Raw genomic sequence first — 70955 nt, forward strand, 5'->3', positions numbered from 1 at the left:
CTCTGAAAAATTGTCCCTAGTGTGTGATTGCGTGAGTGAATGTGTGTGTGTGCCCTGCGATGGGTTGGCACTCCGTCCAGGGTGTATCCTGCCTTGATGCCCAATGACGCCTGAGATAGGCACAGGCTCCCCGTGACCCGAGGTAGTTCGGATAAGCGGTAGAAGATGAATGAATTGTATATAATAAACAACATGAAAACATGTATATCTCTATATTTAAAGCAACAATTGTAGAAATCATGGAAACCCCATTATACTTTTTATACAATATTTTAGCAAAAAATGTTGTTATATAAAGTATTTTACATTTCTATCCAAAAAAACATGACACAGTAATTACGGACAATTCCGTTTTAAGGCATCGTATCATATCACATCAAATCAATATAAATCATTATAAATCATTTTCCTGGTAACCGCAAGTCAATGTGGAGTTTTAGGGAAAGAGAAATTATCTTTATTTCTTCAGCCTCCTAAGGAGATATTTTTAACATCTATTTAGGCAAATAATTTATTTGATTGAGGCTCCTTTCTTGTCCTTTGAATTTAATAATGCGATTTGCATCTTCATTCAAACTACGCAGATTATCCATGTGTTGGTTAACGTTCTCCTCCATCCACTCCTCCACAGAGTTTGAGAAGTAAATATCCATCATCTCTTTCTTGAATGTCTCCATGAAGGGATCCCACATTTTCATCAAACTAACAAGAACAAACAGGAGAGAATTGACCCGGGTCAGGATTCTACATAATAACAAAGGATAAACTAGTTTTGTTGCCTGATGACTGGCAAATGAGCTGATGGTGGTTGTTAAGATGTTTTATGGTTAAATCTGTACACCATATTATTTTAAATGTGGAGGTTAATAAAGTTAACTAAACTGGTGACAAGGTTAAGGAAGTAAGAAGTACATGAGCTGTACAAAAAAAAAAAGTTAATTCTTTATACTTTTCCATTGTGAGCTAAACTTATGCTGTTCTGTAACTCATCTAAGACTCAAAGCTGCATCAATTCTTAAGTTTATCTAACTTATAGTGACATGAATAATAGTGTTATAACCTTTATTGCCGGTGGTGCTGTTGATATGAGAGAAGAGTCATATCAGTATATGACACTGCTAAATTTTCATACAAAGGTAGGGAACTAGAATAATCAGGCACTTTTAATCAAAAAACTGAGGTTAAACAGACTTACTTGGTCAGTGTACCCAAGAAATGTCCAATATTCCGTGGACTGGCAAAGTTATATTTTCTCTGGTAAGGGCCAAACGATCCTCTCACGAAACTGTTCATGGAATCAAACATACACAGCAACAACATGGAAAAACAGTGGTTGGTGGTGTATATAACCATACTGAATGATTTACTACAGGCTTTAAACTTGTTTCACTCTAAAAAGGCACTCACTAGTCTTGGTTTAATTTTCCAATGGACTGCTGAAGTTCATTGTGGATTTTTTTAACCATTTTATAAACTTCACTACCTGGAAATGACAGATTTCCATTACTGGAGGACATGAAAAGAGAAAATCACAGACAAGCATAATCAGCATTATGTCCTGTTTATAATATCATTCCTACTAAGAACTCATATATAGGAAAAAAGAAAACAGTGTTTTATACCAGCTATTAGCATTGAGGTCAACTTTGCAGCCCAAAAGTTTTTCTACCTCATTTTCAGCTGTACGATTAAATGAACCTGTGTGAAATCATAGACAATATGGGGTAAGGGTTTGGCTACTATTCCATTCTTTCACATTATGTCTTATTTTGCTTTTCAGTACTCACCATATTTTAGAGTATTTAGACAGATGGCCAGAGAGGGGATGGCCACAGGAAGCAGTTCACATAGCACTGTGTGATGCTCGTATCTAAAACATTAACATTCCATAAAACAGACTCAGTGATTTACAAATATTAATGTTAAAGGTTGCCTATACATTAAGTAAGAATATATGCTATTTAAAAGAAATACTCTTGCTGTTTCCACTCCAAAAAAATACCCAAAATGTTTTATTCATTGTATACAGCAGCAATTTGCTGACTAATTCAGTTCATAATTTCTTAATGTATTTCACTGTATATAGGAAAGCTTGTTTGTTGTGAAACATTCAGAAAACAAATTAGTTCTTGATATAATTTACATCACAGTTCCAATAATTATTATATAATAACATTAATTATAGACGCTATACAGAACTGAAGGCAGAGTTTTAATTTGAGTGTAAAATGAAACAAAAGTGGGGGGCACGGTGGCTTAGTGGTTAGCACGTTTGCCTCACATCTCCAGGGTTGGGGGTTCGATTCCCGCCTCCGCCTTGTGTGTGTGGAGTTTGCATGTTCTCCCCGTGTCTTGGGGGTTTCCTCCGGGTACTCCGGTTTCCTCCCTTGGTCAAAAGATAGACCGTAGGTAGGTTGATTGGCATCTCTGGAAAATTGTCCGTAGTGTGTGATTGCGTGAGTGAATGAGAGTGTGTGTGTGCCCTGCGATGGGTTGGCACTCCGTCCAGGGTGAATCCTGCCTTGATGCCCGATGACGGCTGAGATAGGCACAGGCTCCCTGTGACCCGAGAAGTTCGGATAAGCGGTAGAAGATGAATGAATGAATGAATGAAACAAAAGCTGACTAAACAAACTGGTGGCAAAACAAACACAAGGATATGACTGAGAAAACACAAAAACTGGAACAGAGCCTATAATAATAAGCAAACACAACAACCACACACTAGTTTTGAAAAAGGGGTTAAATAAGGTGACAAAACAAAATGAGAATAAGCCTGATACATTAAAGCAACAACCAATATAGAGGTAGATACAGGACACGTGGCAACGTAAACAAAAGCACAACAGAAACAGAGATTATCTGTACAAACAAACTGTATGTGCAGGGCTATCCCTCTGGTGGTCTGGCAGGGAAGTGTCCCAAACATATGTCAGATTTTAATATGAAGTATACACTAATCTGTTCTAAAGTCTTTCCTGTGGCTGAAACCTTGACCATTACATATCACAAACTCCTTCCATTCCAAAGTAAACATCTCTTAACATAAGTCTTCAGTGCGTCAATGGTTGTACATTATTTCTTTGTAAAATAACATGCATTTTAACCGTCTAAACCATATGTTAGCCATTATTGTGGAACTTATTCAAGTCCCTGTGAATCAGTTTATACTATAGAAGCAATGACATTAGAATATACATATTAAAATAAGACTGTGAGTTACTGTTGTCAGAGCTGCTATTATAGAAAATTTATCAACCTCTTCTGAGTAATGTGAGAATTCAACAGCACTGTGCTAGGAAGGCATTCGTCCTTTATACGTATACATAAACAGACTGTATACAGTAAAGAAGTCAATCTCAAACTGTAAAAATTAGTCAGAATTTAACAGAAAACGTATAGTTTAGACTATCAATCAAATAATTATACAAACCTTTGCCAGCCTGTTAAAGCAATGCCATCTAATTTTAAGGAGGGGTATTTAGACATGGAGGCCATGACTTTAATCCAGGCCAGATGATTCTGTAAGTGCAGATTGAGTGGTGTCCATCTCTGGTCAACGCCTGAAGCTCCTTTAAACGCACTTGCAAACCACACATTCTGAAATCCAGCTTTTTGGTAGTTAGATAACAGTTGTCCTATAAATAAATAATGGCATTAAAAAAAACAACAACAACAACAACAAAAAACATCATATCTACATTTAGTTATAATTAGTTCTTACCTATCTGGGATAAATTAATTTCTGCACCATAATTCCATATCACAGGGGATGCTATACTCGGCAAACCAGATTCTACAACAATAAAACGTTATTTTTTAAGCAAATAAAAAAATTGACAGACCTAATTAATTGAGAATGTAACATTATTTTCAGTAAACAATAAATTATTAATGTCTGACTATAGTATTAATTTATCTTTCTGTTGAAATTGCAGTTTAGCCTGAAATACAGTTTTCACACATTATTAGCATTTTTCAGAATCAACTAAGTGGAGAAATTATATTGGCCGTGCTATTACATTTGTAGGTTCTCATGATATACCTATGATTAAGTTGGGGCCAAGTTTCCTGAGCATGTCTTCCCAAAATATAGGTTTGATTCCAGGACTCAATTCAGTCAAGAACTGGCAGACCTTTGTCACATGGCTAAGGAAGAGGTTTCCTTCGCTTCTGTTGTTTTGCTTCATCCATTTTTTCGAGTCCTTGCTCTCACCAAGGCCATAAACCTAAACATTCAGTGCAAATAATTCCTCATTTTTATTCATCAAATATCTAATAATCAACTGACTGTCCAGAAGTTGCAAAGTGAAACCAAACCTCATCAGCTCCAATATGAAACCATTTTGTTTGGGGGTGCTTCATCAAAACCTGAGTTAGCATTTCTTCAATCAGCTGTAAGCTTTCAGGATGCGAAGGGTTCAGGCTGTTTGGAAAGTCATAAACTTCTCTCAAGTCAAAAAACTGTCCATGCTTCAGCACAAACTACACAGGAGGAGAAGCAGAATTTTTTTTGTTAACTTACTTCCGTATACTCCATTGGGATTAGAACATTTGGTTGCTTTGTTTGTTAAAAAACCCTCATTCCCAATGAGATTCTGAACAATCTCATTTGAGTGAATAATCTGCCTGTTCCTACGAAATTTTTGTTGGGTCCCGCAGGATCCCGGTCCCAGTGCACATCTCTACAATTTGTCTGAACTGTTCAAGTAAAAATATTTGCAATGTTAACTTACCTCTAGATGTCACTTACCTCTAGATGTCCAAACACCTGAACCAGTGGTATGAGCTCAAGGTTGTAGAGATTAGCCAGGCTCTTAATTTCTTCTATGTCATCCTCACTGTTTCAGATAATCAGAATCAGGGTATTTATTTAATTCACCATTTATTTTGTCTTACTGATCAAACACAAATTAGAGTAATCTATCTACTATAGTTTGAATGTGATCATGTGAAAAGGGCAAATTAAATAGAGTTGAATCAGTGGCATAGATAGAGAGGGGAGAATTTTGGGTGTGAAATATTTTCCAGTTAAATTTTCCAGTTCCAAATGTTTTGTTTCTGATTATGAATCAATGTCATATAATAACTTTCATTATTGTGGTGTTCAAAATTATGGTGAGAAACAGGATACTTGCACAGATGATTACACAGATCACACTGTGGTTTTTTATTTACTGTATCCATTCACCCCCAGAGAATACTTCCTGGTTAGAGCACTGGTCTGAATCATACTTTATTAATCAATGTACAGTATAAAAATATTAAAATCATCATTTGTAACTTTTAATGTGCAGAAAAGCAAGCTCACCTGTATGAATAAGATGACCTGAGTATGCCCAGCTTCCCTTCATAAGGAAACATATCCTCATACTCCATCAAGATCCCATTAGCACCAAGACTAGAGATTAGTGGAAAGAGCTGCAAAAACGGAAGACCAAGCTACTTAACTGAATTCACAGTTGCACAAGTGAAACATTTCTGAGTTGTACAAATTCTCCCTCACCTTCTGAAAATAAGTGACTTTGGGCGCAGCCCCTTTAAGATCTAAGTGCACTACATTGAGAGGACCTGTGTGCAATCTCGCTTTGGCTTTTAGTGAGCCTAGTACTCTTAACTTTGGGTTTTTGACATTCTTGTAGTTCTTTGGTTTCTTCATTATCGTTTGTAGGCTTGGATTTACATCCAACATGGTGGGTTCACCTATACCATCTGTTTGCCAGAATTTACCTGGGCTTGAGATATGCATTGTTTTTCTTGCAAAGACTCCACTTTCTGGGATTTGACTGTAAATAGATGATCAAAATAGCAAACCTGGTTAGAACCAACAGGGCAAAGGTTCATGTATAGATAAACGCTGGATATACATCACTGCAGAGAATTCTAAAGAGAGTTTAATGAATAAATTGGAAAAATAAAACTGACCAGTATCACAGAGCTCAGAAAGTGACAAAGCCATTATTTGGATGTTCAAAGATAAATGTGTGGCATTATATTGTATGACCTTATTCTAAATTTCAGATTTATACACTTACCTGAAATACAGCCTTGCTGCTCCAAATACAGCCAGGCAGCCGATCAGCAGCCTTATGAGAGTCTTATAGTCCATAACCCTATTACTAAAACATACCCCCAAACACATGAAATATCAATCCAATAATCAACACACAATGCCTGAAAAACAAAAACACTTATCCAGACATTACATGCAATTTACAACATATCAATTAATCAATTATTACATACAAGAAATTCCAATTGAATACCAAAAAATATGAAGTTGTTGTGAACTAATGTGACCTAGTTTTTGAGAAGGCTTGGAAAAGCATTTAACAGAGATACCTGCAAAAGAAACTCTATCAGTTATAAACCAATTTGGCTACATGCATGTCTCAATGTCAATTCAGGAAAGGGACATCACTAAATGCCTTTAAATAATAAGGTGTTCATAGCATGTCATTATGCAGCCAAGCTTCTCACTGTTCCACTGTACTGTACAGTGTACTGTCATGACTCAATGACACATAACATACAAAAGAATTTAGTACATAAACTGTTGCTAATAAATTTGCTAATAACAGCTTTGACTCTTTTAGGTTTGAATCTTTGTCGCTATAGATCTATCCAAAAGCATGACTCACTTAATTTTTTGAATCTTTTTTATAAACATTTTTAAATCAGTTTACTTTTAATATATTTTCAAGTGTAACTCTTATTTAAAATGTTGACTTTGTTTCAGCGCTGAATTCCATCTCCCACAATGCATCTATGCCTAAAAATATGGACACTCTGCACTACAACCCTGACACACCATGCTCAAATTTACCTGATTATTGAATGCACTCACCTCCACACACACTACACGCACCCTCACTATTCGCAGCCTTTCATACCTTTGGTATTTCGTCCTAGGTTTTTGATACTCGCCTTGCTCTTGGATACTCAGCGCAGTTGCCTGGCTTGTATTCTTTCCTTTTGCATTGTGGTTTGGATTTTTTTTGCTATTAACAGCTCTTTTGAATAAAAGCATTCACTGCAATGCTCATGATTTTTTTTTTGTGCAAATGCCAAAAAAATCACTTCTCCCAGTGGAAAGTAAAAATATAACCCATGTCATTTAACAGCACAATACATCAGTGCATATTTGTTTTGCATTTTGTTTTTTTCATTTATAACTATAAATAGAACTAGTTCAGTAGAAGTCTGTACAGTATGTAAAGTTTGTGCATAGCTTTTAGCTAAGAAAGTACAAGTAGTAAATTACACTACAAAACACTGCACTTATAGACACAGGGCTAAGAAATTTGTCAGCATTATTATTATTATTATTATTATTATTATTATTATTATTATTATTATTATTATTATTATTATTATAGAGAATGTTGCTACCTCAAAAATACATATTTGATTAATCTTCAATGTGTTTGAACCTTTTTTAACTTCTGTATTGTATTCTGGTCATTGTAAACAATTTTTTTTTATTAGAATTGATAAAAAAAAACTATAATTGTTATTTAATAGCATAATGCAATGCCAATATCTGTATTTGTTAGTTATGCAAGCCTCATCATACTATCCTGGAAATGCTGGAAAACTGTTTGGGCCAAATTCATTTTTCATTTACAAATGATTATAAAAAATGTTATTAGTAATTATTTATGTTTTTCACTGGAATTTACATTTACAGCATTTGGCAGACGCCCTTATCCAGAGCGACGTACATAAGTGCTTAAATCTCTAACATTGAATACATTAATGCTGGCCCACTAAGTTACATACTTAAGATACCATGAGTTTAAAACATTTGTTCAAAGTTACAATGAAAGTGTCAAAGGTCAAAGTGTCAAAGGAATGACCACTTGAGGTCTTTTAATCAAACAGTCCATCGGTTTAACAGGAGGATCACTTTAAAAAATGAGGTAGAAGGATGATTTAATGACTGGAAAGAAAATAATAAAATGAAATTTAATGACAGTTTGAAATGAATTACATGAGTATGAGCCCAACAGATATATGTAGGTCTGTGTGAGCAAACAAATGACAAAGAACTAATCGTAGATCTTAGATTCAAGATATCTTGTTTGTTATTCTGCAAGAGGGTTGCAGGTGTGATGCAGAACGATACATATAATGCATATAATTCTGTATGATCACACATGGATAGTGAACAGCACTGTTTCCGACAAAAAGAAAAAGAGGAAAAAAAGGAAGAAAAATGTGTCTGTGTTTTTCTGCAGCTATTGTAACTGAGAAGCAAACTAACAAACAACCACTACTCCAGCTAGAGTTCCTAATTCTATTTGGTTATAACCTCTTTATCCTCCCTCTTCCTCTTAGCTCAGGAAAAAATAACAAATCTGAAGTTTTTACACAGTGGCAATGAAACAATGATCATTTTCCAAATGCAGACATGAATATATATATATATGGTATATATAAGGTAACTAAACCACTTGCAGGCAAATTTGTGTGCAATGAAATGGTACTAAACACAGTCTGACACCAAAAGTTGTTTGCAATGTTTGCAACTTGTTTGTAATGTACAGAGAAACACATCAGAGGTTCCATCTTAAAGTCATAATCAATAGACAATAATCATCATTTATAAAGAATACTTACATCATTAATGTAACTGAAAGTAGTTTCCTTTAACTCAAATGATAAATAGCGAGTGTTCTACATTGATCTGCTCCTTCTTTGCTTCTTTCTGGACAAAAAAAAATACATGTGAAATGTCACCTTTCGTCACGCCCAAGTAACTTCTGCATCACGCATAGCAATTCAGGTAATTATTTTTGTTGATCCTTGATGGCAATCACCTTCAGTATTTACACACGTGTGTGTATGTGTGTGTACAGTATGTGTGTGTGTGTGTGTGTGCGCCGCATGACTGTGAGAGGGTGTGTTTGCAAAAAACACAGGCTGAGCAAGTCAAACTGGTACGCATTTATGAAAGGCCATTTGTGCAGATGAGAAAGTTATTTCCCAGATCTTTAATAAATTGAGTAAAATTCTTCTGGATGCCTAAATAATAACCACAAACACAGTGTATGAACTAGAACTGTGCTCATTACCAGTGATTAAATGTGTGCTACTGATTTCATGTCTGATTTTCAGGTCGTCATTGTAAATGAGAACTGGTTCTCAACTGACTCACCTGGTTCAATAAAGAAATGAAAGAAGGTCTCTGAATGTCTAAACAAAGCATAAGCTGGATTTTCAGCACCAGTGTCATTTCTTTGTATCTTTTTCTGTCTTGTTGCTCATTTACATCACATTTACATTTATGAAATTTGGTAGATGTCCTTATCCAAAGAGACATATGTTTCATTAGTACAACTGAGCAGAGGTGGGATTTGAACACACGAGCACTCACTGTACTGTTACTGGTACTTAGGACTAAATTATTCAGGGAGCCCTAAGACCTGGTTTTGGATAGGGAGGGCATATCTTAGCTTCAAATTACAGAAAGAACCCACATTTAATTCAAGACTAGTTAATTCTTATGTTTATGATTAATATACAGTCTAATTGAAAAGTACTGGAACACCAAGGCCATTACATTGAAGACATTTTACTTCCTGATATTTACATCTAGAGGTGTCAAATAATTTATTTTTATTTTTAATTATTAAATTATTTTTTAGTGACCAAAAGTATACAAACACATAATCTTAAAGGTAAATTGAAGTTAAAGGTAGGGTCTCCGTTGTTTGAGAAATGCTTCAGAAAACTGCGTTGGGCCGCCAAACAAAACAAAAACAAAACTAATGTGTAGTCAATGAGCATAAAGGGGCGTGTCTTGTCAATCTGGGCGGAGAGAGTGTTCAGTGCACATGTGTGACATTAGCAGAATATGATTTTAAATTTGACATGGAGGATAAAAACAAAGAAAGAAAGCGAAGAAAGGCTTACGATAAGGCACAAAGTAGGACTAACAGAATACAGCTTTCTATCAATTAAAGTTCAGAATATTAAATCAATCAATACACTTACTTGCGTTACTGCAAGTCTTTGTGCCTGAAACATGTGGTAGATTTGGTTTAACACACTCTGTGTTTGAGGCCTGGGTTAGGGGCATGTATGTTTTGGTGATTTCAAATGCCAACATTGGCTTTCAAACAACGGAGACCCCACCTTTAATAGGTCTTAATGTTTAATTGCATATTCCTTACTTGCCCTAACTGGATCAAGCTGGTTACCCAATGCAGCCACACAAGCCCAAGTCATAACACAACTTCCACCATGAATAGAGATGTGCTTGTATGTTTTGGCTCTTTGACTCTTTCTTTCTCCACATTTTGTCATTTCACTTTGGTATTTTTCTTGCAAGGTTGATTGTGATAACTTTATTGCCCTGTGGACATTGTTGATGTGACTGTCTGTTGTTTTGGGGTTTTTCTTTACAGCTTTTACAATGTTTATATCATCAGAGGTTTCCTTGGCCAAACTGTTCGATATCTGTTTCAGAATGGCTTTCTTCTCACTCACTCACTCATTTTCTACCGCTTATCCGAACTACTCGGGTCATGGGGAGCCTGTGCAACTCTCAGGCGTCATCGGGCATCAAGGCAGGATACACCCTGGACGGAGTGCCAACCCATCGCAGGGCACACACACACACACTCTCATTCACTCATGCAATCACACACTACGGACAATTTTCCAGAGATGCCAATCAACCTACCATGCATGTCTTTGGACCGGGGGAGGAAACCGGAGTACCCGGAGGAAACCCCCGAGGCACAGGGAGAACATGCAAACTCCACACACACAAGGCGGAGGCTGGAATCGAACCCCCAACCCTGGAGGTGTGAGGTGAACGTGCTAACCACTAAGCCACCGTGCCCCCCAGAATGGCTTTCTTATTACCCATAAACAGTTGGTATGACACGTTAATTTTCCAATCAACAGGTGTAACAGGGCACACCAGAGCAACAAGAAACACCTGCTAGCCAAAGGTTCTAATAACATTTGAAGAGTGTGTGTGTTCAAACAAAAGGTCATATTATCCAAGTTGTTTAACTTATCTAGATGTAAAATCAGGAAATTACAAGTGAAAATCATCTGTCCATCTTTTGCCCCTTGTTTCTTTTTTGATCTCAAACCCATCATGTTGACCCATTACATTGATTTTTTATTTTAATCTCGGGTTGTGTTGTGTTTGTGCAGGGAATATAAATGTTTAACCACAGAACAAACAATATAAGACTGTACCAGATTCACAGCTGATAGCAAGCAGGATCACTTCTGCAAAAGTTCGTCTTGCCTTGTGGTACACAGACGGCAGGATTCCTTTGCAAATTTTTGATTCCTTTTGTAAATCTGTGTTAGACCACTGTCAAAGCAAATCAGTCTAATCCATTTCTAACACATGTAGTTGTAAACCAAAGAAGAACTGATTATGAATTTAATTTTCCATTTAAGATAAAGATCTAGGCAATACTCAGAAACATGTGACACACATGGTCTCACATTTGTCAAGTCAAGTCAAGTCAAGTCAAGTCAAGAAGCTACATAGTGAAATGTGACGTTTCTCCAGGACCGTGGTGCTACACAGAACAAATACAGAGCTAGAGAGAACAACACAGAGCTAAGTATTTAATTAAGTTAGTCCTAGCCACATAAAGTGTATCTGTGCAAACAGTGCAAGGCAAAAAGCGAACAAACAGCACAAGTCACTACACTACAAGACAATACAAAAAAGCACCCTGACTGTTTGTTAAACAGGCATAAACCCAAACAAGGATAACTCAGCACTCTTAGAATAGCCTTTGGTCAAACACTAAGCAAGATAAGCTGATAAAACCATTTTAAGATTAGAATTTCCACAGACCAAATGACAGAGGGAGATTTTGCAAAGCAACACTGAGAGTCTCACTAAGAGAATAAGGCATTATTGGACCATCAGTGTTCTAGGGTTGGTGAGAGCAAAGGTTATTTTTGTTTATTAGGTTGCTACCCTGAAAAAAGCTAATCGATTTTACTTAATACAAATGTATATCACATATTCAATGTGACTGAATCAAGTTACATTAACACAACTTGTCTCCTGAAGAACCTGAACTCACCTGAACTGAGGATCAATGCCAGGTCAATGGTGCTTTGCAGCAGTCACGTTCTAGAAGCAATCATTTATTTTTACTTATTCTACTACATACAATTTTAACTGTGTTAATCTAATACTATAATTACATTTCCTGTAAGGTACAAAGTCCTTGTGAGATACAAGCACAAAAGCTCTGAATGTTTTTCAGTGCCTAGCTAGACATTGGAAGGGAGGAGATCACAAATTGTACAGGCATATCATAGTATGGTGCAATAATTCTGAACTATAAGGCAGGGCAGAGAGAAACCGTTGATGACAATGAGTTCTGGGGAATAGATATTTTTGCCTCAAAAGTTAGGTAAGTCAGGTCTTTAATAACATCTTCATTAAGGTCAAGCTTGAATAGAGAAATACAAACAGAGTATTTATTCTCTGTTGAACTTCCTACTATGCTTTTTTTTTAATATGTTTCATTAAAAAAAAAAACAAGTGTTTATTTACACTTTTGGCTCTAGTTACCCTTTAACTAACTATTAATTCTATTTAATTCAAATCAAATGAGCAATTAAGACAACAACAACAATAACAATAATAATAATAATAAAAATAATAATAAAAATAATAATAACAACAACAATAATAAAAATAACAATAATAATAAAAATAACAACAATAATAAGAATATTAAAAAGAATAATAATAATAAGAAATATTAATTATTATAGAAAATATTTAAAAAAATATATGCTTTGCCATTTTGAGCACTGTAACAAAGTACAAAAAAAACGTTATTTCAATCTAGGAAAAGTTTAAACATACACATTGTACTTTAGCTAATTTACAATTAAATTTACTGTTCTCTAATTCTTATTAAAAAGTTTTATTTTATTTTATTGCGCGTGCGAGGGGCGGGGCTATACCTGAGGGGGAGGAGCCTTCAGAGTTAGCAACGAGCTAATGTCGCTTTTGGTCTCAGTGTTATTATTGTATGGAGGTCATTCAATATGGCGTCCCACTTTAGCGGTGTATTACAACTAACTGATTTGGATGATTTTATTACACCGTCCCAGGTAAACGTATAACAGTACTTATATTTCACTAGACTTTTACCGTGCCTCTGTTTTTAGCTAACGAAGCTAGGAGTAGCTTAGCACTGTAGCTAATATTGTACTAGCAGACAAGTTGTTGGCTAATAGCTCATAACGTGACGACTCTTATTACATTTGTAGGTTTACCTGTTTTTTTTTTTTTAAACAGACAGATCACACACACGTATTTATTAGTCAACACGTTTGAAACCTAAGGCCTGTTTTCATGAGTAATAATTAAATAACATGTCTCATGGTCACATGCTATCTCTGTTGATCAGGGCGTCTGTCTCAGTGCCTGCGTATAAAAGTAGCTCCTATATAATGTCAGTTACACTGAAATAAATAATAATAGATTATTAAATATACATACCATCAGATTGACTCTAAATAATTTCCCCAGGAATGCGTAAAGCCAGTGAAAGTGGACAAGAAGCAGGGGCGATCTGTGGCCAAAATCAAGATCGACGATGGCAATTACTTTCAAGTTAATGAGGTTTGTGAAGCTTTTGTAATTTTTGATAAAGATTTTCTCATTTTTGCGTGGTAGTTCCCACCTACTGGGGATTGATAGAGGAGACACCCATCACACACCATCATGTGTCTCCCCTGTAACACACACACTGTCTATTTATTGTATGTGTTCATGCATTATTAAGGTGTTATTGGAGCAAATAATTGAGCACTGGTGACAATAGAACTATAGTTGGACATTGTGTGCTCATAACATATGCAATTTTAAATTCGAAATCACAGTGAAACGTGCTTTAGGAGTTGCAAACCTTTAGAATTTTTTTGTCTCTCTTAAACACATCATTTCATCATTCTGCAGGTTCACAGATTCTCTTAAATGAATCACAAATGAAGAACCTCATATGCTTAATTTTTATCTAAAGTTGGTGTAGAGAATGTATTGCAAAACATTCACTTACTTGTATTAAAAAGGTGACAACACATTTTGCACATCAGCAAACGAGTATGCGAATACGTGCAATGGGAGTTGGACACCTGTAGAATATTGTCTCACAAATACATTGTTTTTCTCGAATCTTTTTTCTAGTACTGGTTAAATCTAGCAGCATGCATCTAGAGCATGTTTTTTGGTGCAGTAATACACTGAACTGTTCATCATGTTGTTACCTTGATTAGAGTTGGAGATAGGGTTGCTATTTCTATGCCTGACTGGGTCCAGTATGCTGTATGTTTTGACTCAGACCTGTGTTTTTTTTTTTTCTAGGATGGTCATATGCAGAAGTTGGAGAAAGCCAAGATCACTCTGAATGACTGTCTGGCCTGCAGTGGCTGCATCACATCAGCCGAGAGCATCCTGATCACTCAGCAGAGTCATGAGGAGCTATACCGAGTGCTCCGCCTCAATAAGGTACTAATGTACAACAATAAGATACTGAGGTTTCTGAGCGTTACAAATAAACATGGTCAGATTGAGCATCTCTTGGACTGTTTGAGGTTCACATGCACTCACAGAGCCTTTTTTTAAATTTGTTAACAATCTCTCACATTTGCACTCTTTCAATACACTTCCATTTACAAGCATACAATACTATGTCATTGTTTCAATTCTCAAATTATCGGTGGTGCTTCTACTGGTCTCAGCTGTAAATAACAAGATTATTTTAAAGAGTTTTGGTCTTTGTTTCCCGAATGATGATTATAATGTGGACATACTTTAAATCAGCATAAGATTTTTGCACAGCAATAACAGCATCCAAGAAGACCACATCATGTGAAAGAATGTTTGTGTATTATATTGTTTATTAGTATAATATAATTAATAATGTCCTAAGTTGAAATACTTCAGTAGTCTGGCATCCCAGCCAGAGTGTATTTCTGCTTCATGCTCAGTGTTTAGAGGATATGAAGCAAATCCACCCCAACATTAAACAGGATAAAACACTGGGTGTGGATGTGATTCAGGAGTTAATTATGTTTTTGGAAATGCTCTTGTATGCTGTATGAATTCTGTGGTGATCACTGCGTGCATTTTCCTTTTCATAATTTCTTGTGAGTTTACTGATGCTGGGATTCGGGTTTATTATTTATATGCTTGTGATACTGTTGTCCGTGTTAAAGAAATATAAGTGACGAGTGTCTCACTGTGCAGCAGAGTAGCAGCACTGAGCAGAAGCTGGTTGTAGTGTCAGTGTCCCCACAGTCTCGAGCTTCCCTAGCCACACAATACTCTCTCAGCAGCAGTGAGGTGGCCAGGAGGCTTACAACCTTCTTTAAAAATCTGGGTGAGTAGTGGAAGCTGGGAACAGGCCAGAGATCAGAACATTCAAACCTTTTATCCTGAGCTACAACACTTTTGTCTCTTGTTTATAAAGAAATAAATTATATGGTTCAAAACATACATTTATGCTGCTCTTCTGTATGGTTAGATTTGCTTCTACTGATAAGGTTGTTGTGTGTGTTATATGTCAGGTGTTCATTATGTGTTTGACACTGGCTTCAGTCGCACCTTCAGCCTTCTGGAGAGTCAGAGAGAGTTCCTCGAGAGGTTTGCTCGGAAAGAGGAGGACAAGAAAGCCTTGCCTTTGCTGACCTCTGCCTGCCCTGGTAATAAACATTTTCTTTGCCATTAGACTCCCCATGCAATGCAAAAAGCTCAGGCTCCTAGCACCATGTTTGCAGAGGTTAGATATGGTGATCACTGTCAACATTAACATCTACCTTAGTAAGGCTATATGTGGTTGAGACATTTGGACCAGGTTGTTAGGTTAGATGAGGGACATGAATAGAGGAGATTCTGAAACTTTGTTTAGAGTCTGGTACTTGTCCTCACTAAAGAGCTGCCTATTTCGGTTGAAGCCATTTGACTCATATTGTACATGACCGGCCTGAAGCACGTTTTCTAATCCAGTAAGTATATCTTGTTGTGAACCGCTGAAGTCACGGTCTTCAAAAGTTTGTTTCCCTCAAAAAAAAAAACAAACAACAGTTTCCAGTTAGGCAGTGGGGAGATTCTGAGAATTGTGCTCAAATTATACAAAAAAAGATGATGTTCTGTAGGTAAAGAGTCTGCTGCAGAGTTATAACCTATCATATCTAATCATTTATATAGAAGGAATTTATATAGAACATGCCAAACATTGAAAGTTGGTACATTTATGGCATTTGGCAGATGCCCTTATAATTCATCCCATTTTATACAACTGAACAATTGATGGTTAAGAGCCTTGTTCAGTGGCCCAGCGGAGCATACAGCCTTCAGATTTGTACTCCAAAGCCTTAATCACTAACCTACCCCATCCCCACATTGGTAGCTCTCAGTGCTAAGAATTAAATCAGTTACGATTTATTATATCCTATGCATGAATTCTGTATGACATAATGAATCTACAGATCAGATCAGATGCCTTGCTTGAGGGATAACTTCTAACAGTAGAAGCATATTTGTTTTGAGAACAGGTTGGATCTGCTATGCTGAGAAAACCCATGGTGACTTCATCCTGCCTTACATCAGCACAACCCGTTCCCCACAACAGGTGATGGGTTCACTGGTCAAGAGGTTCTTCGCTAGTCAGCAGGTGACACAAATCATGGTGTTAAATGATGTAATGATGTGATCCCTAAATCCTAATATATAATAGACAATCTTAAAATGACTGTTTCACAGGGTGTTGAACCGCAAAAGATTTACCACGTGACTGTAATGCCTTGCTATGACAAGAAATTGGAAGCTTCCAGAACTGATTTCTACCTTACAGAGGCAGAAACCAGAGAAGTGGACTGTGTCATTACTTCAGGTAAGGAACATCATAAGAGAAGAGATGCTGAAGTTTTTTGGGGGTTTTTAAAAAAATCTCTGTATGTATGTGATGCTGTGAATTTGACCAATTTCTAGGAGAAGTTCTCAAGATGTTAGAAGAGGAGGGTGTGTCTCTGAGTGATATAGAGCCAGCACCTTTAGATACTATGTAAGTTTCCATCTGTAGAAATGACAACAATATGGAATTAAAGAATAATTTGAGTGCTATTGCAAGCCTTTGAGGTAAAGCCTCATGACGCCAACCAAATACCTTTCCTGTTAAGTAACACTGTACATGATGTGTGTTTTTATGTATCATTTCTGTGTGGGTGTGACTGTAGGTTCAGTAATGTGTGTGGTGAGGAGTTGTTGTGTCATGCTGGGAGTGGTTCAGGAGGATATCTTCATCATGTTTACACTCACGCTGCCAAACAACTCTTTGGAGTTGAAGTAGAGGAACTTACATACAAGACCCTCAAGTAAGTGTTCACAAAGCAAGGCAAATATAGAAATATAATAAACGGTGTATGTCGATAATAAAGGTGTATGCTGACCAGCCTTAACATTAAAACCACTGAGAGTAAAATTTAAAACATTAACTTCAAGTCTTAAAGTTGTGATGGAAACAGGAAAAATTGGGCAAGCATAAGGACAAATAGGTCGAATTGCAATGGCTAGATGACTGAGTGAGAGCATCTACAGTGTCTTGTGTTTGTGGTCTTCTCAGTATGCAGTGGTTAGTGCCTACCAAAATTGGCCCAATGAAGGACAACTGCCATCAGGGTTACGGACACCCAAAGCTCATCTATGCTTGTGAGGGGCGAAGGCTAGCTTGTTCAGTCCAGTCCCAAAGAAGAGCTACTGTAGTACAAACTTCTTAAATTGTTAATACTGATTATTACAGACAGGTGTCAGTACACCTGCTAGAACAGGGTCTTAATGACTCAAAGCATTTTACTTATTACAGCTTTAGCAGACCAGATATGTGACCGTTAAAACTGTGAAGTTTTTATTGTTATTTTAATTGTCATGTTTTCTGTCTCTCTCTTGGTACATTGCTTTATATCCTGTGTACTCAATCAGATTTTATATTCTATAACAGAAACAAGGACTTCCAGGAAGTCATTTTAGAGAAAGATGGAGAAGTCCTTCTGCGCTTTGCTGCCACCTATGGCTTCAGGAATATTCAAAACCTTGTGCAGAAGTTGAAGAGGGGAAAGTCACCATACCATTTTGTAGAAGTCATGGCATGTCCATCAGGTAAGAGTAATATGATCAAATTTGTTAGATCAATCACCCAGGGGAAAACTATAAATGTATATTACTTTAAAAGTGTTGAACAGCCTTTATTTAGATCTGCTTTGTATTCGTACACTTTCTAGACATTTTTATTTTCACTCTGAAATTAAAACGTTTTGAAATTTAGGTTTGCACTTAGGTGTAGTACATATGAGAAACAAGAGTGGTTCAGGAGGATAAGAAACAAGAAACATTTTAAATCAAATCATCAAATTGTCGTGTGATTTGCAAACAGAAACCACATCAGTTCAACAGTGACTGTTTAACAACAGAGAACAGTGTATGTCCTTCACAACCCATCAAACCTTCTAATACAGATAATCTGCACTTGAATCGTCCTTGCCCTTTTGTTTCAAAAGCAAAACAGACATTGTGTCTGTTCTTGTACTCGGCATGATCTGAATGTGTATACAGGGTGCCTGAATGGAGGAGGTCAGCTGAAGCCTGTAGCAGATCAGTCTAATAAGGATCTGCTGCAGCAGGTGGAAGCAGCATACCGAGCAGAGCGGCCGTCTGTACCTGAGAAGGATGAGCGCATCGCTGAGCTTTACCACACATGGCTACAGGGAATGGGAGAAGAGAAAGCACGAGAGCTACTTCACACACAATATCACGCCGTGGAGAAAAGCACCAGCGGACTCGCCATCAAGTGGTGAAGAACCGAACGCCTGGTATCTGAATGGTAACGTGATGCATGGCATACAATCAACAGCACTGCAATTCAGGACAAGTAATGAGCTCATCACCATGATCTGGAGAATCTTCTAATATCATAAAGTACCATCAGTGTTTGTGAAGTTGTATCTGCATATATATTTCACAAGCTTACAAGCTCACGTAATTCTGGCTTTGTCACGTGCAGTGTTATTTTATGACAATTATATAAGTACTGAAACAAGACAGCTCTTTGAAATGAATAAACTGGTAATGCTTCTTTTGTAAAAAACATGTAACAGGATGCACAGCGTTTGTATGCTCAGCAGTTGCTTCATGGAAGCAAGCTGAGAGTTTTCTCCACTTGCAGTTCACTGAGCCCTTCCTGTGTCTAAACATCAAACATTGAAAGCACAAAATGTATACAATTTATGTATTGGTAACTATTTTAGGTATAACCTAATCCATGCTTTATTGACCAATAAATTGTGCTTTAATTAATTGTATCTGTTGTTTGTAGGATGTGGTCCCTGTACCAGCAATCAGAAAGCTCATTATTCCTCTGGGGGAATGTATTTCCAGTTCCATTGCTCAAGTTGACTTGCACATCACACAGTGAGAGGCCTTTTTTCCCTGTAATATACAGTACATATGTAAAATAATTGTCTAGATGGAATTTTGGCTGTTCAGAAAACGTGTAAGTACCAATTGATGATATGTATAAAGTTACTTAATCTTTTAATATTTATTTAGGAAATCTATATTACTGAATGTTTCTCAATAAAAAGAATATTATATATAATTGCAGCTTTATTGACTGAATATTCAATCCATGGAGAGTAATCATCCTTTTGTTAAACCAAAAAAAATGCCCATTAAATGCATGCATGCATTACAAATAATTATACATGTTATTTACAGTATCATTCAGGTAATTAGTGCAAATGTGCATAAACAAGCAGAAATCAAGCACATTCAAATAAATGCCTCTTCATTGTGAAAAGATAATTTATGCATAAACCAAGCAATCGAAGCAGCAGGTTAAATATATAATCACGTTCCTTCGGAATGGCATTACTTCAGCAATAAACGGTGGCACTCTCAGCATGGTCAGTGTGCAGTGCATTAGTCCAATGATGTGTTTAAGTGAGTTTTGGTCTGAACAGACCCCATTCCAGAGCGAGCAGAGCATGCGGAGGTAAGCGCTCTTTGGGCTTCTTGAAGTTGTCCTTTTCTTTTCGTAGCACACGGAGAACCTCAATAGGGTCTGACTTCCCTGTAAACTTCTGCACGCCCTCCTCACTATGCATTATACAGATAAACACAGAACAATAACAATACAAGTGCACGCAAGCCCTATATGTATAAAGACATTTGCACACAAGGGTTATAGCTTAAGCTTTTGGCATATTTACAGAAAATGCATCCTGTCATCAAACCCCAAGACTTACTGAACGTTACACACTCAGTTCATGCTTAGGAATCAGAAAGACTAAAACATCTGTGACTGGTCTAGCAGTCTAATAAAGTTAATTGTGTGGTGAATAGCAAAAATATATTAAATAAAAAAAACAGTTGGATGTTTGTGTAGCTGAAATCTGAAGGAAAAGATTTTTTTAAAATAGAAATATATTTGGATTTATTTTTATAGAAAAATATATTTACCAAAACAACATGGACATGATTTATTTAGTCTAATTTCTTAACGACTAGCCATTAGGACTGTTAAAAGAGCCAGATTCACAAACTCAGCTGTACTCAACTCAAAGCATAAACTAGACATAAACACTATATAATATTTTATATATATATATATATATATATATATATATATATATATATATATATATATATATATATATATATATATATATAACATAACAGAGCAAGGACATAAAAATAATTCAACAACGTCCTAAAAAGACATTAATTGAAATATTTAGCAAACAGAAAAGACAGGAATTAAGTGATTATTTAACTGATCTCTGTCATCTTCGTCGGAGTGGAAATAATGACACGACAATGAGGATCGTGTATAAATGCCACAATTTGACACGAATGTTTTCCTGTATATAGATTAGTGCTGTAGAGATATGTGTAGAGTTATTCAATAGAACTGGACAGGAATATTTAAATACTCCATGTCCAAACCTTCAATCTGTACCCAGTTTGTAGAACGATATATCGTGGAAAATGTCACCCATTTACCACATGAAGGCTCTTCCCAGGCCACTACACAATTTTGCACTTATTTTATTGCACCTATTTTATTAAGTGCTCACTTTTCATGCCACTGGACGCTGGTGATGTTTTTTTCAGGCTGCATTTTTCGCACCAAGTATGAATAAAAACTCACTTACGAGAGACGGAGGAACGGATTGTATTCAAATTCCTCCGACAACGTTGACGGTACCGTCGGCTTGTCGTCGTCGTCTCTCTCCTAATGATTAGCCCATTTTAAATACAGTATGCTACAAGTTTCAATTTTTAAATGAAATCTACTAAAACTGTGTGTAAATTAAAGTAGGTATTTACCCGAGCCCAGCTGAGCTTCTCCTTCACCCTCTCGTTCTCTGGTTCTACAAGCATTGCAAACTTCAAGTTTTTTATTGTGTATTCATGACCACAGAAGACTTTCTAGAGAACACAATACTTTGAATGAGTGCAAAGAGATGAGCTCGAGAAGAAACATGAAGCAGGTGTAAATTCTGACTCTAACCATGCCTTTTCATTTCTTACAAAATGTGACAGAGTGACATACAGTGTCCTGGGGCAGCTTTCCCAGCACCTCCATCAGGTTGTGGTACATCTGCTCTGCCGTCCCCTCAAAGAATTTCCCACAACCACCGACAAACAGCGTGTCCCCTAACAATCAGAGCAGACAGGAAAAACACTAAGTTGACGTCTCTCTCTCTTACCCACAAACACACGCACAACACACACAAACTCCAGTACCCACTGTAGCCATGTGAGGGTCACAGGGGGTAAAGCCAGGAATATACACCCAGGATAGGACCCCATTCCATCATAGGGCAAATATCATCTGTTCTTTGTACATTAACTAGAAGTGAATCTGAACTTCCTGAACTGAAATGCTCACTCATGGGAAAACATTATGCAAGTGATCACTGCAAAACCGGAACCCAGGTAGGAGATAATGACAAGAATATTTAATTAAAGGCACTTACCAGTGAACACCGCAGGGGAATCAGGGCAGTTGTCTTCCCACAGGAAGTAGCACATGTGTCCAGAAGTATGGCATGGTGTGAAGAGGCACCTCACATTTATAGTGTTAAACTAGAACGGAAAAGACAACACAAGAATCTTTTGTGTTCTTTTTTTAATGTTCACAATTGACTGTTTTTAATGTTCACAATTGACTGTAACTTAACACACGTTAAGTTTTCAAAAATAATTGTTGACGGAGGTATTAGTATGCAACCTGAAGCTTTTGAGCAGAATGTGCAGATGTGGAGGTGAGAGAGATGAAAAACTATAAATAAACCTCTATGTACCCATGTGCTTTAGGTATTCCTATCTGTGGGTTGTTACACAGCATTGTGGGTAATGTAGGAAACCAAAAAGAATGTGTTAATAGAATCAACCTGTCGATGAAAACGTTTCAACCAAAAAGCTAACTCAAAAATCGATTATAGATATTTATCTTAAAGTCATAACAGTATTCCTGAAACATTACACCAAAAAAAAAGTTCATTCTCAAATGCTCATGTAAAACTGGATAACTTCTAAACACCTCTAATGATTCTAATTTTCACAGATACCTTGAGCTCCTGGCCATTAGTAACTTTGTGGGTCAGTCCTGTGATGCGCTCGTCTCCTCCGTACACTTGTAATTCAGGGAGGTCCTTTAGCAGAGCCTCATTGCCCCGTGCATGGTCCCTACACAGTGTACAATTACACACAACACACCTCACACAACACACCTCTAAACACAGGGTGATACATTCAACCTCAGGATGCCAGAGTTCTCTCTCTCACACTCACACTCACTCTCTCACACACACACACCCTCTCACACTCTCACTCACACACACCCTCTCACACACACCCTCTCACACTCTCTCTCTCTCTCACACACACACACACACTCTCACACCCTCTCACACACACTCACTCACACACCCACTCACACACCCTCTCACACTCTCTCTCTCTCACACTCTCTCTCACACACACACACACACACACACACTCACACACACCCTCTCACAACACAATCACTCACACACTCTCACATAAACGTCACCTACCAGTGATGGTGAGTAGTTAGTACAGATGTGAGTCTCACTCCTTCTCTTTTTATTATCTCAAGCAGCTGCCAGTGAAACACATCACATGGTGTGAGAGTGACAGCAGTGATTTATTAAACTGTTTCATATTGCTCTCTTACCCTGTGAGGTACAGCAGGATCTACAGCAATGGCTTCTTTACTTTGTTCATCTATTACCAAGTACATGTAGTTGTCCTCCAAAATGGAAATAACCTTCACTCTCATGGTCCAAGGCACCGAGACACACTGCACTAAATCTGTACTTTTAACATCAAGCTTATTTAATGTAGCTTCAACTATTCACTATCCGTTTAATAGGCAGTCAAATAACATTCACTTGGCCGAAACCTAAACGGCTGCCTTCTCCCTACCCAAGTGCACTTGTGTACTTGTGTGAAATCCTAGTGCACTTTATATCCAGTGGGAAGTAGTTTGCAACACAGACCCGCAGTGACGTCACGCCCCCGGGTTGGTAGCGGTGTAGCAAGTAAATACAACTCAAGAAACGACTGAACTGATTCGTCAAGAATGAAATAAACCACATAAATAACTTTATAAGAATACAATATATAATTGTTAATTAGTATATTTTCATGGTTCCTTGACAGTTTGTGATAAATACTTTTTAAAAGCTTTAACGTCTTTGTTTCCCCAGTAGAACACATCTTGGGTCCAGTTCATTAAAAACTGTAACCTCAAGTATACGCATAATTAATTAATTAATATTACTAGGGTCATGGTAAAATTAAAGAAGTCCAAAAATAAAGAGATTTATACTTTATACTCACTGTCCACTTTATTAGGAACACCAGTACATCTGCACATTCATGCAGTTATTAGCAAATTATGTGATGTGAATTTAAAAGGGTTAGAAATCTTAGTAAAGATGTTGATTCTCCCAGGCACTTTATTGATCACACATAATTACTGAAATTGAATCATTCTCGTGCTTTTACTTTTGAGGACTGAGTGCTAGTGCAAGCCAGGGATTAAGTATATAATAATAATAATTAAAGCATGGCAACTGTTGTCTCTATATGAAATAATTTTAAAGATATAAATGTCTCATATCTGTCCATGTATTCTGTCTGGAAGCCTATAAATGTATTTTCCTTTTATAAAGCTAAGATTATTAACGCATGCCACCTTAAAACAACCTTCTTCAAATCAACAAAAAAAAATAAAACATTGCACATTAAGACGTTTGTGTACTGATAAGGAATCCCTGCTTTCAAAATCACAACATACATAAATACTCTGAGAAGATGTTAGAATTCTTTACACAAATTCTTCACGTGCCACTAATTGTACCTTTAGCTTAGAAACCAGACACGCCGCACGCTGAAATTAAGTTCACACAAAGATTCATCCAAATGAAATTTTAGGTGCCACAGACGTGCAAAGCATCATGTTTTTCCAAGGTCTGATACAATTAATAAAATGATAAAAAAAAAAAAAAAAACAACAACGACAACAACAACTCTATATATATTATATATGATATGCAGCATATGAGCCATCAGCTAAATAGCTCAGTTTTAGGACATCCCCGGCATGTGATGTCATTTTGAACAAAAAGCTGACCAGAGAAACATACAAAATTTAAATACATTTTTACCCCTACAGGAGCTTTTAAATGGTGCATTAATGCGAATGTGCTTTTTGCTGTGTATTGCCCAGTTTGATTTAGTAAGCATATGAAGTGTACTAAGACGCATTGTAATAGACAATTTCCTGCACACAAGCTCAGTCCTTTGGCACTTTGAAGCCATCCTTCTCTTTCCGGATGCTCTTCATCGTGTCTATGGGGTCACTTGTCCCGGCGTGCATCTGTACTGATTTCTCTCTAGAACATAAGAAAATTATAGTTAAGACAAATCAAACGGACAGTTTCCTGAGGCAACATATAGACTAACATGAAAAAAATTCAGTTCATTTCTAGGTCAGAAAGGAATATAACAAGAATCCTGAAACAAAGTGCAGTGCAATTTAGTACATAACTGTTCTATCTTTAATATCATATCATGATTTCTCTAGTCTTAAAACACCTTTCTAAACTGCACCTTTAAGTGATGGGGACAGATTTTATACCTGACTCTCATGAAGGGGTTGAACGTGAACTCGTCCTCAATTGTGGAGGGAATGGTTGGCTCTCCGTTATCGTATTTCTCCTAATTATCAATGTCAGAGGTTAGTTCGACCGTATAAAATCAACACTGCTTAATAACACAAGTGTAATCGGAGTGAAATAACATGAGTACCTTAGCCCATGCCAGTTTTCTTCTGATGGCCTCGTTATTTGGTTCAACATGGTGTGCAAATTTTAAATTGTTGATTGTGTATTCATGGCCACAGTACACACGCTGGAGAAAAAACAGAGCATGAGACAATACTGCTTACAAAGAGTTTTCTAATATGAATGGATATTTGATAAAATAATTAGGTCAAGTTGTGAGCAGTATATGTAAATCAGACAGCATGACTTGACACCGAGACTTGGAAACTGTTTAAACGTGTCATGAAAGAGTTACCGTCTCAGGGGGAAGTCGCCCCAGAATGTCTACCAGAGCTTTGTACATTTCGTCAGCTGTACCCTCAAAAAACTTTCCACAGCCTGCCACAAACAGGGTGTCCCCTATACAAAACCAGAAAATATCAAGCAATTACATAACCATTCTTCAACCAGTATATTACATAACAAGGAATGAATCTTTGAATCATCTTTGAATGATTTCAGAGAAATCACCTGAAGACTCTCATATCAGAAAGCTTAACATTACAGCTTTACCTCTGACTGTTTCTAAGCACTGACACTGAAGACTCCTTCCATAAATGTTAAAGGTCTCCTCACAAAAACTTTTGCCCTACCAAGTTTTTCTTTGTTATGTTTTTACTATTACACTTAAGTCCCTTAAACCACTTGTTAATAGAGTGTTGAAGGGATGCTACAGTATATTTTTGTAGGCCGACCTGGACGTGATTCTTGTCTGATTTCCTCAACAAAAAGCTATCGGATTTTTCCGGATTGCAAATAAATAATCTCAATTCTCATGCTTTGTTCATTATGATAATCTTCACAATTGTAAAGGAGTGTAATAAAATATTAAGCTCAAATAAAATCGCCAGAAGTAAAAAAGCTGAAGTAAGGCTATAAATGTACAGTACTACACTGCAGTCACATGACAACTCTTTCAATCTTTATTTAAAAAAAAAAGTTTCCTAATTTACTCTTGAATGAATAGAAATTTGAATGTAGTAGAAGAGATTTCCTGATAAAAACTCTACAGTCCCATTTAGCGAGCATCTTTTTAAAGACATCTTAATATAGCTTTTAAAAAAATCAGTTTTGGGAACTAATAACGTATTTTATGTTGTAGAATTAAAATGTAATTATCTTGAGCTTATGTTAACCACAGGTCTTATTTCAGGCATTTATAAAAAAAAAAAAAAAAAGTGACGTTAGGATGATGAAACTGGAAGTGCAGAAGCTTGAACTCAGTTTTTGGTTTTAGGATAAGATCGTGCAGCACGCTATAAGCTGTTACTATAGAAAGGATAACCTGATAGAAAGAGTCTGATAATAGATAGTATAAACCTGGAATTTGCCTGGCAGATGGCACTACTCTGTGCCCTGTGGATTAATATTCTCTCATAGAAAATTGATCAACAGGTTCTGAACAATCAGATTCAGAAATTCGACAGCGCTGTATTTTGCTTTTCTTTATAATTATGTTATTGTAATCTGTGGTGTGAATATTACATCTGTAAATCTGATCATGTCATACCTGCAGCTGTATCATACCTGTAAACACAGCTGGGGGTTCAGAGCTATTTTCTGAAGTCACAAAGTAGCAGATGTGTCCACTGGTATGGCACGGTGTAAACAAACACTTTACATTCAGTGAGCCCACCTGAATACACAGCAAACAAACATTCATCTGATCCAAACTGCTCTGTTCTGTTCTCAACATTTATGATACAACTGCATTTATGTAGTTATGTCACTCAGACTTATGTCACTCAGCCAGTCATGTGGCAGCACAATGCAAAATTCTATCATTCTATCACAGAGAGCACACTTTCACAATTTTGATGTTTGATGTGAACATAACATGAAGCTCTTGATCTGTATCTTCATGATATCTTTTGCACTGTGCTGCTGCCACATGATTGGCTGATTAAATAACAGCATAAAGTGCACTTGTACAGATGTTTCCAATAAAGTGGACAGTAAATAAATTCACTGTATAGGTGGCTGGTGACATTGTACACTTGGTGAATTTCTGACATGTTCTACTATACCATATATGCAGGTTTAAAAGCTGGTTACCCTCAAAGGTGAAAAGGGAGAAGATCACATATAGAACTGGAGTATTACAGATATTTTTGACACTGAGTATCTGATTACAATATGAATAAATTAAGCTTAAGTCCATTTCAATAAAACCCACAGCTAGCAAGGTTTTATCTAAACTTAACTTCAAAAACTACGTTAATGTTTCTGGTGAAAAATATTGTACATTATTGTTTGTTTTATATATATATGTTTTGCTCTCTCTTTCTTTATATCATTTCCAGTGAGGGATAATGCTAATCCTCTCAAAATTCTCTAATTCTCTCAAAACCCCATTTGCAAATGAGCCGCCGTGGAGTCACAAACCGTAGTTTGGGAACCTGTTCTAATGCTTTCTATATTTATGATTAAAATCTTAAAGTGCTAAATCCACATTATCACATTTAGCTTTAATAATGGTATCAACCACTAGGCTTCAATATATTGCTGTATTCTCTCTTTCTATCTTAACCTTTTCAGTACATAAGTGTGAATAAACTAAAAAGTGTCGATTAGTTCGATGCTATAATTTACTGCCATGTCAGCCACTGAGGCTATCTTCATCTCAAGAACGGTTAATAAGAATTAAAATAACCTAAAATCACAAAGAAATAAATATAGACAAATATAGACAACTTAAATGAATTTTTTTACATTAATATATGACAGAAACTCTAAAACCTTTTCTGATGAAACCTTGTAAAATAGCTCTTTAAATGAATTGGCCTCATAAAATAACCTTCTATGGTTATTATGCGCAGGACAGTCCAATAAAATATGCTTGACAGTAAGGGGAATGCTGCAGTACATGCACTGAATGTGGTCTTCTCCTTTCAGCAAGTATTCATGTGTCAGTCTTGTATGCCCAATTCTACATCTGGTTAAGATCACCTGATCGAGTCTTGATTTCATAGGAATTCGAAACCTGTTAGTAATTTCAGGGTGTATTTCAAACAGTTTGTTATTCGACCATGTATTCCATTCCTCTTGCCACTTATTTAGTACATAGCCATTGATAGTAGGTCTATATTCCGAGGGAGGAATTTACTAAAGTGTAGAAAAAATAATAATAATTTCCATAACTGGCATAAAGACTTACTTTGAAAGTGTTGTAGTGTGTTACTTTTTTGGTCAAGGCTCCTATCCTGTCATCACCTCCATACACAGTAAGCCCAGGGACCAACTTCACCATTTTCTCATTTCCACCAGCATGGTCCCTGTCATCATAACACCCCAAAACACACTCAATAAACAGACATGACAAGAGAATGAATGAAGGATTTGAAGGCACTCTTACCAGTGATGATGTGTGGTTAGAATAGATTTGAGCCTCACGCCGTGCTTTTTAACAGCTTCAACAACCTAACCAGAATGAAGATCAGTTATTCTATTGGGAAGCATGACACACCTCTCCAGCAGTTAAACACTTCTTACCTTCGAGGGTTCGACGGGGTCTACAATGGCTGCCTCTTTTGTTTCCTCGTCAATGAGGAGGTACATGTAGTTATCAGTAAGCGCAGGCAGCAGCTCTACCTTCATGTTGGATTGAGACACAAGAGCTGATTTCCTAACCACGGAATGAATGAATGCTCCCGAGATCTGAGTAGGGGCTTCGGGGGGTGGGGGGGACGACAGAGAAAACATCAATTTTTTTGATTTTTGCATCAAAGTAATTTTAAAAGTTTCAGACACTGCCACAGATACAGTGGTGTGAAAAAAAGTGTTTGCCACCTACATGATTTTTTATTTTTTGCACGTTTGTCATATTTTAATGTTTCAGATCATTAAACAAATTTAAATATTAGTCAAAGATAACACAAGTAAACACAACATGCTCACAATTCACTATACCCCCTGTCATCTGTCAGAAGATCACCAGCTTCCTGACAGACAGGAAACAACAGGTGAGAATGGGATGTGTTACCTCCAGTATTCGGACTGTATTGTCTTGTATAGTATAGTGCTATTTTTAAAGTCACAAACAGCTGGAACCAAATTCCTTGTGTGTGTCAACACACTTGTCCAACAAACCTGATTCTAATTAAATTCTGATTCTGATTCAGTTTTTATGAAGGTTTTTATTATTAAGGGAAAACAAAATCCAAACCTACACGGCCCTGTGTGAAAAAGTGCTTGCCCCTCAATCTAATAACTGCTTGGGCCACCCTTAGCAGCAAGAACTGCAATCAAGCGTTTGCGATAACTTGTAATGAGTCTGTTACAGCGCTGTAGAGGAATTTTTGGTCCACTCATCTTTGCAGAATTGTGTAATTTAGCCTAATTGGAGGGTTTTTGAGCATGAACTGCCTTTTTAAGGCCATGCCACAGCATCTCAATAGGATTTGAGTCAGGACTTAGACTAGGCCACTCCAAAATCTTCATTTTGTTTTTTTTCAGTCATTCAGAGGTGGATTTGATTGGTTTGTCCTGCTGCAGAACCCAAGGTCGCTTCAGCTTGAGGTCACGAACAGATGGCCGCACATTGTCCTTCAGAATTTTTTGGTAGACAGCAGAATTCGTGCTTCCATTTATGCAGGTCCTGAAGCAGCAAAACAGCCCCAGACCATCACACTACCACCACCATATTTTACTGTTGGTATGATGTTTTTTCTGAAACGCAGTGTTACTTTTATGCCAGATGTAATGAGGACACACCTTCTAAAAAGTTCAACATTTGTCTCGTCATTCCACAGAGTATTTTCCAAAAAGTCTTAGGGATTATCAATGTTGTTTTCTGGCAAAACTGAGACAAGCCTTTATGTTCTTTTTGCTCAGCAGCAGTTTTCATCTTAGAACTCTGCCATGTCACACAGTGACAGCATTTCCTGTGTGCGTTTTCATATAGTTAATTTATAGATTTGTATTTATTTATACAAATATCAGTCTAACATAACGTTAATGTATATTTTTCCGTCAGAATTATATTAAGTTTGATCTGACACGTGCACATGTGTTTTCACACCACTTTACTGAGCCTCAAAATGTGCACCAGCAAGCTAAAAAGAATCTAGGCCTTATCAGGTCAACTTGTAACATGTTTACATTCATGATCTGCTAGCTGGTTAGATATTTGTGGGACAAAGAGTCAGTCTGGGACATCCTACGCTCAAAAGTAGATCAACATAGTGCTCAAAATATGAACCCAATTAATCTGAACTCTAAATCTGTCATTCTTAAAATGAGGCCTGTAAACTACAGCCAGGACTAAGAGATATTTTATATAAAACCTAGTCGATATTAACCTTAAAAGTGAATTGTTATTATTTAGTTATATCTTTACACCTAGTCGTAGTTCTAGTTGACTGGTTAATTTAACTGTATAGGTTTGACCAGAATGCTTGATAAAAACTAGTCAAAGTGCTGTTTATTGACTGAATCTACATTTTAACAGTTAAAGCAGTTAGCTGGTTCTGTATGTGACCCGATCACACAAACAGCACCAGAGAGTCAATGAATAAATATGAAGCTACATATTTGTAGTTCATTCAAATAATATGCTAATGTTTTAATTATTACACAATGAATTGCTTGAAGGAAAACAGAATCCCACAATAACACAACACGGATGATGGCTTGGTTTACATTATAGATTGTTACAATTAGTATTAAAATGTGTGTATATACACGTATATCTGTACATACATACACACTTTTGACCATTTACTGTACATGTCCCATATAAAAAATAAATAAATAAATCAAACAAACAAACAAACAAACAAACCAGCCCATGGCTCAGTTGATGCTGACGGCCATGAATAATAGAACAGAACTAGTCTCAGTTTACTACAAAGGCTGGTGAATGCTACAGGTTAAGATATATGTGGAAAGCAAATACAACCTGTATCTATAAATCTATATCTATATCCATCTATCCATCCATCCATCTAATATATATATATATATATATATATATATATATATATATATATATATATATATATAATCTATACACACACACATACACACATGAAGTAATAAATAGTATTCTATAAACGGATTATATAAAAACGCACAGGAAATGCTGTCACTGTGTCCAGAAATGCGCACTAACTAAACCACACGTCCTAAATTGTGAGTGTAAAATGGTTTGACAGACAGACGCAGTGCACTATGTAGTAAGGTAGTGTGCAGTTCTCTGCCTTGTCTTGACAGCCCATCTGATCCCTAAACACAGGCTAACTTTGTCTGATGAAATAATCCTGACCTCTTTAAGTCTTATTTGCGTGCGGAAAAACATATTTTAAGCAGGTTGCTTGGGATGACATACCAAATTTATACGCAGCAGCTCCAAGTGCGCTAAGACCGCAGGCACCAAGTAGCAGAGACTTAAATAACATGGTAATATCGCGATTACGACACCACACCGAGGAAGTAAACATGTGGGTTTGAAGTACAGCCCCGCCCACGTTTAACCTTTAAACTCTATTTAACCAATCGGATGCGGGGGCGTGTTCTTCGTCTCTGTGCGCCGTATACTCAAAGAGCTGTATGTTTGAGATGAAGTGCACTTGACTGACTTTACTTCATAGTGTGTGAAGTGGACAAGTTTAGGGAGTACGCAGGGAGTTGAGATTCAACCATAGAGCGACGGTTTTTAGGGTAAATCAGCAGCCTTAATTCAAAATAAATGTTTTGGAAATGATACTGAAAACAATTTAATAATGTTTTTCGTAATCTGGTTTTGCTTCAAGTGATTTTTTTTTTAATAAACTCATGTTTTTTGCTGATCGTGACAGTGTGGATTGAAGGTCATTAATAAACCTTTGTCACGCGTTTCTTCCAGGTTCAGAGGAGTTGAAAATGAGCACGAGAAACGTGTGTCGTTTCTGGGAGTGGGGACGAAAGATAATCTGCGTGGGGCGCAATTACGCAGAACACGCCAAAGAACTGAAGAACGAGCTGCCCACGGAACCCGTGCTGTTCCTGAAGCCACCGAGCGCGTATGTGAAGGAGGGATCTCCGATCCTTGTGCCTCACTACTCTACCAATCTGCACCATGAAGTAGAGCTCGGTGTGGTGGTGGGTAAAGCGGGCAGAGACATCCCTCAGACCTCCGCCATGGACCATGTCGCCGGTTACGCGCTGTGCTTGGACATGACCGCGCGTGATGTTCAGGACCAATGCAAAGCCAAAGGGCTGCCCTGGACTCTTGCTAAAGCTTTCGACACGTCCTGCCCTGTGAGCGACTTCATCCCCAAAGAGCTGATCCCGGATCCGTCAGGTGTCGAGTTGTGGCTCAGAGTGAACAGCGTGACTCGGCAGAGGGGCAGCACGGCGCAGATGATTTTCTCTGTACCCTTCCTCATCAGCTACATCAGCAGGGTGATGGCGTTAGAGGAAGGAGACCTCATACTGACCGGGACGCCCAAAGGAGTCGGAGCCGTTCATGAGCACGACGAGCTTCACGCCGGCATCGAGGGTGTCATCAACATGACGTTTAAAGTCCACAGAAAGGCTGTTTTACCGCACAACTGATATGAACGTTCCTAAATGGCCAAAAGGTCTTGTGGACATCTGACCATCACGTCAATATTTTGCCACAGAGGTGGAGGCACACATTTATAAAGAATGTCTTTGTGTGCTGTAGCATTACTCATCAGAATCAGAGTCAGGTTTATTGGACGAGTGTGTTGACACACACAAGGAATATTGTTCTAGCTGATTGTGACAACTAAAAGTACAGACATAAATAACACTATACAAGACAACGCAGATGAGAGCGCCTGTCAGAAGGGAGGTGTATCCAGAGTGACTTACATTTTTATTTGAATTTACATAACCGAGCAATTAAGGGTTAATTGAGCTTGCTCAAGGGCCCAGAGGTGGCAGCTTGGTGGACCTGGGATTCAAACCTATGACCTTTCGATCAGTAGTCCAATACCACATCCCACAATTACAATTTCACTGGAAAAAAGGGGTCATACCTGCTGCTGCATGACAGTGCCCTTGTGCACAAAGCGAGCTCCATGATAACATGATTTGTTTGAGTGGAAGAACTATGGCTTGACAGAATCTCAACCCCACTGAACACCTTTGGGATGAACTGGAACACTGACTGCACCACAGAGTTCTTGAACAAACATCACTAAAGATCTTGTGGCTGAATAAGCACAAATACCCACAGCCGACACTTCAAAATCGAGTGGAAAGAGGTCATTGCAGGGTGCTGTTCAAAAACACATATGAATGTTATGGTCAGGGGTCCACAAACCTTTGGTCAAATAATGTATCAGTAAACATAGAATGGAAATGAAAGTGTTATATTTTTACACATTTAAGTACTGTAAATTGGCACTTACAATAATGCAAAACAATAATTTGAATCTTACAGTAACCTTACTTTGGTTATTTTAAAGAAAACACACTGTAGATTACTGTAATCACATCTTATAGTTTCACACTGGTAACTGATTATAGCAAAATCCACTGGGAAAAACAGTTGTTTTGTTGTTATTTAGAGATAATTTAAGATGAAATTATAGTGTTTTAGAAATGAAATAATTATGTCCTGGATGTTGTGGCACCGTCTCCATCTGGGTGTATTCTCTCATCACGCCTCATGTGTTTAATAACTTCCAGATCTACCACAGTTTTGACCTAAATAAATCAATATGTGAAAATTATATGAAATAAAATAAATAATCTACTAATCTGCTGTTGTCTGTGATTATTTAAAAAAACAAACTAAAGACAAATACATAGTATATAAAATCTGTATCACTTCACACTAACCTTTTAAACATCAGGACAAAAAAAATAGCTAAATTATTAAATTAAATATCTAAGATTATCTAATTTATATATTTTGTAAATAAATAAAAACTAGCTCCTGCTTCATACACATTTTACTGCCACTGTAATTCAACTCATATAAACATGCAGTGATATGTATTTTTCTTTTACATTTATTACATTCTTTTCTATTTTTCAATTTACATTTTGTCTCTCTTTCCTCTGGTATTACCTTAAAACATGTCTTCTGCGATAATGGTAGCTACAGTTTATTTTTACCTTTATATATATATATAAAAGACTCATGCATGTTAGCAATAATCAATAAAGCTCCTAATCAGAATCAGAATCAGGTTTATTGGACAAGTATGTTGACACACACAAAGAAATTTGGTTCAAGCTGTTTGTGACGCTCAAAAGTATAGACATAAATAACACTATACTATACAATACAAGATAATACAGACTATACAAGAAAATGCAGACGATGTGATACAATACAGACAATATGAGTATTAAATATGAATACACAATAAAAGACTGATCAGTTATGTACATAGTGTGAGCAGTGCATGGTAGTGCAAATAACAATGTTGTGCAATATTATGCTTCCATGCATTATACAGCAGCAGTAGTGTGTGTAACCTTTACGGATGATGTGATGACTGACAGTTCTGATAATGCAGTACTTATAGATATGAAGCAGGGAATATAATTATGGTGAGTTGTTAGTCAGGGTGATTGCCTGGTGGTCCACTGATAGATGGAAGGGGGTATAGTGAGCCTTAGGAGTTTGGAGTGGAGAATTTCCAGAATTATTGTATTAAAAGCCAAACTGAAGTTGGGGTGATCTCTTGTAGTAGGTGATGTCTTGCAGGCCTTTTCACACTGATGCAGGATTGTTAGCTGAAAACCTGCTTTTCAGCTTTGCAGAGTGGCTTCTTTTGGCTATTCTGATCTCTTTTGTCAGTAGGTTCCTGGCCTGCTTATACAGAGTTTTGTCCTCCCCTCTGTAGGCATCTTCCTTGGCATGTCAGAGTTTTTTCAGTTTGGCTGTGAACCATGGCTTGTTGTTACTTAATATGCAGAAGGTTTTGGTGTGCACACACACGTCTTCATAAAAACTGATGTAAGATGTCACAGTGTCAGTCAGTTCATCCAGGCTGTCAGTTCCAGCCTCAAAGATACTCAAATTAGTGCAGTCAATACAATTTTGTAGTTCCTGCTTTGCCTCACTGGTCCACCTCTTCACTGTTTTGACTACAGGCTTTTGCCTGTATGTTGGAATAAGATGGACCAAGCAGTGATCGGAGTTCCCCAAGGCTGCCCTGGGTACAGAGCATCTTTATGCGTCCTTAAGAATTGTGTAGCAATGATCCAGTAGGTTTTTCTCCCTTGTGGGACAATTAATATGCTGTCTGTATTTTGGAAGTTCAAGTGTTAGTTTTGCTTTATTAAAGTCTCCAAGGATAATAAAACATGCCGTTATTGGCGTGTTTGTTAGCACGTTTGCCTGTGGTTGAGGGTTATCATCTACTGTATCATCTATTATCTATTAAAGGTTTAAAAAAAAAAAAAAAAAAAAAATTTAACTTTTAAACATCTCATCTTAAGTAATTGCTTGGAATAAATTTCCCTGGAAGTAAAATAGCCTATGCGTCAGACAGTATAATGGGACTATTATTTTGGGTTTAGTAATTTAAGTTTCAGCATCATATTATGTTAAAAAGAGTCAAATTCTTCTTTAAATACAGAAGTTATATAGATCTTTAGAAGTTATTAATGGCCACGTGAGGGCAGTGCAGTGCAGCCAACGTTTGCATGGCTCAGTTGAATGAACCTTTACATTCACAATTGAACAGCATCCTCTGTTAGTCTGACTGTTTAATAACATTGGCAGTCACTGAGATATTAGTTATCCACTCATTTCCAAGCATTTTTAACTGAGGCCAGCATTTTAGATTAATTTTAAATGCATTTGTCGGTTCCAGGATTTTTGGCCTTTCTGTCAGTTGGTTTTGCTTCATACATATTTTCATTTAATTTAGACCAAGGGCGTTAGCTTTGGGAATTGTTTCTTATTACTTCAGGAATCCAGCTGGTCTTTGGCTTAAGCTAAAGTCCCTGAAAAAAATGTTTGCTGAAATTCTATGTGTAAAAAAAAAATAGGGAAATAAAGACATAAATCTAAGCCTTATGTTTCTTTGTTTCCCTCCATGCTGTATTGCCTTCTAGATCATCTCCTACAGGTTCTCATCTCCAAGCTTCTTCATCCCATCACTGTGTTGATGAAGTTACGTAGTTTTCAAAATTAAATCTTCCAGCTGAGTCTGACATTGTTTAGAAAGAATTACAACTTTGTAATGATCAGTGTGTAATCTGATGCTCCATGATCCTTCTCATTCATCCAGCAAAGCCTCTACTATTATTTGACTTATGTTTATTAAATGTGAGTTTCATATTCAGTGTTAAATGAACACTGTGATTATTGTATTTAAATCTAGGCAAATGTTATTCATATCAAAGTTTAGACCTTTATTTATTTATTTGACTTGGTAAGTCTCCTAATGGTATTCTTTGTGTAAATTTATGTTACTGTTTCATATCACTATATTTATCTGACATGTGCTGTTTACCTAGGAATAGGATTACCTATTGGGATTAATCTAAAATTCTAATGATGGTCTTTCATAATGGAACAAATATGGTCCAACAGCAACAGCCATTTATGCAAGCCACTTTAAATGCTCTAAGATCTGATCTCATTTTTGTTCAACGTTCTCAGCATGATGCTACCACCACCATGGATTACTCTGGGATTATTTTCCCCCAAACCTAGCAATCGAAAAAGTACCAGAGCCAAATTTTCAAAGAACCCTTTATTTTTTTAAAGCTTCAAATGGGCTCTTCCATAATCCATACCAGAGTATCTGTGTTACAGTTGTCCTTCTCCCATACGAAGTGTCCAGCTTTTCCAGAATTAGCATTGTCCTCTTGATTGCTACTCAGACTGATGCCTATACCCAACGCTGACTTTTTTTTGGATGGCCTTGTCAAGTCGCTGTTGGACTTATACTTGTTCTATTATTTAATAATAATTCTCTGCAGGATGTTGAACAAAGAATTTCATGCAAGTTCTTGAATACTTATGGAGTGCACTGTAGATATCTGATTTACAGCAATTTAAATGTGCACACAATTTATTCTTGAGAAAACCAGAAAGGGACATTCATACATTTTAAAGGAAATATTTTTTATACATGTCATCACCTACTTTTTTAATATTTTCATTTCAGCGTTGTATATTGCAAGATGAAAAGAGTCCATTTAATGCCAACTCTCCAAAAACATGTTTGTCAAAATGACAGCATACATCAAAGGCACAGTTTGAATTTCATCTGTCAAAACTGTTATTGAACAATGACAGGAAAGAATTCCAGATATTTAGTCAATGATATTTAGTGTCTGTTTCATTGACTCTCATTTAGAATGAAAGCGGTTTGTGGTGAATAGGAAAGCTGATCCCAAACACAACATTAGCAATATGGCCTTCACTAATCATTCTAGGTTTACAGACACATTATTTGGATTTATTTTCTTTGTTTGTGCTAAATGTTTTGAAGAGTTTAGATTTCAAGGATTTGTTCTCCTTTAATCCTGCTGATCACTAATTAAGAGGCCCATTAGAGTAAACCCATTTACTCTGTTCACAATCTCATTAAGCAGATTTGTTTAAAAACAAAGGAGTTAGGAGGCCATATATCACAAAAATCTTTTTTCCTGTTGCGGCTTCCAAACCGATGTAAAAAAAAAAAACTTGACTGAAAGGCTTGCTAACAATTAATCTGATAAACCCCTAAATCCTGTGTCATAAAACTGGGGAACAAATTGAGATACATTTCATGTGGAAACAGCAACGACATCGTAAGACCCAGACATTTCCAAGTTTACTGGAATTAAACTGGTTGTAAATATATATTTGGTGAATATATCAATGGCTCAAATCCCAGCAGAGTGAGCATGCATAAAGTCCTGTGCGTGACCAAAATCCTTACATCGATGGGGATGCCTCCACCCAGTCCAGTCCTTTGTCTTACTAATTTGTATGACTGAAATACCATTACATTTTTAACAAGAGGCAAGTACCTGAAGAAAAACTATTTTGTTCAGTATTCAGACATTTGACCATGTTGTATTTTTGATCCTCTGTGCATCAATTACAAAATGAAATAAGAATCAGTTAAACTGCAAGTTGCAATGATAATATAAAGCCATATAAAACAATCAATTATTCAAATATGAAACCATTCATTCTTGAGATATCAAGCTAACAACAATCTCTGACAAATGGATGGATGGACAGGCGAAAAAATAAAGAAATAAAAATGAAAATAATGGGGGCAACATAATGGTACAGCTCCTGGACAACTTATTTGATCGTAAGTGGCGCTTCGCAGGTTCTCTGGTTTCCTCCAACACCCAAAAATGGCAGTAAATATACTTTCTAAATTGCCTGTAGGTATAAATGAATATGTGAATGTGCCTGCATAGTGGGTTGTAATATACTGGCATTTCGTCCAGGGTGTATTCCTTCCTCACGCCCAGTGTACTCAGAATAGGCTCAGGATTCACTGCAACCCTAACCAGGATAAATTTCAATTGATTGATTAAAACCATAGTCCAATATCTTAAAAAATAAGATTCGGAAATCCCCTCGTAATCCCTTGAAAATAGTATGTTTGGTCATATAAGTCTGTAATTTGGACTGTAGTTTGCTGAATTATTATCTGAAAATTAACTGTTTATAACAGTTATTAATTCACTTTTGGTATGTCCCAAGCCAGCCATACCTCAGGTTTAAGTGGATGTTAGCAGGCATGGAAAGCTTTCCATTCAGCCACTATTTATTGGCTTGGTAAGGAAGAATCACTTTAACACAGTAATCCCACAAATCAAAAAGCAGATCTTTCAGTATTCCTTTAGATCCTCCTACCACCGTGTCTGTTCAATGCCACGGCCTGATTATCCTGCCATATGCCTACCAAACTGGCACGTCTGATCCCTGCTCTTCCATCTGGAACTGACACATCTTTGGGGCAATTTTATAAAAAAAATAAAAAAAAAATAAAAAAAAAAATATTGTCAGTGGGAGGATCTTCTGGCATGAATGAAATTGCGGTTAGCAGCAGGAGAAATCAGATGATTTATCCAATTAAGCGTTGTGTGCACCTACAATTAAACTTGGAGTAGTGGTTCAGTGGTGGCCAGAACATGTAAACAAAAAACAAATGTCTTACAGTATTCAGAGCTAGTACCAGATTAGCACAAGAGCAGTTTAACTTACCACTGGTAATGTGTGCATCTTACTCTGTAATTAGACGGTAGTGTTCCACATTTCAGTGTTCTACAGTAGCTCTCTTAAGTACAGAGCAACTTGTACAACTTGAAACTTTTTTCTGAAAAGGAAAGCATTTGTTGTTTTACACAGAAGATTAAGGGTTCCCCAATAACAGCAAAATGAATAACACAAATAAAGAAAAGAGAAAATCCACCATCTGTGATCTTCAAAAGCATCCAAGATTTCTTTTTAAATTAAATTCTGAGAAACTGGTATCAAATGCTATAGTAAATGTTCTAGAAATTTCTCGCTGGAGTAGCAGTAGGAGTAGCAGCCAACTAAAAATTTAGCATCATCGTTAAGCACATCACAAACACGTCAGTCTAAGCTTATGTAGATGCTGTTGTGTATGTAGCAAAAGTCCATGTCCATATTATAACTTGAATATTTGTCGTTAGTTGCTCTGTACTCATTGATTAAAGGCATTCTAGCAGCATATGAGAGCCTCATGCAAGAATAATGTGCTAAAATAATTTTCCACAGGGTTGTAAATTTAAGGAGTAATCTCCTGTCCTCCTCCTCGTTCCATTCCATGCTGACTCCATCCATATTTATATTTTTGCTCCATGTTATTGATTTAATCATCTGTCACTGACTGATATATTGATTAAAAAGACACACAACCGACTCTCTTTTACATGTGGCTAGGTAACAACACGGTTTCTGTCATTACAGGCCCATGTAGGCAAGAACGGGTTACAGCAGGCAAAGCGGTAATCTCAAAACTTTCATAATGAATAAGTGAAGATGTTAAAAAGGCTAAGTTTAGGATCTGCAAACCATTTATTTATAAATGACACATCCTGCCTCTATTTTAATTCTTTTGGTGCTCCTTGGTTTTTTCATTTTTCTCACCTCTCGACATTCATTTGTTTTAAACTGCCTTTGGTGTAATAAAGTACGTTGGACGCAGACTTCTCAGAATCAAAACCTGTTTATTTTACAATAACATAATTTCATTCCTCTTATACCACAGTATTTTGCCAATGCTAATATTTTTATTTACTTATTAAATAACGACTCATACAATTTGACTTTTTTATAGCTATAATTATTATATTGTGTATATTATATTGTGTACTTATATAAGTCCAAGTATAAGTACAGTACATTGTAATCTCTACAAAGCAGATTCCATTACCTGCCTTTCATTTTTACTCTAGTGCATTCAAAGAGACTGATGATGGAGCTGGTCCAGAACTGGTGATACACAGTCTGATATAAATCAACAAATGTGGAAAAAGAGACATTGTGACACATTTGTGACAGCCCCCATCAATACCAGCATAATAATAATAATAATAATAATAATAATAATAATAATAAACAAGTAGCTTCAGGATAAATAAAGAACAGAAATTATATAGAGTTTAAATCCAACCAAGGAAAAATCCATCTCATTTCTAATTATATAATTATTGAAATAACTGTATTTATTCGTGATCTTAATAATATATTTTAGTTTTGTTTTGTTTTGCATTTAGACAGACTTGGTCCTCCATGTATACAAAATGCATATGACATTACAGCAATACTAATGAAGTAAAAACAATAAAATTTTACAGTATAAAATCTTGTACAGCAAATAAACCAGGAATTAAAAATGAACTACATAAGAAGTAAGAGCATGAGGCAAAAGCATCATATATACAGTTTGTTACAGTTTAGACATATTCTGTTGTGTATAATCTACAAAGTCCTTTGTTTTTGTATACATATACATACAAGAAGACATATTGTGTAATTAAATTCCAAAGCACATTATATATCAGTAAGTAAGACAAAAGGAATAAAGGGAGGGAAGATGTGACACATTTTCATCTTGAGCATTATCTTTTGTTTCCCTTGTTGTTTATTCCCATGCATCCTATGTGGAAAAAACATACATTACTTAAGACATTATGTAGACCATTAATTGAATGTCCATTGAATGTATGTAAAAGAATGTTGTGTTGAGTTTAATACATTCATAGTTCTAATTTGAGTTCATGTATTTCAATTGTGTAGGGATCAAATTACATCTAACCGAAAGGCACAAGGTATTAACATATACTGTACCAATTCATTTATTTGTAAATGACCATATACATATGTATACATATATGGCACAGTTTCTGTGTGGAGGCCAAGTTTGAGAAAACAACTGCACTGTGCAATTTTTTTTCATTCATTCATTCATTCAAACATCAATTCATTCATCTTCAGTAAACACTTTACCCTGGTCGGGGTTGAGGATGCACAATACAGTATAGAGTACAGAACCTATCCCAGGACCACTGGGTGTCAGGCTTGTTATTCTGAATTAGATATACCATGCCCACTTATATTCACACTTTTAAGTATCCAATCCACCTACAGTTTTCTGGGATCTAGAAAACTCAGAGGGAGTCCAGAAAGACACTGGAAGAACATATGAGACTCCAAACATGCAGAGAGTTCAGGATGGACCACAGAGCTGTTAGATGCCAGCGCTATTGTGACGCTAAATGAATCTTTAACCTTCAACAATCTACTTTCATGAATTCCTATTTATTGTACAGCTCCTAAACACATCCAAAATGTATTGAAGTATAGTGGTTTATCGAAATATTATGATTGGTGTGAAATGTAAATAATGTAAGCTCAAAATAGTGGTCCAAGCATGCTTACACAGTATAATGGCAATAGATAAATATATTTACACATAAAAAATAAATATACAGTACATGATAACCTTTCCAGAAAACAATAAATGTCTTGCAAAGTTTAATTTCTTCTTTCATTCACTAGGTGTGACTGTATTGTGCTGTTGCTGGCATAACAATCTATTAAGCCTTTTCATGATAAACATTACAGTGTTGGCATTTTCCTCTGTGCAGTACGTCATTCAGGGACTACATTTGGTTTAATGAATGTACCTCATACTTTTCTATTTTACAAAGAAGGTAATAGAAAGAAACACCTTTCAGTATGTATGATATACAATATACTGTGCATTGCATAATATTAGGATCCAGAAGACCTAAATAAGCTTATCTGAACCTGTTGAATACTTAATAAACATTCCAATAACATGCAGTGACCTAGGACTGGCTCTAGTTATATGAAGTCACACTTCCTCCTTTTTAGAGAATGTGTAAATGAAATAAATGTTCTGAAATGTGCAAATGGTGTGTGTTAAGTTGTCTTTTTAATCCAACTCCACTTGCAAAGCTTCAGTCCCAGCCAAAATCATGGCCACTCATCTGGTAGAACTTGTGGTTGAAGGGTCTATAAAACTCCCTAAGTTTCTGAAGGACATCTGCTGGAATGTGAGGGTGAGTCCTACCCTTGGATTTTCCCAGGCAACGTGGCCTACTGCTGCCCTCCGGCTTCTTCAGACACGGGAAGCCCTTAGTCTGGTTGAAGTAGAAGTGCTTGTTGCTGACAATGCGCTTGAGACCCAAGAAGTCTTGTACACGTCCCACCTCACCGGCTGGGTCGCTAACTAGTCTCTCCCCACTTACAAACAAGAAGCTGGATAGTGGAAAGTGCTGAAGCCAGTTCTCCAGGTGCTGTGCATACATGCCAATGCGCACAGCACTCCATAAGGTATCAATGACTCCCAAGCTGGAGTTTTTGAAAACCAGTGTCTGGAAGGACTGAAGTACTGGGCTTTTGGTCTGAGTCTGTGTGTAATCAGACACAGCTCTGGTCACCGGATCTCGCACCACCACAATGAGTTTGGTCTTACAGTTCATAGCACACAGTCGGGAAGGGGCTTCTTTGGTGACAAAGTAGCTGGGGGTCTTTTCCATTGTGATCTGCCCATCAAGGGTCCTTGGCATCAGGTTCCTGCAAAATGGAAGATTTCAGTGTATAAATCATAATAGAAAAAAGACAGCTTAGATGCATTCAAGTAATGAGTATTAGTTCTTTTTAAGATCTGGCTTAGTAAATCATCTACACTTCAGCCTGGTCAGGGACTTTGTGGATCTGGCACTGTTAACACTGGGAACAAGTTGGGAAAACACCCTGAGGGATGTGTATTCCCATTTTGTTTGGGCAGGTATGAACTATACACACTCAATCATACACAATCACACTCACATTCAGGTGTGAATTAAAGTAAGCAGTGGTCCAATTTCTATTGAATTCTTGTTTGGTTTGACTGTAGTAAGAACAATCAACTCTGAAGCAAAACAACCGAAGAAACTGAAGCAAACACATTATATATTATTGGTTTTGGCCAGAATTTTTGAGATATGAGCTGCTAATCTAAGATGCATGACACAAATTCAGAGTCAGACAGCAGAGACTGACTGCCATGCCAGAGGACAATTGAGTACAATGTTTTCTTGATATAAAAGCTGAAAAAGAAAAAATTGGTGTTATCAATGCAGCACTTAAAACTACTGTTGATTTTAAAAAAAATGTATTTATATTGCTTATTAATCCTTTTTTGCATCTGGTCTGGTTCTTGATTCATTTCTGTGATTTTGAAAGGTTTGGCAATGAATAAAAAACACATTAATTTACCTTTCTAGCATTAATCCCTTCCCACCCCTTCTGCTTGCAACTTCTTTGTTTCATGATCACTTAGATCAGAACAAATAGAAAACTAACACATATTGGTTCAAATGGATCAAATTCTCTGTGATTGTACAGATAAAAGATAGCTTGCAACCTTGTCAAAGAGAGGTCTTATGCCACATAGTGTCTAAGCCCTGCAAAAAAAGGCGAATGAGATACAGTAACAGACCTCATCCTCCATGTAACATAACATGTGAAGCACAAAAAGGAATCAATTAAAAAACATGAAGTGTTTGAGGACACTGCTATCCTCAAGGTCTGGAAAACCTAGAATCAAAGGTTCAGAACATTTTATATCCAAGCAATTTTAATTGGAAAATGCAAAATGTGGCAAAATGTGGATTTCATAGGAAGCTTGTGCCAAATTTCCGCATTCAAGCAAAACCACCGTGACTTTGGGCTTTTGTTTGCTAGGTTGTGATGTAAATCATATGGTGGACAATGCCCTTCTGAGACCCATCTTGCTTTTCTTTCTAAAGCGGTGGGATTAAAGGGGACTTATGAACATCATGTGAAACAGTACTCCGCTCAATAAGGATCTGATCAGCAAAAGCCACAAAGCCGCAAGAACCACTTAACAGTAATTTCCTGAGACTTCCTGCTCCCTGTCAATGCAGTCTCAGGCCCCTCCTGTGTGTGTGTGTGTGTGTGTGTGTGTGTGTGTGTGTCTGTCTTCAAGCAAGTTAAGATCATCTTAACTGGGAGAGAGAGATAGAGAGAGAATTCAGTGTAATGCTCATTCTACCATTTAACAGTTACCTTTGTACTGTTATGCTTTAGGGATATTTGTCTGTAGATGACAGGGGTATATGCACTGATATCTGATATATGCCTGTAGATGAGTGATTGCATAGGTGCAGCACATGTCATTATAACCTGCTATTTAGAGGGAATACACCAGTTCTACAAGAGTGACAGTAAAGGTTATCAGTAGAAACAGAACAAATACAGGCATGAGTCAATCAGTATATGTCAAACTCAAATTGAATCAAATTTAACATATCTAATTATCAGTGTTAAAGTTTATCAATATTTTACATTTTAATTTACTTTTGTCATTTCTGCTTCTATATGGTGATGCAAATTGTATAAGATTGCCAGTTAGAAAGCCAGTTAGATAATCTGCTATTCCTTCTACCTTTTATCTCTGCAGTGGAATTTAAATATGTTTTGTGCAAGAAAGAAAAAAAAAATCACAGTCAATCACCTACACAGTAACTCTTGCCTTGATGAGCTAGATAAACTAATGAATCTGTACTAAAGACAAAGAACATGCCAATAATTAAAGTAGAACATAATCAAATATTACTTTAGCTTACAATACAAATGTATTAATCATATTATTTATTTAAGTAAGTTGTAATGAGTCTGTCTGTGTTTCTGCCGTTTCTGTCTGCTGTCTTTCCCTGTTGTTAATTGTTTGCTCCGCCCACTCACTGGTTACCACGGACATTAATTGAACTCCATCTCTCCTTCATGTGTTGTCTTTGTCTCTGATTGTCTCTGCTTTGTCATTGGTTCCTGTCAGTTATATATACTCTGTTTTCTCACGTCCCTGTTGCTAGTCGTTGTCTATATGTTTGTGTTCCTGTTTGCGCTGTGTTGCCTAGTTTTTCCTGTCTGTTTTCTGTGTCTTGACTTAGTTTATTAAAACGTTAAAAACTGCACTTGGATCCTCACTCGCCTTTGTCCTGCATCGTGACATAAGTAAGATGCACAAAAGTGAAAGAAAAATATTATGAAGAAAATCACAGCCACAAGAACGGTGGTTTTTCGTTTTATTGTCAGCTGGTTTTGGATCCGTATTTTAGTTATTTTTTTGCTCATTCAGTATTTGTATTTTTTGCGTTGAAAGTAACAAAAAGAAAAAAGGGAAAGAGAGAAAAAAGTTTTTCTTTACTTGTTTTTTCTTTCATGCATTTCATCTTTAGTTTTTTTTAATGATTTTGATCATTTATAGGAGTAAAATGAAACACCTGAAAAGTTTTCCTTTTCCTAAAACCATGAAATTTAATACTTTAATGAAATCTTATAAGTTGCTATCTGTTAATTCTGTTATAGAAAAAAATAATTTACCCCCAATGAGTTCAAGCCAAATATAACTGTATTTTCTTGTATCTTAAAGCAATATTTTGTTATAAACCTCTAAATTACAGACTTAGGAGCCAGATAGAACTTTATAAACCTGAGGTCTCATTTAAAGCCATGCTTAATGATAATATTAAGTTGTAAGAAGATGGTGATTAAGCAAAAGCAGCAGTACAGCAAGTTTTCAGTCACTTTTCACATCATTCCAGACCTAGTTTAAAAGTATTCATGATTGACATTGATGTGAATTGTCTTAAATGTTCAAAATGAGCATAGTAAAGTGCTACTGTACTTAATTCTCTGCTTGTGATAACCCTATCCATAACCACATGGAGATCATTAAGCCCTGTTTGTTAGAGAATATCCAGAACTGTATCACTTTTCTTTGTGATATAGTTTCTGACATTTTGAGTGAGTTTGACAGAGATCAGGATGGGAAATCAGCTTCAAGTCTGTGGTGGTGAACATGAGCAGAAATTCATGTTGTGTGCACACAACATGTGTGCATCAAGGACATGCACAGATCCCTTGCGTACATAAATATTGTTTTTTGAGACTGACCACAGTAGTCATGTATCGTTCTCTAGCTAGAGTGAATGCATTTGGACATGTACACGATTTACATGACAGTCAAACAACTATAGGTTTATATCCCTTGTGCTGTACATTATTAAACTATCCTACATATAGTGGGTCATTTATGAAGATGTTCACCCAATTAGAAGGTGTATCTATACTTTATGAATACCTCCTCAATGTAGGATCATTATATATGTGCTTCTGTGCTTCTATGCCTCAGTTGCTGCAGATCAATGTGTCTGTCTCCAAGGTGTGAGGTGGAAGACACGCAAAGAGAAGTACTAAAAGTGATCAAGGTTATGTGACTGCAATGTCTGTGCATGTCTGTGTCCCTGATCTCCTGTTCAATGACTCTAAAAAGTCCTCTGATAAGTCATCAGGGATTGACTGAAAGCTGTCTAGGTGAATTCATTCATAATTAATGTGGCCATGGCACCAAGAAAAATCATTACTTCTTTTCTCCCAGGATTAAAAATAACCATTTAAAATTTACACTGAGAATGCATTTCAGGAAAATAGATCAGAAGGGAATGTGTGCATCCACTAGTCGGTCTGGAGGACAAAGTGAAAATACAAACCACAGCTTTAGTGCACCTGTTCCTTACATACTGCAGTGCAAAAGATTAAGCAAAGTGAAAAAATAAACAGATAAATAGACACAGACCATGGCCTTTTCAGAAACTTTGCACTTGTTTATGCATGCAATGTGCTCCACAATACCGGAGCTGTAAAGCAAATGTGCATTTTTCATTGTTTTGCTTAGTGCCAGTGTGTTTCTCGTAATTGTGAAACGTTCCAGACCTTATGAATTAAAACTCCTTCCTCGAACACATTATACTAAAATATTTGTGATATATTTGTGTTTGATAGGGGGCACGGTGGCTTAGTGGTTAGCAGGTTCGCCTCACACCTCCAGGGTCGGGGTTCGATTCCCGCCTCCACCTTGTGTGTGTGGAGTTTGCATGTTCTCCCCGTGCCTCGGGGGTTTCTTCCGGGTACTTCGGTTTCCTCCCCCGGTCCAAAGACATGCATGGTAGGTTGATTGGCATCTCTGGAAAATTGTCCCTAGTGTGTGATTGCGTGAGTGAATGAGAGTGAATACACTCCGTCCAGGGTGTATCCTGCCTTGATGCCCAATGACGCCTGAGATAGGCACAGGCTCCCCGTAACCCGAGGTAGTTTGGATAAGTAGTAGAAGATGAATGAATGAATGAATATTTGTGTTTGTTATTTATGATTGATAGCAATTCCGGTGCTAATATGTTCATTGGTGCTGTATTTTTATTATTCCAAGTAACTAGTTGTCTGCTGAGCAGATGATTCAAACATAATTAATAGTAATGTCTTGCTGTTAGTTTCTAAAAGCAAAATGTAGAAAGATAGGATTATAGTGGTAATGAAGGAAACTGAAAATTGTCTAACATATTGATGAAAGGAGTTTAAACCATAACATTTGACTCTAAATTTAATACTAAAATAATTTTTTTTTGCATAAATAAATATTATATATTGATTATATATTTATATGCATGTCATTCATGGTGAACTTCTCAAGATTAGTGTTTATTTTTCATCATAAATTCTGGACAATTTTGTGTCTTGTCCGTGTTCATATGGAGTGTAGATTACTAGGAAATAGCTGACTGATACTGTTAGTCAGATAGGTTCCTGCTGTTTAGAGAATACAAGTATACGTCCCACAACAAGCAATTTGTTTCTGATTACAGAGTCTCTTTCCATCTTTGCAAGATCATAAAAGCTCACCACCATTCATTCCCTAGCATTTAGCCATTTAGCCACTTAAATCACCTCCTTCTCGTGGGCCAACCGCCATCATCACTTCTTCTCAGCCAGCTAAAGCTGATGTGTTCAAATGCATGAGAATTTTATTTTGTACATTTCACAAGCTCTTCTCAAAATGGATGAAATAAGCTTGTATAAAAGCTTATTTCATCCATTTTGAGAAAAGCTTGTGAAATTTGTGCTGTTTAGGATTTACAGTGTTGAGATTTTACAGATATTTTACAGACATTTTACAGACATGGTAAGTCTAAAGGCTACAGCGTGTTGGTGGCAAGAACTCTACTTTAGTTTACAACTTCAATATGATAATCACTTTACAGACAAGTTAATGTCTGAACAATGGGTACGGTGGACAATGCTAAAACTACCATTATTAAAGGACATAAATTGCTACCAGTAAAATGTTACACACCCACTGAATGTGCTAAAGCCAATGGGAATGTGTCTGGATGTCTAACACGGCAAATGGATATCATTTCCCAAAAGGGTTAGAATTAGTTTTTAATTTGTAAAAGAACAATACAATTAAGTAATATATAAAGTGTGTATAATGAGACAAGGAGAGAGGACTGTACACTCTTAGAAACAGGCTATCTAATGGGGTTCTACTTAGAATATTCTTGCACAGGATTTTATTGAAGGGTTTGACAGAAAACTATTAAGAGCTCCCCCTGAGGGTCAAGCTGAAGAACCCCATGAGGATCAGGTGTTAAAGCGTTAACATTTATTTATAGTCTAGGACTGAGTCATAACCTGTAAAGTGTATACAGTTTTACATGTTTCTCTCACAGGTTTCATTTGCAAAAGAAAAGAAAGGCTGAAGTGTTGGACAGGCAGGTATGATGAGGCGCCAGACAAGTATAGTGATGGACAAGGACAAATATGGCCTGAGGATGATGGAGGATGATAACGATAAATAGGCACCGTGAGAATATTCAAACCACCATTCCAGATGTAGCTGAAAACCTCCTGAGGCTACTGGGTCAAACAGAATATAGTTTCAAATTCATAGCTCTAAGCAGAAACACTTTCAAACAGTCATGACAATTTTACTTAAATTCCCAATTCCAGAATGAAATGGGACAAAAAAAAAAATAAATCATGGGCTGTAGTCGGCGCTCTATTTGGGTGATAAACATAAGCTTTGAGACTGTGCTTCCAACCCAAAATGAGATGTATGACTTAATATCTCGTGTCTCAAACACCAGCACACATAGAGGACCACACAGAAAAGGAAATTTATGTTCATGCCATTGTGGTAAGGAACATCTTTGACTTAAAGAAACCAGGCTAGGGATTTTTATACTGCTGCAGTATTAATATGTCAAGAAGTAACGCTGAAGACATTTTACAGTGACTACATGTAAATATAAATGAAACAAATTTCCTTTACATTTTCTGACATAAAAAAGCTTTTGGAATCTGCACGTTACATTGAATATTATAGTAGTACAATAAAACATTTATATAATATAGTCTGCTTTTAATAGTAGTACAATTGCACTTTGCCATCGCATACTGATTTTGTTGAATGCTTGCCATGACTCTAACCTAATGTTATTCTTTGTGGGCATGGCAAAGCATCCAAGCATTACAACAGAGCGTCAGTAATATATGACATTATATATTGGCATGTGCAACTTTGTTCTCATCAATAAGCATCTTTTCCTGTGTGATTTATTGGCATTGGATTAATAGAGAGCTTGTGACAGTGATCTCCCCAGAATTCTTGGATGTTTCTGAAATATGAACAATACACCTCATAGAATGGTAATTCTGACCATATGGGTTTGAGACTATTGGCTCCCATGGTGTTTCCCTCTATAAAGCAGACACTTTTAAAATGATGTGCAAGCAGACTCCACACTAAAACCACTTCCTTCACTGTTAAACCTTTCCAACGTCTACTGACGTTAGAGAACTTGTGCTTTCTGGAATCGTTTGGAAAGTTTATTAAGCTGCTTATAGTAGACATTCATGTCAACCTGCCTGAACATCACTGAAACAGATATATAAGAAAAATGGTCATCGGTAATCACAGGATTATAGGAAAATCCAAATGGAACGACTTGTATTTTAATCTTTATTAATGTCATGTCATCTTCAGTGGTGTCCAAGGTTTATTTTGTAATGAAATTCTGAGTTGACATTTTCAGCTTAAGTGTTTTTCTTTGACAAACTATTTTCACTTTTGTTAACAGCTGCCAGCTTTATCCACAATGCTGTTTGACTGAGAGCGGATCAGCTCCTGAGGCTTCAACTAGTCGAGCTAAATACCTGCCTTTGTACAGTAACTACTATAGCAATGCTATGCTATGATGTACAGTAAGAACAACAGCAAACTTCTTAAAAGAATAATGATATATAGCACCAACCAATAAATGAGCTGTAGAATCATTAAGCACATCATAAATACTTTAATGTAGACATAATTAATGTGTCTCAGTGTGGAAGTTTCCTTTAAGGTCCAGTCTCAGAATATCTAAGCAGAGATGAACATATTAAATTGTTTAATTCCTTAAATATAGATATGGGTGAATGTTCATCAGCGCTATGCTAGAAGTGATATTCTATAGTCATGAGTCATGTATATATACCATATAAGAAGGTTACTTATGCTCATGCCTAACCTGTAAGGATGTTTGCACTTGCTACCGTATTAACAGATTCAAGGGCAGGACTGAATTAATTCAAAAACATCAAGCGTTGAACTCATCATCCATCAATCTGAAGTTTATATTAAGATCAAAGAGAGAAATTAATCTGGTCTGATCAATACTCAAGTCATGCATGATCAATGCATGTGGGATGTACTTTTTTTTAATGCCAGAGAATATTCCCTGAGGATGTCCAGTGTAGAGAGAAGATGAATGCCTTTTTAATGTTCTTATTTCGTTGTAAGGATTTTAGTATTAGTCATGCATAGCTCTATTAGAAATCCGTTGTCATTGCAAAAAATTAGATTTTTTTCCAGAAGGACTTCTGTGGAGCTTATGTAGGAACTGATCCAACACGTTACATTCGTTGTAATAATTATACAGGGCAAAGCACCTCTGTAGACTCCCTTTTTTTAGTGTGTTGAACAGAAACTTGTATTTATACACCAGGAAAAAACACTTTAAGTAGAGTTCTTACTAACTGTAAAAGAGAATATCAGAGTTCACCGAAGGTTTGTTGACAATCAGAATAAAATGCAGATAGGATTTTTTGCATGTATTTAATATCACGCCATACATATCATATTCTTGTCAGAGGTCAGTCCTCTGGAGTTTAATTCCAAAAGAAATTTGGATTTTTTGTAACTTTTGTGGTATGACTTTTACTCTTTGTTCATCCTCATTCAATTAGCTTGTAGAATGCAACCAAGGTTTAAAACAGCAAAATCTACTATAATTGTTGCATTCAGTTTCCAACCAGTTTAAAAAAAGGCGAAAGATATGGACACAGGAAACAGGAAAAACAGACTGAGGCAAAATACACTCTCTATGTCGCGCTTGCTATGGTGTGCCAATTAAATTTTGGAAACTCTGAAATCTGGATTGCAGCTGTCATTTCACTGCCCAGTCTTTGGTCAAAAGATTCCATCCCAGTTGGAGTAAATTTCCTACTGCATCTGTAATGCCAGCTATTAGATTTTAGTCCGTCATACAGTATTTCAGCTACGACTAAATGCTCGATCCTCTGTGCTCCTGATATGTGTACACAGTCTAAAGCAACCTTGTTTTTCTTGGCCTTGTAATTTCCTTCAAAAGACAAGAAAACACATGACTTTATGAACTAAACTTCACACAAAAATGTCTAAGATGTACATGCAGTCAAATTTGTTTAGGCATCAGCTACATGGCTGTCCCATGAATGACAGTGGTTTTCCTGTTTGCATGTGCCCCGTTTTTCATGGGCTATGAAAAGCATTGTTCCGAAGACCTCTAAAACCAAATGAACCATCACTGAAAACCCATTAAGGGCTTTTGTTTAGGTTTCTCTTGGCCCTGTTGTTATGTGGCTCTGTTTTACAGGCCTAATACAGTACTGTATATGCACATACAAGAAAGCCTATGAATTGTGAACAAAGCTGGCTGCAATTGAAACTAAGCTTTAAATGACAGATGATTTGAGACACATTTGAGCATTTTTCCTGCTTTCAAGCCATGGCATGAACATATATATATATATATATATATATATATATATATATATATATATATATATATATATATATAAATTGCTTTCTCTTGAGTTACATATTTATATTCATATTTATGTCTGGCATTTGATATGTATTTAATAATTCTGTCGGGTTATGTAACATAAGGATAACAACAACCAGCAAATCCAACAGCCTGTGCAAAATGTAGCAGGACTAATCAGGTGAATTTCTACAATGCTGTACAGACAAATCTATTAAGCTTTCTTTAGACACATCAATCACACTGTTAAAAATCTTTTAGTGGTTCTCTGACAATCACACACAATCTGCTCAAGCTGCGACAGCCTGCTTTCAGACTGCCTTATTTGACAAGCTGGACATGTTAAACTAAACTATCATGAAATCAAGCTACTTCTAGCTGAATGAACTCACAGCACAGGTGATCAGAGAAGCATCTGTGACTGGTGAAGATCTGAAGAAGGTTTTGTGAGTTTATAGAACGTTGTGTGAATTCAAGCATGATCACATGTCAGGACCCTCTCAAACTGGTAAAGGAAGCGCAGGATGCAGTGGTGCAGTGAGTTATCGCTGACATAGTGCAGCCTGGAGGTCACTCAATGCCATTTATCCATGTTGGTTTAGTGACAGAAGAGAAAAAAGTATCAAAACATATTTATAATTGCTTGAAAGGAAGTGAGTTGAACTTTTCAGTCTAGGACATAAACAAACACTTCTCTTGGCACTTCACTCTTTTCTTTCTTGTTCATTTCCACAGAGTCTGCTCAGTATGTGTCATTGTTTAGGTCATAGTGAGTTATGTCTAGCCAGCAGAGGTGCTTTCATCAGCGCTGGGAGCGTGATTACTTCAGTCAAACTCCACAGTGGTCTGCTCTGGCTTGCCACTTTGCACACTTCATACTTCTACCCTTTGATACCTCCAACGAAAAGAAAGCTGTAGTCGGTTTCAGAAACACTCTTTCAGACATCAGCACCATGAAATGTATGGTTTGTATGGTTGCCTTCACCACATCTGTATGCAATAAGGTTACCATGCACAGAGGGGGAGTCTGGTGGCTTTTTAAGGCAAATGCTCCCAGTGACGTTTCCACTACTGGAGCTTTATCCAAGCAATTAAAACACATGCAGTGTTGTGCTCTGGCTTCTGGATGTAAGGCCTGCCACAGGAATTTGCAGACAAACACTTCCTCTCCTCCTACATCGAGTGGATGTGAGCTGCCTCATGTGGGGGAGAGGTGTGGGAGAAGGGAATGCAGATTGCACTAAAATGATCAGTGGCAAAATACTACCATGTGTTTTTCTTATTTTCAAATGAGTAAGGTGACAAAAGCCTTATGAGACTAAATTGCTGTTCTGAACATTGAATTTGTAGCTATCATTTCTTTCTTTCTCTCTTATCTTCATCTCACTCTCCCTACATGTGTCCACTGCCAAAACAGACAGTCATTCCATTAGACAAACGACAAGACTCTCCTTAGCTGAAAGGTTCTGTAAGATTGTGCTGACATCTGGAGACCATTACGAGTGGTTCCATCCATTACACTTAGCAGCCGAGAACTATGATAAAATTACCACTTTGGTCATTACGGTCATCTTTTCCATTAGAATTTATCACTTAGTAGTTACAACTTTATGCAGTTTTGAGATACCATGTTTTTCCCTGTTACACACAGTTAGCAACATATAATCTTATTTATTTATATCAGCGGTTGAGCTTCTTTTCACCAACCCTCATCATCCATGTAGTACCAAGTCTGAGCAACATCAAATATTATGCCTTTTTTTTGCAGCCGTCAGGGTTGTCAAGTTTGTGTATACATACTATATTTGGCTTTGTGTGAATTTTCAAATCTTTTACACATCCTGCTCCCTGATGCTATTCAGCTAAAGCAAAATTAGATCTATATTTTAAAAACATTATTTAAAAAAATATGAAATTGTTGTCCAATTTATTTTATTAGTTCTATGAACTAATAAAATAAATAAAGAACTAAGTTCTATGAGCACTAAGCTCTTTCTGAGTGCCCTGACATTCCCATCATTTTAAAAACATTGGTTAAGGCATGTGAATTAGAAAATGTCTGGACAATAACAGTATAACTATACTCTTCTGGATTTCTGCTTACAGCAAAGGAGTACTGTAAATGGTAGGTCTCAGGTACCCGACATGTGCTGTCCACAGATGCAAAATTATATGTTATATGTATTATATGTGCATGATGAGATTGAACCTGTTACCATCCCAACACACACACCCTTCTTACTCAAAATAGTTTTGGCTACACTACGAGAATGAGCTTACATAGTCTTTTTTTGTCTTAAAACTGATTTGGTATTTTGCATAAAGAACAAATGCAATAAAAATGGCTATAAGTGTTATAAAACCCCTTCATGTTCTGAAAGCTAAATGATGGTTATATGCATAAATGTGTGATCTTAAAGGAGTTTCTGACATTACACCCTGTTCTCTTCTATAATATCTTCTAGAGTACACATTTAAGGAAGCACTTTTACTTTTACTTTTAAAAGTGTGTGTGTGTGTGTGTGTGTGTGTGTGTGTGTGTGTGTGTGTGTGTGTGTGTGTGTGTGTGTTTGTGTGTGTGTGTGTGTGAGAGAGAGAGAGAGAGAGAGAGAGAGAGAGAGAGAGAGAGAGAGAGAGAGAGAGAGAGAGAGAGAGAAATGTACACTTAATGCACCTTTAGGTAAACGATACGCACCAAAATATATATGTACAATATTAAAATACACACCCTTAGGTTTCCATTGACATAGAAAGATTAATGTTAGCACTCGTTTTTGTTCTGAGCTTGCATGATAAATGCAGCTGCCTGAGTGGTAAATGTTATCAGACAGCACACCTGTTCACACTTCCATGTAGTGTACTTTTCATGTAATGGCTTAGAAGCAGGTGAAATGTTATTTAGATTAAATGTTCACGTGATAGACTGGCGTGTAGCATATATTAAGGAAAGACATTTTGAACAACTTGGGAAAGATTCGCATGTGAGCGATTCTGTGTGTGTGTGTGTGTGTGTGTGTGTGTGTGTGTGTGTGTGTGTGTGTGTGTGTGTTTTAACCCTGTTGTGTGACATAGTCGTGAAGTCACCAGAACTTTTCTGAGAACGTTAACTCTAGTCTAGTCATTTAGAGGAGTTCAAATATGTTGCATCTAATACACAGCAATCCATGAGCTTCTTTAACACACTCATAACACACAGTGATGGTGCATGTTGTGTTACAGTACCTGTACCACTCGAGACCCTTGTGGTAGAATCTGTCGAAGAAGTGCGGCTCGGCGCCCACAGCGCGCACATCTGGATGGACGCGCAGAAACTCCAGCAGCGCCCTGGTTCCCCCTTTCTTCACGCCAATTATGATGGCTTGGGGAAATTTTTTACTTCCGTACGTGTTTGAAACAGAGATTCCACTTTCCCCGCCGCCGTGTTCCGACTCCAGTGGCTCCGTGAGTGCGCTCACGAGAGCGGAAATAGTCCCGTTCAAGCGGAGCTCCGCGCGCACTGCGCGCACTTCACTTGGTGCCTGGTGGCTCATCAGATTTTGTCGCTCCGAGATTTTTGGCACCGAGTCCAATTGGCAAAATCCACTCAAGCAGTGAAAAAGATAGATAAACAGCAAGAGCATGGTAAAAGGCAGCGGCACTCTGGACAGTGCTCTGCCCGAGTTCAGGCGAGTCCTGCAAACACTGCATCCCATGTGTTGCGATAATGAGCACCTGACAACATGCTTACATATCAGTGCAATGATTTATACACCTGGTGATCCATCAAAGTTTGTTCCTTCGTATGTGCATTCAGAGAGTAAATTCTCCTGTGTGCTCATGCATATATTTCTTCACGCAGCTTCACTGTCATTATTTGGCACACTTACTTGTCAAATGATTATTAAGAAAGCCCATATTTCCCTTTTGTGGCGAGTGTCTCGGTGCTCCTTTCTTTGAGTTCAGGAATAAGTTTAAACCCTTCTCACCGTTTGAGTCTCGCTTTCCACGCCTTGAGTGAAGTCTCCACCCTTTACGCGCCTGATATTATAAGGCTAGAAGATCAAAAGGCCACCGAAGCCATTCTTTCCTTTAGATAACATTTAGAAGAACATTTCCCAATATTTGTTATGTAAATACGCACGAAGCATGAGATAAATAAAAAAAAAAATACAAGATAAAAAACTCTATACGGGAATGTGTATGTGCCTTCAATATAAACTTGGAGTTATTCCAAGTTTATGAAATTTATGATATTTCTCATTTCTCCTCTAAACGTCAGAAGCAGAACACTGCGGTCAATCCATAGCGCTTTGGGTAATTCAGACGCTCTCTCTCTCTCTCTCTCTCTCTCTCTCTCTCTCTCTCTCTCTCTCTCTCCTGATGTTCTGCTGCTTGGACACCAGGACAACCTAAAGATACATGAGATTATTGTGGATGGTAAGACATATGATCCATGGCTTTGGACTGAAATTAATGTTTTCCACTAGCATCGGTGTGCAGTACAAAATGAAAGTGTGGTAACTTGTACAAAATGAACTTCATGGTAAAACTAAGATAATCAAACAACTTGACATTTATACCATATACACTAGCATAAAGAATAGAATAATCACACTAACAGATGTTACCCAGATGAGGGTTCAACCATCGTCAAGTTATATCCTGAATGTATATATTTCTGTAAAAGATATTTGTTGATGCAATATAAACTGTAAAATTAAAAAATGATCTGAATTAAATGAAATGTTGCCAGTTTTAAAAGACAGGTATGTGAACTGTGACGCTACAGTCTAAGGTATCATCACTGTGCAATGCATATCACGTTACCAACATCCATTGACTCTCAGAGGCTGTGTGGTTCTTTGAACTTAGTTAATGCCTTAGTCTCCAGCTGGAATATGAAACGCTTATAATGGTGAACATCACTTGGCTGAGAATGACATAAAGCTGCGCCGGCGGCACGCGGCGCGCTAAAAAAACTTCTATCACTGGCACTGGATATTTTAGTCAAAAAATATGTCTGAAACCAAACACAGTTCCTATTCCCTGATTAGTCAACATTACATATAAAGACTAATACTTCCTATAGGTTTGTAATAAGTGATAGTTACCTGGACTTGCTAGTGTTATAAGTGCAGTTTGTTAGCGCGCTCTTCATGTGCTCAAAGGGCAGAATAACCTTTTTCAAAAAGCCATACAGTCCAAATGCCTGAAACCACAATGCAAATCTGGGATTTTTTCATTCAAAATTTTAATACTTATTTATTTATTTTGATAAATTGCTGTCTTTTGAGTTACATTTTTCTATTCATATTTATGTATGGCATTTGATATATATATTTATATATATACGTGTGTGTGTGTTTGTGTGTGTGTGTGTGTGTGTGTGTGAGAGAGAGAGAGAGAGAGAGAGAGAGTGTGTGACAGAGAGAGAGAGAGAGAGATACTAATAAACTCTTTATTCTAAAAATTATTTACGCAAATTGTTGTCATTAATATATTCTGTAAAATAAAATTCTACTTTGGAGATAGAAGCATTTACACTCGTGCTCTCAAACTGTTGGATTCCATTGTAAAAACTCTTCCGTTGTAGAAAATTGTTCAAATATATGAAATCATCTTTAGAAGATCTAGGTTTTACAAAAAAAACCTATCACAGACGGCCTGCCTATTGGACTGGTTCAGAATAAAACCCATTTTGGAACAGCTATGAGCATGTGGTCACAGTGTACAGATTTGGCTCTAGTGATCATAGAAAATGTTTTACATGAGGATATTATATTATTATAATATCCTTGTGTATTATAATATTCTCATGTTTACCACTCTAGTTTGTAAAAACCTACTTCTCATTATGTGGTGCTTTAAAATACAGTGAAGTTACACAATGGTACACTACCACAATCAGCAAATCATTCCATAATGAATGATCAGAGAGTGATAACAAATGATGTGGGGTTTTTCTTTGATAAAGCAATTTAATTTGCCTCTCTTCTTCCATATCTACTGTATATGTAATTATGGATCCAGAAATATATGTTAAACTATTAAAGAGACACTGAAACCATTAAGACAAATGTCCCATGTATGTACGATTCATCTGAGAGGCCCATCGACACATTTTCTCCACTGAAGGCATACAGATGGTGTGTCCATGTGTCTACCATTATGGTAAATTACAAGTCCTCTCCACCAAAAAGAGAATGTTCCATTCTCAGTTAGTCATTTCCGGGCCCCAAAAGAAGATCGCATTCATTACAAATACCACAATATCCCCACTAGCTAAAATCTGTTACCAGGGATTGAAAAAGACCACCACCCATGAGAGGGCACAAAAGGGGTTCTGTATATCCCCAAGACTTTTTCCCAGGAACTGTAAGCTGGCATGTTCAGCATAGCAGAGGGTTCAGATGACTCCTCAGAACGAGCTCCATATTTAAAATGCATCACATTTGCATGATTTGGCACCTTTATTGCTGTATTGAACACTGGCCATTTCATGCAAGCATGTATAAATGTAGATATACTAAAAGGCAGAAGTAATTGGTGCACATTATCGTTATTGTTTGGCTAGAAATAATACCTAGGTCCTGTTTTTTTATACTGGTCTAAATTGAGTTGCCATATTTGGTACACCTAGCTAGCAATTTTGTAAAAAATAAATAAATACAATCAGTTTCTTGTTCATGTGAAAGACAGACACTGAAAAAACAAATCTAGACAAATAGAAGCTTCCTGTAGCTTTTCTGTCAGAGTAGATGAAAAACAGAGGAACAAAGAAAACAGAAAGCAGGTCAGCAAAGCTTTGGTCTTCCTTCTTGGCCCCGATACCTTTCATCCTGAAACCACATGTAAAACACTGGTGACCTTGAAACAAGTTGATTGAAAGGGAGAAGGTTTAGGGTTAGGTAGAATCATTGGCGGACATACATGGCCTCTACTGTATATCTCTTTGGATGAAGTCTTTAATGCCTGACAGGTCTGACAGGTCAGGTGCTGTAACTCTACAGTACAGTTCCAAACGTTAGCTATGACATAAGATCAGCTTTTAAAGAGAAAGGATTGATTGGTATCTGTGGCGTATGGGCAGGCCTGGTGATATGAGTAGACTTGATGAATAAAGCAAAGTCCAACTGAATCAGTGCCATGTTTGATGAGCTGCAAAATAAATATGAAATATGACTCAGGGCACATTAATATCTTTACTTGCTGATGTATTGTGCCAGTGACTACGTGGTGAAGAAGCTGTTTTATCAGCTGGAAGTCCAAAACAAAAGGCCTCTAGATGCTTTCGGTGCAGGAAAAACCTGCACAGGCAAGTCTTGTGTACCTGAGTGAATTATATAATACGCAATGTGGATAAAAGGATTTGACTGACTGGCATTTGTGCATTTGTGTCAACACAAGCTGGGTTTTAATTGATGTACTGTATGATATACAAGGCTGTACAAGATGTAAAAGATCTCAATTTAGTGTACTGGAGTGACTGAGAGGAAAAGAGATTCTAAGTCGTGTCCATGAGAACAGAGCAACAGACCAAAAAGAAAGGCACAAAGGATGAGAAGCAATAGGTAATAGGGTTCAGGCTAAAGTTTCATTCCTGGAAGCTCACCTGTGGATTAACACACACTTGTGGCAACTAAGTTGACAGCAGTAACTGCAGCAGAAACTGATGGGTTTAATCGTGTGTGTGTGTGTGTGTGTGTGTGTGTGTGTGTGTGTGTGTGTGTGTGTGTGTGTGTGTGTGTGTGTGTGTGTGTGTGTGTGTGTGTGTGTGTGTGTGTGTGTGTGTGTGATATATATAGCAAAATATAAATGGTTTAAAGTGGAAGGAAAACACAAATAGCACATTACTTGTTATAAAAGAACAGATCAAGCAGATTTTCAGAACAAACAAAGATGATGAGAAGATTAAAACCATTCAATGTAAACAAAAATATAGACAGAAATCTCATGTATTAGCATGCTATATGTCGACTGCATTTGGTACACCTGCACGTTCATGAAATTCTACAATCTGTAAAATCATATAGCAGCAGTGCAATGCATAAAATCATGCAGATACAGATATATGTCTTCAGTTAATGTTCAATTCAACATCAGAATGGATAAAAATGTAATCTTAGTGATATTCACATACAGTAGCATGGTTGTTGGTGCCAGTCAAGCTGGTTTGAGAAATTCAGAACTGCTGATCGGAGATTTTCAGGCAATCTCTAGAGTTTCTGTGACTCCTAAGTGTTATATAAGTGTTTCATCTTCTCCTAATGAAGCATACTGGGGTCTTTTACCCACCCAGACACAAAATGTTGGTGGCCTTATGTGCTCTTAAATGCTTTGTGGCACTTCATCAAAATTATTTCTTGGTACTTTTATATTATACACAAAAGCAATACACTAAAAACAAGTATATGTTTTGTCCACTTTTAATCCGCCATCTATGGTGGTTGGTACAATAAAATAAAAGTATTGTTTTGCACCTATAAGAAATGAAGATGTGCCAAAATAAAAGGAGGTATAGCCAGAATTTTGCTAAGTAACTAATGTAACTGTCTATATTATAATTTTTTTAGCAGGCTAAAGCCTATGTTCTCATTCATCTGCTTTTTGTGATCTTAAACCGGGAAAGGTTTTAAACCGGGAAATCTTGCTCTGGAGTTTATGCCTCACAAAAAGCATATAGAAGGTTACTTTTTGGGTATCCAGCAAATCCCTTTAAGGGAAACATTGTGGCTTTTGCTTATTCCTGCTTTTTAACTTTTTTTTAAACTTTTTAATGTAATTGCCATGACGTCAAGGCAAAACCACAGTCACATCTTCTCTAAATGACTGTCACAATGCATTTTCCCCACTGTGTGAAAAAGTGGTTTTAGTTTCCGTTATATGAATCTCTGAAAAAAAAAACTAGAAGACTAAGGATAGTGACAATGTTCCACTGTCCAAACCCCAACAGAGTGTTTAGATTTTCCATGTTTTAAGTGCTAACTAAACAAAGCATGGGTGATTTCAATGGAATATTTGTGGCTGTGCCAGGGTATGAGACTAAGACTGACTATACAACATTAGTGTAACCTCTACTGGTGTAAGTGAACACTTACAAAAGAGCACAGTGTCTAAAACAGAAAAGCACAACTTTTTGCAGCTTTGTGTTTTTGTTGTTTTGTCTTACTTTTTTGTAAACTTGTGTTTAATTCATGGAACCTGAACAGAAAGACATAGGTAAAGTCACAGTGTGGGACTTTGCATACAATTCACACTGTCTTCCAAATGTCATCCAAGAAGTGCAAATGTCTGCAGTATGTGGTCAATGATTATGATTAATGTATATGTTTAAAATGACCCAAATCTTAAACCTTTTTATGGACATTTTACTCATTTCAATCTGTAGATTTCTCTTTTTTTGCCTTTCTATTTGCTTTACACATTTTGTTCCTTTTAATAAACAAAGTTTTTTTTTTGTATATTTGGTTTATTATAATCTTATAAGAAATTATAGAAAATACTAGATTTTTGGGTTTAAGGTATTTCCACTTATTTTCTCTCAGGGTGTCATCAGAGTATAACTGGAAATGTAGCAGAAACAGTTTGTTATTGCTTTATACTTTTTGTCAGAGCTTGAGACATAAATGAGGCTGTCAATCAACAGTACACTTAACCTGACCACAGTTCACATGTGGCAAATCCTCATACTACTCTGCCATGAATGACATTTCAGTTTGATGGGACACATTACCTGCAACTATCTAGTACCTAATGAGTGTTTGGAGTGTTAAGTAATCCTGCTTCCTCACTAAATCAAATGTGGATTTGTCACCTTTTGTATTCTGTATACTACAGTTCAACCACAGATCCCAGACCACAGATTCTGACCACATCACAACCACATCACAACCACATCCTCCATATACATGCAGTCCTCTTACACTAAAAGCAGCATAGACACAACAGCATAGATGGGCAGAAGCAGGACACTGTGGTTAATCCATAGCACTTTGAGTACTACACCTCATTCTCCCTCTCATACCCCTCTCTCTCTCTCTCTCTCTCTCTCTCTCTCTCTCTTTCTCTCTCTGGTTAACCTTATGATCAGATGACAAAAAGATCTAAAGGGGGTCACATAAGGGCCTGGGATTGGCAACATACGCGCTGTGAGAATCTGCCCATGCAAAGTGACCCTATCATCCTTCACCTAATCCCTATTGCCCCGAGCAAGCATCTGGAATCTGTTTAAAAGCTTTTGTCTTACAACTGAGGGGTAACCAGAAATTGAGGGGCTGCTTTTTCCAATATTTGATTCCATAATTTGTTATAAAGGAGAATATCTTTGTGGATACTAAATACTCAGAGAGGTATTGTAGTCATAAAATAAAATAAACATATTCAGTACATGCTTTAATAAATGTATCCCAAATTCTTCTGCCCGCATTGGACTATACATTGTAGAAATCTCAAAGTCTAAAGACACTGGGGAGGAAAGAGCAAAAGAAAGTGTAGCCTGTAAACACATCTCAAATCACCAACTATATGCAACATCATTGAGCACTCACACATGCTTAGTAGAGCACATAAGAATTCTAGACTTTGTATTCTGACAAAAATATTACACATTACACCCATCACACCCATAGATTCATAAAAAACAGCTCATTGTCATACACAGGGATGAGTGAAATTTCAAAAGATTTAACTGAAACACTTCTTAAACAGAATTCTGGGAAAAAAACACATGAAACATATCAGAAAGCCATGTGAGTGCTGTGGGGCATAAACCTGTGGAGGATGAAAAGGTGGAATTCCCCCTTTCTCAGGTGATGAAAGAGTGCAGGGCGAGTATGGAGCCTTCTCATCTCACCTAGCTCCAGGCCATGTCACTGCGCAGGCTGCTGCCAGAAGCCCCCGTTTTCTGATCTGACATCAGCTTTGTAGCTGCTCATATAATGTATAAATCTAGGGTAAAAGTAATGTAAGAAAGTCGGCAGACACCAGCTGTAAAATGAAGGAGCCTGGTATCCTTGTCATTATGCGTTTTTTAAGACACTGACCAAATGCAGTGACTTTGAACATAGAACCTTTCCCATTTTGGTGTAGTGTATTTAATAGGACAAGTTATCATGCTCCTAAAATTCCATCTGTACACTGCAACATACACATCCCCAGAAGAATTCACCCCAAATGGGACACCAGTCAATCACAGGGCAACTTTTGCACACATGCAGGCAATTTCATGTAGCCAATCAACCTGCTTACATATTTTTAGACAGTAGGAGTGAACCAGAAAACCCAAAGAAAACCCATGAAAAACCCTGGGAGAACATATGGCAAAACCACACAGAGAGTAACAAAGAGCTCAGGATCAAACCCAGGTCCCAAGAGCTGTTAGCGTCACTGCACCCACTATATCATAGGGGACCCCAACAAAGAGATGCCACAGTTTTATTGTAGGCTTTCAGTCTTGTTTTTAGTAAGTAAAATGAAAAAAATCTGCATGCTATGTTTTATGTTATTTTACCATTCACTGAGTTTAAAGGCTGTTTGTTTGCTCTGTGCACATCACCACACCCAGTTCCATGGCATGGTGGCACCATATTTTACATTTGAGGTATAACCTGCTCCATTGCCCTAAATCACATACTGTAAGACCATAGTAATATATTTGTCTCTTTATAGTAACCTTTAGGCATTTTATATTCAGCTAGGATTGTATTCTTAATACCGTTTTGTTTAATAATTTCTTCATCATGATTGAAAGTCTTCATTAGTCATACATATATGATGTACATTTTATGATTTGGAAGTTTTTTCACAATGTAACATACATGAAGCTTTAATTGTCTCTAAGCTGGTGTTAAGTTTCCTGTACCTGCTTTAAAAGGTGTTCATTCAGAACGTTATCAGCCACATTAAAGCCAAAACAAAATCAACTGAAGTAAACATACAATCCTCTTGATTGGCACCTTATTGACCACAAAAAAACACCTGTACTGTATTTAGGAATGCAACACCAATCAAAACAGAGAAAAGGATTGATGACGTGACATAATTCTACCTAAATGTAGATATTTAGTGATGGCAAGCACAGAAGGAAGATGGAAGAGAGTTCCACCTGGTGTTTATATGGCTCTGAATAATACTTACATTATTCTACAGCACTATACAGAGCTGTATACTTTGTGAACCTCATTATGCATCCGTTAGACAGAAGATATAAGCAAATGGCAGGCCATGGAATGTTCCTGGGTCAGTTAAATGTGTGTTTTAAATTCAGATCGGTCACGGATTAGCAACATTTGAATTATTTCCCAAAGTTCAGAACAGCACCATTGCTATAATAAATCAAGACAACTAGATTAAAGCAAACAAATAGTATGATTATTTTCTAGTTGAATAATATAAAATTGGTTTCTAATATAAATAATTACTCTTCATCTCTTCTCTGTTTATTCATTTTTATTTGTAAAAAATAAAAAAAAAAAATTAAAATTGAAAAGCTAGGACACTAAGAGAGGATATGAGAATTCCATTCTATTTATATTTGATTATATTCATTTGCAATGAAATGCTGTAAAGATATAAAAAATAAGTTAACTCTTTCTAGATAATAATGTTGATAGAACAGTAATAAACTAATAAAACTCAGTATTTGATGTGACGTTCCTCTGATTTAATTTCTATTAAATAATAGCCTTAAGTACAGTTGGTGGATTTTTAGAAGAAAATTAACTGTAAAGTTTTACTGAAGATCTTGGAGAATCTGCAATAGTTCTTCTGGAAACTTCCTTCATTTTATCATGGTGACCTTCATTTTACAAGAGTATAATTATAGACATAATTAAATGATGATTCTGATTGTCTGCTATGTTATTCCGTTGGTTAGCCTTAATTTGGTAGCACAAAGAAAACAAAAAAACAGTGCAAGGTTGCTCTACAAGAACAGCTCCTCTTTTGTACACACAATGCTGAGTGGCGTAGAGTTCTCCATCACTACAGCCCTTCTGGTGCCAGCTCAAAGGAATGGATGGGGTGAAACAGGAACTCACGCCCCTGTGAAGCAGTCGTCTTCAAAAACCTGAAACCTCCATTCAAGTGAACAAAGCAACTGGAATGACAGCTAACAGATGTGACATTGTCTCTTATGTCACGTGTCAAAGGCTACAAAGCGAGAAGCGTATCTTTGAATTGTGTTTGTTTGTTGTTGTTGTTGTTAAGTCTTTTTATTAAAGATTTTATTAAAGCCTGCAAGGTGTTTAAAACTGCATTCAGCTCACAGACAAGGCTTTGAAATTCTATAGAATAGACGTCATCTCGCACAGTAATGGCTCTGACTCACATCCTGGACAGTATACAGTGACATGCCACTTATGATCGCTTGTTTTTCTTTTTAATCATTTCCGTTGTGAAAGGTTTAAAACCTTTATGTTGCTATTTGCATGGGGAAAGGATTGCTGTTATATGGTACCATGGTGCTACTTAAAACACAGAACAGTAGTCATAGAAACCATCCCAGATATGTCAGTACCTTGTACACAAGCAAAGCATGAGCAAACCCATAGCAATGTCAATCAAAACATGTCCTTTGGGGCAACAACACTGTGAACCTGCCTGGAACAGCTTCAAACCCCAGGCAATACAAACACTTAACTTCAGTTCCTAGCAGAATTTCACTTATTTTATGCCATGTGTATTCTTCTACTTTTTAATCTTTTGAATGTCTTTACTTGTCTGTTCTTCTTTTTGTTCTGCTGTGAATGTTTGAACTAATGCTTTTGTAATACTTTTGTGAATGCAGGCTTTTAACGTCTTGGTGAGATACTGTTCTGTAGTTATATAAATATTCAGTCTCACTACATAAAATCTGGCTGCAATAAATAAAGCAACTGCAAGTGTGGTGTGTGTGAGCCATGTTCTCAAAACAGTGATTTCAAGGTTAGTTTTATGTGCAGTGTAATGCAGTTTCACAAAGTTCTCCATCGTGTATAATTGCAGAGAAGCTGTTTTATTTAGCTCTGAGATTTCTGAGTACATAAATATGGTTATTACAATTTACATTGGTTAAAATATAAATGATCCTCATTTATACCACAGTTTTATTATTGAATGCTCAATTCTGATTGCTCAGAAGGTGTTATTTAATTTTCTACAATAGCGGATCTAAGAATAGTTCTGCATGCAAGGTTTATATTAATGCACTCCATCTAGTATGTTACTGTTACTATGTTACTACCCTGTGTATAATTTTTGATAGGAAGGGTTTTTCTCTGTTATGAGATATTTATTTAGTATTGTTGAAAGGGGTCTGTAGTGTAAGCTCTTTGTTATAGCCAGAGGCAAAGCTGTAACTTGACATTTTCTGACATGGGAAAGTGTTCAGGACAGATGTCTCAGTAACATGCTGCATTTTTTCCTTATTAACTTAAAGAGAGAGAAAATAGAGAGGCTTTCAAGAGAACAATTGTTTGCTTATGACTGTAGGTGTTATAGCCTGTAAGAATGAACTTGTCTCAAAGATGTTTCACAACATTAAATATAACTAAATAAATTATAACGTATGTGGGTTTTTTTGATGATTAAAAATTGTGTAATCAATTGCTCTGGCATAAGGGTGATATAAGCCTCAGGGTGTGTTGTTATTGGAAAATAATCAGCTATAGTGTGAAATTATACTGTAGATCAACACCACCTCATCACTGAATAGTTTTAATCCATTTATATTGCTTCACTTTTGCATAAGTAGTGCAGACTCATTTCCATCATAATCATGTCATTTCCAATCCATACAGTTACTCAGTGTTACTCAGGTTCTACAAAACAGTACCTTCAGTCACCTAAAGAATAAAAAAGACAATGGATCGGGACACTAGAGTTTTTGTATTAAACGCTGCATCTACATTGTCATGGAGTCTGTGGAGCAATATGTTATAATTTGTTATACTTATATGTTCTAATAAAAGTTAAGCATTAAAATTGTATCACTGCGGTATAATGTTTGTATCAGAATATTATATTTTTAATCCTCCATTATAAATGTGTCTATTTGTATCTATTATTAGATTAGGTATTAGGTATTTATTATATTACTATGTAATATACTCATTATACAATGATCTATCTATCTATCTATCTATCTATCTATCTATCTATCTATCTATCTATCTATCTATCTATCTATCTATCTATCTATCTTGGCTGTGAGAATCCTATGCTTTCTAAATATGGTATAAAGCAAGTTGTCTAATACAAATAAGAGCTTTTCACGAATGATTGACAGCTTAATGTGTGAAACTATCATGCCTGTAAGCATCTGGTTAATGATGGTGTCAGTCAGATGTCAAAAATGACTATTTTCAAATCTGGAGCTAGTAGCTAGGCCTCTCTGACAGAGCGAGTGTTGTTGGTAGCAATAACAGCGTATTTAAAATGGAATTCCTTTCCTTCTTTTCATTTTCATTTCACTTCTCAGACAATATTTATGTAAAAATATGGAAAACAATGTAATGTTAATAATCTGTGAAACTGTTTTTACTTTGCTTTGAGAAAAAAGAGAAAAAAATGACAAGACAGCTAATATCCACAGTAATTAAGTAACATTAACTAACCTGGAGAAATATCTGCTCTTTTCATAACGTAAACATTAAAGTAATATTTATGGGGGATAAACTGATATATCACACAATTTAGACTTCATGATTGCAAATAATCACAGATATTAAAACACTTCTTCCTCTAATAATTCTTCTTCTTCTTCTTCTTCTTCTTCTTCTTCTTCTTAGTATTATTATTATTATTATTATTATTCAGACAGATACTTATTAACAATCATATTTTTAGCACTGTCTGTAATCAAGTACACACAGACACATGGTATGTCTGAAACCACACCGTATCTACTACACAGAGCATTCCTTGCTATTATTTGCTATTTTTCATAATGTCCTTAAGTTGAATGGAGAACATCCATATAAAGGAATATATATATATATATATATAAATATATATATATATATATATATATATATATATATATATATATATATATATATATATATATATATTCCTTTATATGGATGTATATATATGGATGTATGGATATGGATTTATATGGATGTATATATATATATGTATATATATATATATATATATATATATATATATATATATATATATATATATATATATATATATATATATATATATAAATATATATACAATATAAAGGGAAGAAGGTATAACCACAACCTGCAAAACTCAAACTCAGGTGAGGCTACTAGTGATCTTTGAGAAGTTGTTAGTTGTTATACAGTATCCTACTGATGTCTTGATTAGAATCTTTGAGTCTTCATTGAATGGTGAAAGAAATCATACATTAACATGGTTTCAAAGGGCTGTTTACATTTTCATCCCTCAGAAGGACATGATAAGTACAGAGGACATGGAGGACTGGCTAACAATGTAACACATCCTGCTGTAAATGTCTGAAAATGTCCATGGGTATATGAGATTAATTTTGATTTAGGAAGTGTGGAAGACACTGTTTTAATCTGATAAATTCCTTGCTTTCCTGATTTCTTGTCACCCTGAATAGACAAACAAATGAGCAAACAGTTCTTCTTGGGATTGTTGTGTGTGTGCATTCAATGTTTCAATCCACTTGTGATAACATACATATTAGTTTTGATATTCATTCCTATTTACTCGTTTATTTTAAGCACATTAAGCATATTTTATTATAAGCACTATGCAATAATATGCTTGATTAAATGAACACCTGCTTTTTTTTTAATAATTTTAACACTAATAATCCACATACAGCCATGTATGTTTAACCACAGGAAGCAGACAAAAACCAAAAAGAAACATTTAGAGTTTAGGTGGTTGTGACCAGTCAATTTCCTAAGCCTGGTTTTGTGGTTTGAGTTTGTGTAATGAAAACTGATCTTAGTTCTATAGCCGAGCCTTAAAAAAGCAACTTGTTTCTTGATCACTAACCTCTAATGGTATTGCTAATTAGCAAAGAGAAGACCATTAATTAGGTGACATCACAGCTTCCTCCTACAGCATTTCTTGTATTACATTAAAGGTAATTCATTATTCATTTTTACAGTTTAGCATCTTAAAATAATAAATAAGTAACAGATTAGCAGTCTTGTCTGCATCTTGTAAGTGCAATGTTTTTAAACATGTTTTGTGTAGTTTAATATTACACTCATTCAGCAAGGACAAATTTCAGAAATTCAGTCGATTTCAGCTGCACAGCTGCTTTTAACAGTAGCCCAGGTCAATGTTTACCGACCCGGTGCACCAGTTTAAATATAATGTACAACTGAGTATTAGAAAAGCTACAAAAACAATTTCTGTCTAAATTCAACCTTTAATAATTCAGGACAATAATTCAGTTGTCCTCTGTGTTTTTGTAACCTGGCGTACGTTTGCACAATCTTTGGCTGTCTTTCATTTGAAGGACACACCTGCTGTGCACTGAGGACTCTTCCAACATGTCTGTTTGTTTTGGGAATATTATCCCTTTCTGGCATGTAGTGTGATATTTGTTTAAATAACTAACTAAAAATCACACGATGCTTTTAACAAGAGCACCACCAGTTGGTGAAGTCAGAGATTACACTCAGGATTTTTTATCGTAGTGAAATTCATTTTACATTATTATATGTAACTAATTTATAATCCATGTTGTATTGATGGTAAAAGGAAGAAATGCAAAATAAGAATTTTATGTATCTCCTGAATTGAATATTGAATCTTTTTTAACTTATTTTAAATAAGGCCAATTATGTACAAATTTATTTTAAAACTCCATCATAAAACATGAATAAAAATATTACGTATAGAACCAAAAACTGGCAGCCTACTGGCTAAAGTGCTGGACTACCAATCAGAAGGTCGTGAGTTTGAATGCCAGTTCCACCAGGTTGCCACTGCTGGGCCCCTGGGCAAGGCCCTTAACCCTCAGTTGCTCAGTTGTATAAAATGAGATAAAGTGTAAATGTATTGAAACGTTAGGAACAGACTAAACTGAAGTACTGTGCGAGCACTTATGAAAAAAATAACAAATATTTCTCTTTATATGCTAAAATCTTTATTAGTCCTTAAAATAGATTTCCTAGGGCAATACTGTCAAACAATAGCATAACCCACAA

At 36.5% G+C, this 70955-nt stretch overlaps 7 protein-coding genes across 13 annotated transcripts in view; 2 read left to right on the forward strand and 5 right to left on the reverse strand.

The window, feature by feature from the left end:
* Positions 1-203: 203 nt before the first annotated feature.
* On the reverse strand, positions 204-12261 carry zgc:113333 (beta-N-acetylhexosaminidase). Of its 3 annotated transcripts, XM_060892345.1 has the most exons (15): positions 12075-12230; positions 8623-8710; positions 6036-6119; positions 5507-5786; positions 5312-5421; positions 4754-4841; positions 4321-4485; positions 4046-4229; positions 3725-3796; positions 3434-3638; positions 1788-1870; positions 1623-1698; positions 1408-1506; positions 1196-1285; positions 204-702 (listed from the first exon to the last, which is right to left on the reverse strand). In XM_060892345.1, the coding sequence occupies exons 2-15, from the start codon at positions 8625-8627 to the stop codon at positions 495-497; spliced, it is 1749 nt and encodes a 582-aa protein (XP_060748328.1). In that variant the 5' UTR covers positions 8628-8710; positions 12075-12230; the 3' UTR covers positions 204-494. The 3 variants fall into 3 exon arrangements, with proteins under 3 accessions (XP_060748328.1, XP_060748329.1, XP_060748330.1); XM_060892346.1 differs by lacking the exon at positions 8623-8710 and having other exon boundaries at positions 12075-12261; XM_060892347.1 differs by lacking the exons at positions 204-702; positions 1196-1285; positions 1408-1506; positions 1623-1698; positions 1788-1870 and adding an exon at positions 1904-2559 and having other exon boundaries at positions 12075-12250.
* An 11-nt stretch (positions 12262-12272) lies between these two features.
* narfl (nuclear prelamin A recognition factor-like) lies at positions 12273-19664 on the forward strand. 4 transcript variants are annotated; one of them, XM_060892350.1, is made up of 12 exons: positions 12966-13122; positions 13544-13636; positions 14378-14521; positions 15263-15395; positions 15583-15717; positions 16570-16688; positions 16778-16907; positions 17006-17078; positions 17251-17388; positions 18012-18169; positions 18623-18890; positions 19383-19664. In XM_060892350.1, exons 1-11 carry the CDS (start codon positions 13057-13059, stop codon positions 18862-18864), a joined length of 1431 nt encoding a protein of 476 aa, XP_060748333.1. In that variant the 5' UTR covers positions 12966-13056; the 3' UTR covers positions 18865-18890; positions 19383-19664. The 4 variants fall into 4 exon arrangements, with proteins under 4 accessions (XP_060748335.1, XP_060748333.1, XP_060748332.1 ...); XM_060892352.1 differs by lacking the exon at positions 12966-13122 and adding an exon at positions 12273-12410 and having other exon boundaries at positions 18623-19664; XM_060892349.1 differs by having other exon boundaries at positions 18623-19664.
* A 20-nt stretch (positions 19665-19684) lies between these two features.
* Positions 19685-23450, reverse strand: hagh (hydroxyacylglutathione hydrolase). The gene is made up of 8 exons (XM_060892356.1): positions 23274-23450; positions 23134-23198; positions 22645-22762; positions 22051-22159; positions 21624-21727; positions 21398-21499; positions 21223-21302; positions 19685-20164 (listed from the first exon to the last, which is right to left on the reverse strand). The coding sequence occupies exons 1-8, from the start codon at positions 23376-23378 to the stop codon at positions 20005-20007; spliced, it is 843 nt and encodes a 280-aa protein (XP_060748339.1). The 5' UTR covers positions 23379-23450; the 3' UTR covers positions 19685-20004.
* A 1403-nt stretch (positions 23451-24853) lies between these two features.
* LOC132861016 (hydroxyacylglutathione hydrolase, mitochondrial) lies at positions 24854-31908 on the reverse strand. 2 transcript variants are annotated; one of them, XM_060892354.1, is made up of 9 exons: positions 31757-31908; positions 28921-29096; positions 28784-28848; positions 28586-28703; positions 26956-27064; positions 25685-25788; positions 25415-25516; positions 25245-25324; positions 24854-24999 (listed from the first exon to the last, which is right to left on the reverse strand). In XM_060892354.1, exons 1-9 carry the CDS (start codon positions 31866-31868, stop codon positions 24900-24902), a joined length of 966 nt encoding a protein of 321 aa, XP_060748337.1. In that variant the 5' UTR covers positions 31869-31908; the 3' UTR covers positions 24854-24899. The 2 variants fall into 2 exon arrangements, with proteins under 2 accessions (XP_060748337.1, XP_060748336.1); XM_060892353.1 differs by lacking the exon at positions 31757-31908 and adding an exon at positions 30142-30163.
* Positions 31909-31965: 57 nt separating this feature from the next.
* fahd1 (fumarylacetoacetate hydrolase domain containing 1) lies at positions 31966-34144 on the forward strand. The gene is made up of 2 exons (XM_060892355.1): positions 31966-32088; positions 32273-34144. Exon 2 carries the CDS (start codon positions 32290-32292, stop codon positions 32962-32964), a length of 675 nt encoding a protein of 224 aa, XP_060748338.1. The 5' UTR covers positions 31966-32088; positions 32273-32289; the 3' UTR covers positions 32965-34144.
* A 6499-nt stretch (positions 34145-40643) lies between these two features.
* On the reverse strand, positions 40644-56781 carry LOC132861046 (heparan sulfate glucosamine 3-O-sulfotransferase 6-like). The gene is made up of 2 exons (XM_060892388.1): positions 56050-56781; positions 40644-43432 (listed from the first exon to the last, which is right to left on the reverse strand). The coding sequence occupies exons 1-2, from the start codon at positions 56517-56519 to the stop codon at positions 42814-42816; spliced, it is 1089 nt and encodes a 362-aa protein (XP_060748371.1). The 5' UTR covers positions 56520-56781; the 3' UTR covers positions 40644-42813.
* Positions 56782-70871: 14090 nt separating this feature from the next.
* The window catches only part of msrb1a (methionine sulfoxide reductase B1a), a 3970-nt gene continuing 3886 nt past the window's right edge, over positions 70872-70955 (reverse strand). The window contains exon 4 of the mRNA XM_060893223.1: positions 70872-70955. This exon is cut by the window's right edge and continues 331 nt beyond it. The gene's annotated coding sequence lies outside the window, so the exon portion shown is untranslated.

The sequence above is a fragment of the Tachysurus vachellii genome, chromosome 18, assembly GCF_030014155.1.
Source record: "Tachysurus vachellii isolate PV-2020 chromosome 18, HZAU_Pvac_v1, whole genome shotgun sequence".
Lineage (NCBI taxonomy): Eukaryota > Metazoa > Chordata > Actinopteri > Siluriformes > Bagridae > Tachysurus > Tachysurus vachellii.

Bases quoted from the DNA above. Each gene is read 5' to 3' on its own strand.
- zgc:113333 (XM_060892345.1), bottom strand. The intron at 3,797-4,045 runs GTATATCATGAG...TTATTGTTGTAG, and splicing joins TGGCCCCAACTTAATCATAG to AATCTGGTTTGCCGAGTATA. The intron at 1,507-1,622 runs GTATAAAACACT...CATGTCCTCCAG, and splicing joins GACCTCAATGCTAATAGCTG to TAATGGAAATCTGTCATTTC.
- narfl (XM_060892349.1), top strand. From the start codon at position 13,057: ATGGCGTCCCACTTTAGCGGTGTATTACAACTAACTGATTTGGATGAT. The intron at 16,908-17,005 runs GTAAGGAACATC...ACCAATTTCTAG, and splicing joins GGACTGTGTCATTACTTCAG to GAGAAGTTCTCAAGATGTTA. The intron at 17,389-18,011 runs GTAAGTGTTCAC...ATTCTATAACAG, and splicing joins CTTACATACAAGACCCTCAA to AAACAAGGACTTCCAGGAAG.
- hagh (XM_060892356.1), bottom strand. From the start codon at position 23,378: ATGAGAGTGAAGGTTATTTCCATTTTGGAGGACAACTACATGTACTTG. The intron at 21,728-22,050 runs GTAAGTGCCTTT...TCTGATTGTTAG, and splicing joins TTCCCCTGCGGTGTTCACTG to GGGACACGCTGTTTGTCGGT. The intron at 21,303-21,397 runs GTAAATACCTAC...GCTAATCATTAG, and splicing joins AGAAGCTCAGCTGGGCTCGG to GAGAGAGACGACGACGACAA.
- LOC132861016 (XM_060892354.1), bottom strand. From the start codon at position 31,868: ATGTTTACTTCCTCGGTGTGGTGTCGTAATCGCGATATTACCATGTTA. The intron at 28,704-28,783 runs GTAAGAGTGCCT...TTATGATGACAG, and splicing joins CTAACCACACATCATCACTG to GGACCATGCTGGTGGAAATG. The intron at 25,000-25,244 runs GTATAAAATCTG...CTTATGTTCTAG, and splicing joins AACCCCTTCATGAGAGTCAG to AGAGAAATCAGTACAGATGC.
- fahd1 (XM_060892355.1), top strand. From the start codon at position 32,290: ATGAGCACGAGAAACGTGTGTCGTTTCTGGGAGTGGGGACGAAAGATA.
- LOC132861046 (XM_060892388.1), bottom strand. From the start codon at position 56,519: ATGGGATGCAGTGTTTGCAGGACTCGCCTGAACTCGGGCAGAGCACTG. The intron at 43,433-56,049 runs GTACTGTAACAC...TCCATTTTGCAG, and splicing joins AAGGGTCTCGAGTGGTACAG to GAACCTGATGCCAAGGACCC.